Source organism: Mus caroli, unplaced genomic scaffold (assembly GCF_978045245.1).
Source record: "Mus caroli unplaced genomic scaffold, Mus_caroli_1 scaffold_20, whole genome shotgun sequence".
Classification (NCBI taxonomy): domain Eukaryota; kingdom Metazoa; phylum Chordata; class Mammalia; order Rodentia; family Muridae; genus Mus; species Mus caroli.
In genome coordinates, this window is record NW_028227275.1 from 27,281,223 (window position 1) to 27,353,311 (window position 72,089).

At 38.7% G+C, this 72,089-nt stretch overlaps 2 protein-coding genes across 3 annotated transcripts in view; both read right to left on the reverse strand.

Annotated features, from left to right (window-relative positions):
* Positions 1-7,679: 7,679 nt before the first annotated feature.
* Positions 7,680-23,537, reverse strand: Lipn (lipase family member N). The gene is made up of 9 exons (XM_021152248.2): positions 23,424-23,537; positions 22,669-22,786; positions 20,447-20,645; positions 18,686-18,795; positions 15,246-15,382; positions 13,176-13,322; positions 11,558-11,629; positions 10,942-11,013; positions 7,680-7,913 (listed from the first exon to the last, which is right to left on the reverse strand). The coding sequence occupies exons 1-9, from the start codon at positions 23,535-23,537 to the stop codon at positions 7,680-7,682; spliced, it is 1,203 nt and encodes a 400-aa protein (XP_021007907.1).
* Positions 23,538-53,311: 29,774 nt separating this feature from the next.
* Lipk (lipase family member K) overlaps positions 53,312-72,089 on the reverse strand; it is a 19,584-nt gene continuing 806 nt past the window's right edge. The window contains exons 2-9 of one of the 2 annotated variants that reach the window (XM_021152195.2): positions 71,241-71,358; positions 69,919-70,117; positions 69,140-69,249; positions 68,147-68,283; positions 61,379-61,525; positions 59,968-60,039; positions 58,369-58,440; positions 53,312-54,276 (exon numbers count right to left, since the gene is read on the reverse strand). In XM_021152195.2, the coding sequence (XP_021007854.1) occupies positions 54,037-54,276; positions 58,369-58,440; positions 59,968-60,039; positions 61,379-61,525; positions 68,147-68,283; positions 69,140-69,249; positions 69,919-70,117; positions 71,241-71,358 (1,095 nt within the window). In that variant the 3' untranslated portion in view covers positions 53,312-54,036. Of the gene's footprint in view, positions 54,277-58,368; positions 58,441-59,967; positions 60,040-61,378; positions 61,526-68,146; positions 68,284-69,139; positions 69,250-69,918; positions 70,118-71,240; positions 71,374-72,089 lie in introns of both variants that reach the window. The other variant, XM_021152194.2, reaches the window with a different exon arrangement.

Below are 72,089 nucleotides of genomic sequence, written 5' to 3' on the forward strand. Positions count from 1 at the left end.
TAGCAGCCAGCTTCACTTCCTCAAGCTAAAATTCCTACCCACAGGCTTTGATCTATGGGTACTATTATTTGTGACTGCCAAGAGGGTTCGCTCAGCAGTGTTCAATTTTTGTGCATAAGGTGTTCCACTGAGGCTGCACTGATATCTGAATACATTACTCAGCTTTCCGTTACTGTGACAAAATGCCCGAGTTAATCAACTTTCAAAAAGGTAAAAGCTCAGTTTTTGGAAGTTTCAGCATTGGTTGACTTCATGGCTCTGGAATTGTGAAGTATATTATGGTAGGAATGTGTAAAGGATTCTCTTATCTCATACATCCAGGAAACAGAGAGAAGAAGGTGCTAGCTATCCAGTGTCTCCTTCAGAGCCACAGCTCCTGTAACTTAACTTCCTTCTCTCGGGTCCCACTCTTAAAGGTTCTTCCCCAATACTGTCACAGGCTGGTAACCAAGCCTTTAACACAGAGAACTTCTGTGTTAAAGATGGGACATTCAAGATTTAAATTGCAACATGGGCATGGTATTATACAGTACCAAATCATATGGCATGACAATTCTTCTCTGCACTTAGTTTTTCTTGCTGTTATAACAAATTACCACAGACATGGCTTCAATGTGCATACATCTACATGGCGAAGGTGGTGATTCTAAGATCAACATGTCAGAGGGATGTGGTAACTTTAAGGGAGAAACTACTTTCTTCTCTTTTCCAGTTTCCTTTCCTAGGAACCAGCTTTCTTTGCCTGAATTCTAGCCCACAAATCCAACCCCTAATTCTGTAACTTTCAGTTTCTGACTTTGATGTTCTTGTCTCCATCTCTTAAGGTTTCTGTGTTTACACTGGGCCAATATAACCTCAAACCCAACCCAATCCAACCCAACTCAACCCAATCCAATCCAACTCAACCCAATCCAACCCAACCCAACCCAACCCAACCCAACCCAACCCAACCCAACCCAACCCACCTCAGGACCCATAACTATCCAAAAGGTACTTTTTACATGTAAATTGTTACATGTAAACACAATATGCACCTTCATATATGATATACAGGTATATTTGTGATTGAACATTCACAAAAAGGCACAGAGATTCAATGGAAATGATGTAGAAAAATATTTTAAAATTGATGAGACAGAAAGTCCAGTTGTAACACTCTGTTTTCATTTACCAGGATAATTAGCAAAGGTATTTGTTATAGTGTTCTCTATACAATTTTGTAGGTTTGAATTATTTAATGGTAATTTTAAAAAGGCCATGGCATGGAAGAGAAAGAAGGTGAACAAGCCAAAATACAAGGAAAGCTGGAAGCACACACTAGAAGCACATGACTGTATAGTTGCACACCAGCAATCATCAGAATTAGTGGGAGCACCAAACCAGAGAGAGAACACAATGGCAGAGGAGATGATAGGCTTAGAAAACTATGTGGCAAACTGAATTTCCTTGATCATATTAGATCCAAGGACAGAAACAAAAAGCAGACATACAGATATTCAAATGCCTGACACAATGCCTGACACTTGCCATAGATTACATCTAGGGAAACATGAGAGCAAGGCAGCAAGTGGCATACAGATTCAGGGTAATTAAATTAATTAATCTTTAATCATAAGACATTTTTATTACCAAGTTATGAAATAATTTTATGTGGTATTTTGAAGTGCTGATTTAATATTCAAATTTAGACTTTAAATTTTTGCATATGGCATGAGGTAAAGAGCATATGCAACCTTTAAAAATGGAAATGTCTAATGTATGTAGCACCATTTTATGGACAGAACACTCACCTCTCCTTTGAGCCATAGTATATACTTAACTTTTGTAAGAATGGTTAGAAGAATGACGCGTGGTGGCCTATGTCTTGGGTACTGTGAGAGAGGCTTCTGAAAAGGCAGAAGGCCTTTTTACCTCAGGTGAGCTTTGTTTCCTGGACTATTCTTGAATATGACTTTGTGCCTCCTGGGATAAACATCTACATCCAATGTATATGGCATGTTTGTTCTTGCTGGATGTCAGATCACAGGTATAAAATCCAATCTGCTGTCCTCAACTCACCCTAACTGTCCTCCTGACTCACTTTCATGCTTTCCCACATAGAATCTACAGCAAGTGCCAGGCAACTGTGTTTAAATTGGTCTGCCCTAAGAAAGATCTGGGACAGGGCCACTCTGTTAATATTTAGAATGTGCTTACTGATGTTTATTCACGTTTTTCTGATCATGCTTTTCTAAACTCAAACAACCTTCTTTGGATTATTGCTTTTTATTTTTATTTTTGTTACATCTGTGTATAAAAATATACCAAGACTGAAATAAGTTTGTCTACAGCATGAGTCTATAGTCTATGCCAATCTTTCAGGTTTTCAGATCCCAGATCCAATGGACAAGATTTGCATGTTTTGGCAAAAGTTAACAACTTTTAATCACCAGTTGCTATTACCTTGTATTTTTTTTTAAATCAGATTACAGGATTGTTTTTTAATTGTAAAACAATCCTTTCAGGCAGTCAGATACCAGTATTTTTTTGCCACAGTAACATATATAAAAACTTGGGTTTTGTTTTTTATATTTTGTTTTTGTTGCTCTTTTGCCAGCCAGAGTGCTTGGAAGGTAAATACACTTGCTACCAAGCATGATGATGGAGCTTGAATATCAAAGAGCATTTTAGTTATAAACAAGTGACCTGTGTGTACAATTTAATTAGGAAAAGTGCATTTGTCACATTTGGTTTCATGTATGCTTAAAAATGAGCATTTGATTTAACTTCTGTTGAAATAACTGTACCTTGTCTATAAAATATAAAATATATTAGATATCATTTATTATCATAGGACACTGAATTCTATTGCTTCAGTTTCTGTTGTATATATTATATCAAATCATATTTTAATATTTATATATTAAAATAATAGTCTCATCGTGTCCATTATAGAAAAAGCATTATTCCATGGCATCATGAGATTTTAATCCCTGTCACCCTTCAGTGATCATAACCATGTAACTGGAACACTGACTTGGAGGGAAGAGTGCCTGCGGCAGCCAACAACTTGTGGACTTGCCAACAGGTCATGGAACTGATTCTGGCTTCTCCAGGCGTGTTTCTTTTGGAGGCTGTGGCAGGAAGAGATGGTTTGTCTCAGTTTTATAGGTTTGTTCATGATCTGATACTGGTCTATTTTATTCGCTTTCTGTGCAGCAACCAGAATGATCTTTTGAAAGCAGTACAATGAACAGGTCCCCTTTGGAGAGCACCCTTCAGTGCCTTCCTCCTTGCTTTTAAGAGGAAGGAAGAGCCAGGTAGGAGTGGCACTACCAATGCTCAGAGACGGGCAGATCTCCAATTTCAAGGTAAGCTTGGTCTACTGAATGAGTTTCAGGATAGCCAGTGAAAGCAGAAAACCCTTTACACACACACACACACACACACACACACACACACACACACACACCTTTAAACTTAATTGGACACATGTTCCCATCTCCAGCTTAATTTCTCACTATGTTCTCATCTGTCAGTTTTTTAAAAAAGATTTATTTATTAATTTATGTATGTGTGTACACGGTCACTGTCTTCAGACACACCAGAAGATGGCATCAGATTCCATTACAGATATTCATGAACCACTATGTGGTTGCTGGGAATTGAACTCAGGACCTCTGGAAGAGCAGTCAGTCCTCTTATCCACCGAATCACCTCTCCAGCCCCTCATTAGCCAGTTTTTACAAAATATCAAACATATAAAATTCTATAAAAAAAGGGCATACCATATTGAATCATAAAATCTCCTTATGATTATAGCATGAACTTGACCTATAAATTTCACACATTCTTTAAATCAACATTTCTATATCATTGTACTTAGTCTATCGATATAAGTAATATTTGCACAGTTTATTTATATTGTATATACAAATGAAATTTTCATGGACACATACACAACAATCTTTAAAGGTCTGGTTATAAAAGATTCTAACCCATTTAAATCTCTGTTAGTAATGAATTTGAGGAAGTCACAATGGTGCCTCTGATGATGAGCTAGTAGAGATAAATTTGTGATCGAAGTAAGATGAAGAAAATCCTTTATAAAATGCTATAACTGAGTGGTAAAATTAAGTGACTAACTTAGGTTTTAGGGGTATTTATAACACAATCATGGAAATGTATGCAAAACACATTGCTGAAAGTTGCTAGCTTAGAAGAAAACTGTATAAACAGGGGACAGTGTAGTTCAATTTTGTAATTTTATCTTTTGTACCTGTGTGCGGCAGAGTAAATTATTTTCCTTAATTGTGCATTCCTGGCTTCTTAATTTATTTTTTTGCCTTGTGACTTGCAGTCTCTCATGTTAGATGAGGTTGACTCTGACTCCCTAGAGTAGGATTATGGGATTAGGCTTGGTCATATGACCTGCATTAGTCAAAGGGAGGCAAAGGTTTAAATATGCTGGTGCAGATTTTCTAGGATCTGTTACAAGAAGAAGAATCCTAAGGGTTGTTCCTTCTAAGCAAGGGGGTAGGGGGTGGACCGTGTGGAATAGGCTTGAACCTACCCTATGGCTTTGAGCCAAAAACCTACGTGATTTCATCCAGAAGCAGATAAGTTAGACAGGTAAACATGAAAAAGAACTCTGTTACTGTAAGTCTGGAGTTACTATTTGTGGTTGCCAGATACACTGTACTGCTTTAATAGGAATTCAACGAACTTACCTCTCTTTAATCAGATTTCTGTCTTAACATTGCCCCTCACCCCCGTATTCCTATAAAACGTGTTAACTGATGTTCAATGGCTCTGTTAGTCAGCTGATTGAAGGACCTCCTGGTCAAGAGAATAAGGTCTCTGTCCTGGTGAAGACCTAACATTCCAGTAGTGTTGGGTCATGGTGGCAAGGGATGTTTGCTCACCTTATGCCATGATAAAGAGATGGGCAGAATCATTAGTTCTTCAGCAAGATACAGAGCTTTTTCTTCCCCAAATCTCCAACCCTAGAGGAGAAACTTAAGGACCAGAAGCCATATAGGCTCATATAGTTCTGCCTGTTTGCTTATCTGAATAGTTCAGACAAGCATAACTTAATCTTTTCTTCTCTCTCTTTTAAAAGCATGCTTTCCCTAGAACTCTGGATTCCCTCACCTCCATGCATAGCAGTTTGAGCCTCCTTACTCTTTCTCTAGAACCTCCCCTTTTGCCCAAATGGTTGCCTATTGGCCATGTGTCTGACCTCCATGCTTTTCTCTTTCTCCTCCATTTTCCTCTGGAAGGAGCTAAGGTCTTATAGCTGGCCTGCACTACAGCTTTTCTTCAAACTCTGTAAACTCGCCCTGGTGCTTCTATCCATGTCTACTCCTAAGCTCTTGTATTAATGAGATTAAGAATGCACGAAGAGGACCCTGTCCTTGCCTTGTACGAGGTCATCATTGTCAATGGCTGTTGGCACACTCATTTATACAAACATACTCCATCGCTCCAGCTAGTTAAGTCATGTGCTCTTAAAGCCTTCTCAAGCACATTGTGTGTGGTTATCCTTACTAGAGCAGTTGAATTATTTCATTTATTTGGAGTAATTTGATGAATTGGGCACACATTCCATGTGTGAAAACTATATTGTATTCTTTGAAAAGTTCAGTAAATCCCTAAAATTGTCATCAAGTTAATTATTTTCAAAATTAGGAATTATTAAACTCTTAAAGATGTGTACTTAAACTGAATTCTCAAATGTTTTAAAATTGTCATCACATTTTATAAACACTACAATCAACAATAATGATACATTATGGATATTTATTGGAGTGGTTAGATGATAGCTAGGTAGCATCGGAGAGATGTGGTATTACATGCAAATACTAATGCTCTGACTTACCTATTTTAAGTTAAAACAAACTGTGCATCATATTTTTATGATTTCATGAGGACCACTAATTTTTTTTTTTTACTTATGACATCATAGAAGTTAAAGGACTCTTCCAAGTTCACACCATCCAGGAATAGAAGAGCTGATGGTAAAACTTCATGTTCCTATTTTAACTCTATTAATTATAGAATCAAGATCCAGCATCTTTTAAAGATGGTAATAGAGCTACTATCTATCTATCTATCTATCTATCTATCTATCTATCTATCTATCTATCTACCTACCTACTTATCTATCTATCATCTATCTATCTATCTATCTATCTATCTATCTATCTATCTATCTTCTGCCTTCTGTCTGACTGTCCTTCCATCTGCTTGTCTGTCCACTTTCTTTTATATGTATGTGTGAGAAAATGTGCAAGGTACATAGGTATGTCCCATAATTTTGTGTGTGTGTGTGTATTTTTGTGTGTGTTTGTAAATGGTGGTATGTGTGTGGGCAGGTACAAACATCAGAGAATGACCTCAGTTGTCCTATTTTAGCACTCTCCAACTTATTCCCTTGAAGCAGGGTCTGTCAATGAACCAGGAGTTAGGGTGGAGGCCAACAAGCCCAGTCACCCTCTGGTCTGTTTCCCACACAATTCTAAGGTTACAGATAGATACAGGCACACTCAGACTTTTATTTGAATTCAAGTTGACACACTTGTACAACAAATGCTTTTATCCATGGAGCCATCACTGTCTCAGCCCAAACAGCTAGCTAGCTTCCTTCCTTCTTTCCTTCCTTCTTTCCTTCCTTCTTTCCTTCCTTCTTTCCTTCTTTCATTTCTTTTCTTTCTTTTCTTTTTTTCTTTCTTTCTTTCTTTCTTTCTTTCTTTCTTTCTTTCTTTCTTTCTTTCTTTCCTTCCTTCCTTCCTTCCTTCCTTCCTTCCTTCCTTCCTTCCTTCCTTTCTTTCTTTCTTTCTTTCTTTCTTTCTTTCTTTCTTCCTTCCTTCCTTCTAGTTCTAAGCTTTATATATCACATCAATACAAACATTATAACCTAAGACTCTTGTTTTCTCACAGCTGGCTCTAATACTCTGCTATCAGTTAGGCTTCTTAAGTTATCTTTGTGCTAGTCTTTGTCTTATAGTAGACAATTTTAGTAATAGACAATTTATGTTCAGTTCATTTTTCCAAATTTTTTCCATCCCCTTGCCAGTTTGTAGTAGGATAAGTTTCTGGAAAACTTAAATTTCAATTGTATTTCATATTACTTTCTTTTATGCTTGTTGATGGGAGCTAAGATTTCTTTTGTGCCCTATTTCTAATACCTCTGGTCAAATTGTGAATTCAGGTAGTCACAGTCACACAATGTGTATCCAAATGACTGCCTTGCCAGAACCTTTCTCTTTAGGCTACATTCCCGTGCTTATAGTCACTTCTTTAAAAAACAAGAGAGTGTATATATTAAGTTCAAATCCATGGCTTTGCGCATGCTACCTACCAGAGCTACATCCTCAGCTTTTGAGAGAGTCCTTTCTTAACAATTTTCTCAATTTTGCAGTTGGTGGAGAAATCTTCACTAGGTCATCTTGGGTTGGCAAGAAGGCCTGCTTCTGATCCTCGTTGGGAGGATAACACCCTGACCTGTCAGATTTAGACTTTCCTTTCAGAAAAGTGCAGTACAAGTCAAATCTCTTCTGGGTGGAGCACCAAGTCCCAGTACCACTTTAGCAGCAGCAAGTGAATGCTGGAGGAAAACTCATCATTCTCCAGGGATTTTCCTAAAGCCTCTCATGGGCATGGAAGCAAAGTTTGACTGAAAAGTTGATGGACTGTATTTAGAGGTATTCTTTCATCAAACCTATGATTTTACTGTACAGTCTTTGAGGGGCATCAAGACCCCAGACAAAATCAAAATGGTTCCAATCTGGAAAATGCTTGAAGTAGCGTAGATTTGTAATTTGGGGAAGTATCCTGGCTACATCTTGAGGAGTTACGAGCACATCATGTCCACCAGCCCAAATGGCAGTGGGTACCTTCATGGCCGTCAGGTCATACAAGGGAGGGTAACTCTGTGAGAGAGACAAAGGACAACCATGAAAAGACACCTTCATTAGCAATGTGTGAATTCAAATGAACAGAAAGGCTGCAAATGGATGTCTGCTGTGAGCATAGCTGTCATGCTGTCAAACAAAGGGAAACAGGGATGTGTAGTTCCAATGCAATATATGATCTTTGCTTCCAGGAAGTTTGTAAAAGATGCACACAAGCAAAGAAAGATAGCTAATAAGGTATTGAATGCAGACTTTTAAGGGTGGGGTAGGTTTTGACTGGTGTGGTGGTTTGAGTGAGAATGGCCCCCATAAGCTCATATATTTGAAAACATGGTCTTCAGCTAATGGAGTTGTTTGGGAAGAATTGCAAAAGTGTAGCCTTGTTGGAGGAGGTGTGCCATTGGAAGTGGGATTTGAGGTTTCAAAATCCACACCATACCCAGTTTTTTTTTTTTTCTTTCCTGCTTCTTGTTTTTTGTCTCAAGATTTGACCTCTCAGTTACTGCTCTAGTGCCATGCTTGCTTGTCTGCTGCCTTGCTCCCCACCATAATGGTCATAGACTCTAACCCTCTGAAACCATGAGTTCCAAATTAAACTCTTTCTTTTATAAGTTACTGTGGTCATGGCATTGTGTCATACCAACAGAAAAGTAATGAAGAAAACAGGTAAAGCTGTGCGTTGGAGAGCCTGCCAGGGAAAGGACCAGTGTGTGGACCATAACCAGGAGCTAGAAACTTACCAATGTACCAAGCCAAGGAATCCAGAACTTTTAGAAACTTTGAAACAGAGCAGAGCCATTTTTTCGAGCTCTGTGTTAATGCAGCTAACATATGAGCTGTGGAATGACTAGAGAGAGGTAAGCTAAAGATCGATTCTACAAAACTCAGGACAAACAATATGGATTCTCTGAATTAAAGCTCCATGGATGACTACATTCCCCCCAAATAATAAGAGGAATGGGTAAAGAATCTTAGGGGAATGCCAATAATATAGGAGGGTTGGGAAGATGAATAGTTAATATAAGGGAGGGTTGGCGGGGGGGGGGGGACAGAGCATTAGATCATAGAAATTCAGGACAAGGGAGATTGTTCCCAATTGATACAAAGGACTCCAAAAGGTGAGAATAGAAAAGCAAGTTTTCTTTTCTTCTCTTCTCTCTCTCTCTCCCATCTCTCCTCCTCCTCCTCCTCCTCCCCCTCTTCTTCTTCTTCTTCTTCTTCTTCTTCTTCTTCTTCTTCTTCTTCTTCTTCTTCTTCTTCTTCTTCTTCTTCTTCTCCACGAATAGCTTTAAGTAGAGTGCCAGATAAGAGGAAAAGACCCCAAATAGACTTTTCCAAAGTTAGGAAAGAACAGAGGGGGAAGTGTGCCTCTTCTACTATCTTTAAAAACTTTGGAAGAAATAGTGACAGAATGAGGATTTCAGAACATCAATGGATCAAAGGGTGGTTTGTTTGTTTATATTTTGTAAAGGATGGGGGCTCTTGAAAGGTCATAACAGTGGCTGGTACCAAAAGGAATTTACAGATTCAATGCAACCCCATCAAAATTCTAATGATTTTCTTTATAGAGAGATGAAAATGCCATAAAATTTGTATGGAAATAAAAAAGGACACAAATAAGCAAAGCAATTCTAAGGAGAAATATAATTGAGACATCACAATTTCTGATTCCAAATGTACTACAGTTAGAGTGGGACCTTTTTCCCTACTGGGTAGCCTCATCCAGCCTTGATATGAGGCTTTATGCCAGATCTTACTATATCTTGTCATGCTGGGTTCAGTTGCTCTCTCTGGGAGGCCTGCTCTTTTCTCAAAGGAAATGGAGGAGCAGTGGATCTGGGGGAGAGGGAAAGGAAAGAGGGAAGGGAGAGGAGGCCATGTTTGAAATGTACTAAATGATAAAATAATATAATAATTTTTTAAAAAGGCTCTTGCTACTCATAACAAAGGGCCTGGGTTCACAGCACCCAGATGGCAATTTCCAACTGTAATTCAGTTCCAAGGAACAAAATATCCTATTCTGACCTCTACTGTTAGGAGTTACATACATGGTATATATATATATATATATATATATATATATATATATACATATATATATGTATGTATATATATGTATATATATGTGTGTGTATAAATATATATATCATGCAGGGAAAATATTTATATATGTAAAACAAAGGTAAATAAATCTTTAAAATCACCTAAGATAATTTCATCAATATTATCACACATTTATTAAGTACTGAATGCATGATTCTGTATGTTTGTTTCATTGCATCTTCTTTGTTTGTTTTGTCACAATAAAATACTTTAGAGAGTTAAGAAAAAAACCATAGACATGCAGACCATCTTACTACAACAGGAGACCCAGAAATTAATGACACAGACATAAAGGTGTAAAAACTATGCACTGGAGAAAAGGCAAGCTTTGCAACAAATGGTGCTGGGGAAACGGGAGGAGGTTCTCACATTTAAAAATGAAATAAAAACTCGGTGGCTCACACTGTAGAAAAAAGCCAATTCAAAATTTAACTTCAATGTGCTTATTCAACATTTAGAAGTCCAGTCCCACCCTGAAGAAGAGGAGAAGAGTGACTAAGGGCATAATAAAAGCCAGTGCTAAGTGAGTCTACAATTCTATGTTCGTTTCCATCAGAACTGTGTATTTATTTAACTAGGATGTGAATAAAGAGTGCTGTGAAACAATTTCCAGCATTATTCAACCTTTTAAAAATAGTTTGCCACTGGTTATTTCTTACTGTAATTTGAAATAAAGAAGCAAGAGTAACAGTTATGTAAAGCTAATGTACATGCTGAAAATTGAGACAAAACAAAATCTTTATATATCTAGTATCTATCACCTCTAGGTAGAGTGAATGCAAGAGATTTAGTCTCCTTTTTGTCTGTTCCCTCATTTCTAAAAGTCTGCATATTACAATCAAACACAGATTAATAATAATAAAAACCTCTGTCATTATAAATGTCAGAAGTTTCTCAAAATTTCTCAAAACCCTAGGCTGCGGTCGGTCTCTGAGTGGCTCACCTGGTTGTAGTGATTCATATTTTCAGCTTCACTTCCCCAGTCATAAGCTCTGAATTCATCAGATCGGTAAAGCTGAAATTAATGTTTTAGAGAGAGAGTACTTAGCGTAGGAATTATGAGAATGACAGCGAGTCTTAGAGAGCTATCAGGTGGGGAGGGAAAAGGGCACTGGGTTCCCAGAAGGAAATAAATGTCTCATCAACATGGAAGGAAATAAATATCTACCACAAAACCAGAATGCTGTCCAAGAGAAGGATGAAGATGGTTTTTCTTAGTCTGAAAGAAGAACTTAACGGACAAGTAAGCCCTGTTAGAAAGTCACATCCCAGACCCCCCTCCCTTGGAGGAAGCTTCAGCTTGCCTCAGTGTACCCTTCACTTCAGCTGAGGGCATATTTTATCAGCTCTAGCTTAAAATGGCATTGATTTGTGTCACACACTTGTTATCTACCACAAAACTCTTTCTCTTGAAGTCTAGGAAAATCAAAGCCTGAAGAGGCAGCAAAAACAAAGTGCAGATGATGTTCTCATGTTCTAGAGACGAGCGTGTTGAGAGGGTGGATTAAGACCTTTTGCATTCATTGAAACAAGCTGACTCTCTGTGATAAAGATGGTACCTGCTTTATGTGTAGAATGTTCTGAATTGATGATCCCGTGGGAGCATGGGACATGTACACATCCAGTCGACTCTAGGAAGTTAAAAGCAGTCATCTAAGGAAACGAACTACATCTCTCAGAAGCAGAGAACAAGCATGAGTGGATAACAAATACTGGTGCTTTGAAAAAGTCAGCAAAACCTTCTGTGTGAATGTGTGTGTATGAAACACATGACTGTGAGTAGATTTAGGGTAATTTGGGGAAGTGTCTCCTGGGGGGAGGGGGAGCCTACACAAAGTCTAAATCTTGGTGCAGAGAAAAATAACCAACGTTCTGTATGCAAACAGAAGGATTGTGTATTCAGATATACGGTTGGTGTGTGCAAAATAGATGTGTAGGTTGCCAAAGAGACACTATACATCCTAGATTTCAGGTCTGCATGTTGTTACTTATCATCTTTAGGACTTTGCTCATTTTTAAAAAACATATTTGAGTTTTACATATTTTTGACTAGTAGATGTGGCAGAGCACACCTTTAATCCTAGCACTGGGTAGTAGAGGTAGGAACAAAAGCAAGGAAATCATGAGTTCAAGGCCAATCTAAGCTTCAGCGTGAGACCATGTTTCAGAAAACCATAAAAATAAGAAAGTAAGTAAGCAAATAAATAAGTAAGTAAATAAATAAATGCATTATAACTTATGCTCTCAACCTGTTAAAGATGACATACTGTAAGAATGTAATAATAAAATAGGAAATCAGTTTCTTTGAAAGATTATTTTAATCTTCATGGAGATCATATGAGTAAAAATTATGGGGGTCGAATAATACTCATACTTGAGACTTTAGATCTTAATGGCCCATATGAAAGAAACCCATTAAACATCTTAACTTCCGAACAAGGTAACTGCTTAATCAGTTGTTGTTCCTCAGGGGCGTGGCCTCTGATAGCACACAGGAGGGATGGAAGGGAAAAGAGATGGGTGGTAAACAACTCCTTTGGAAATGGGTTCCTTTTAACTGCTGTGTATTCTTTCTAGTTTGTAATTGCTAAATGCTCATAGGACTATAGTAGGGAGAGCTATGTAACCACTCTATTCCCCAACTGTAGTTTTCTTCTCCTTCTCCTTCTCAACAGGAACGAGTTCCCAATGAAACAGAAGTCTAACTTCTTCCTAAGTAGGGGCTTCCATTCCCTTCCTTTCTGTACTAATCTTTTCACATGAAGGCATGGATTTTTGTTCAAATTCAGATTCACACATTAATGACTGCACACATGTGGTAAATGCACTGCTTACTCAAACATCTCCTTTCCTAGAATTTTATTTTTAAATTAGTATCACAAATTGAAGTAAACTGAGATTGCTATAAGCTGTAGCTTCTTGTAAACATGTGAGAATTGATGTAGCACTATCTCCTATCTTTGACATAGGATGGATCTTTTCCTTTTCCAGTTCTGTTGAGATACTCAATCTTTCATGCATATCGAATGTCTGCCTTTAAGGGCTTGTAACACCTATGCATTTATATAGTATATTTATATAGTAAATGTACTATATATTATATATTTATATAGTATAAGAGATAAACATAAATCAAAAGAAAGCATAAAACATTATATATGTAGTTATTATACATACCATATTCATATTTTTTTTGTTGAATCCACCCCACAAGGCCATAAATTCACTACACATTGGTTGGAGTAGCTTTTGGTTGCAGAATGTGATAAATGACATCCTTGCATTCTTATCTTCTAAAAGGACACCTTTGGTGCCAAACACAAGCTGTGAAAATAAAGGAAAAAAATGTTTTAAGGTGTCTTTTTGAGTACCTTATATTTTCTTAATTATAATAGTGAACCAGTTTGGCAATCTATTTATTTTTGCATCCATTTTCCTTAGTTGAGGAGTAGTAGACATCTGTTTCCAAATACAGAAGGTTATACTTCATAGTAAGAAATCTGTGACTCCGAGTTCACTCCTCCAGATTCCAGAGGGGCTCCACTATGGAGAATCAATCTGACTAAACAGAGATTGCCACGTTCTTACTCTATGGTAAGAAAGGTGAAAGATGTTTTCACTTTGTGATGAAATGCTACACTGAACAGAAAGGAAACATGAGTTTTATCTGTATTTCTCATGTACACAGTGGCTGTGTATTTCTGTCGTAAACTAACCAATCTTCATGACCAAAAGTAGAGAATGAAATACCAAAGAGAAGTTAGCCCTGGACATCAAATCCACAGTGATGCCACAAGGCAGCATGTTAAAATATCTAGGGCTTGTGAGTGTAAGCTTGGGAAGATCACTGGTGGAGTCCAGGGACTGCATAGAAAACCAGTGTCCAGTGCATCAGAGAGTTAGGTCTTAAAGAGGCAGGGTACTTCTGACAGAAAGGAATGCACCCAGTCATAAAACAGAAGCATTATCAGGCTCACATCTGATGTTTGAAAGAAGAGCAATCCATTTTACAAAACTGACGCCTTTATAGATGGGTGTGTCTATTCCAAATTTTATTTAGCAAAGTAGTTTGCTCAGCTGAGTGTGGTGGTGGAGGAGATAGAAATAGGATGATTGCTGTAAGTTCAATGATTGTAGTGGTAATTTAGTGGGGGTCTCAAAAGACCACAAGGGAAAGAGAAAGAAAGATAGAATGAAAGAACAAAAGAAAGAAGGATGGAAGGAAGGCAGGGAGATGAACAGACAGACAAGAAACAAATTCACTTAGCCAATCCTGCCCAGATATAGATAGAAGTCAAAGCTAACCAATGACAACATATTTTGAAATAGATAGTTGTTACATTACCTCTCCTCAAAGTAAACAAAGCAATGAGGCTGGAGTGTGAGCTGTCATTTGGCTATAGGAAAATATATATTGTGTGCTAATATTTTCTTTCATTTCCACAACTCTATCACAAAGCAGGGTCTTGTCTTCTTTTGATAAGAATTATTGTGACTGTCTAATTGGCTTTCTGGTTTCATTTTCACACAAATTAGTTTTTTTTTACCATCATTCGTAAACCACAGGACAATATTAACAAATTATTAATGTTATGCTTCAAGATATGCTATTTGTGGCCATAAGAAACTGAAACCAATGGAAGATAAAACTGAAACAACTCTTGGGTGAATAGAATTCCAAATCCACAATTGTTTATTAAACAATCATTTTACACTAAGTATTTAGATAAATCCTTGAACTTGATATTGAGGTGTTGGAATAAACCTAGGTGCTTTAATAGAGCAAAGTCTCATATGGATAAAATGTAAATTAGTGAGGGTTTTCTAATGTATAACCAAGACAGTCATAATCATGTGAAACTTGAAGAATGTCTTCTGAACCCATTGACTTAATGGGTTCAGAATTAATTAATGACCATTAATGACTTTAATGGTCCAACAAAACAAACCATTAAAATGCATGAGTAAATAATAAACTGGTGTAGGACTCACCTCAGCTCAAGTCTAAACATGCCTTTCTGTAAGTGACTGAATTTAGTAAATTTCATATGGTACCTATAGAAGCTATGACACAGATATACACACTTGTACACGTTGAAGTACTTCCTCATGGACTCTGATTTCTAAAAATCTTCATGGATTTTTATCTAAAGTTCCTATGTCTATTTTTTACAGATTAAAAAATAATGAGGCTCTATAATACAAGATGAGATTCAGAGATATAATTTGGCAAAACGAGGAGCCTACCTTGATTATGGATTTTGGAAGTAGAAACACATTGGTAAAAATGCTTGTAGGATATTTGAATGAGATCACAGGACCCAAAGCAAAATTCATTTTGATTCTTTGCGCCAGTTCAGGCATGGTGGAAAAGGCTACGAATCCTGGGAGAATAGGAGAGAAGACAATCTCATAAAAATTCTATATACATATGCAAAATATTCATCAGTGGGAGTGAGTGGGTTTCTGCATCATTGTGCTTCGGCTTCGTACTGCAGTGAGAGAGGGGAAGAATTGTAAAGGTTCTCTGAGTTGTTCTGACAAAGATACTCTGACTTAAGTTCTAGCGAGTCACGAGTTTGTAATTTTCTCTAATGCTATTGCTAGGCAACTTAACTCATTTAGGGGAAATGGTAGTGGCTGACAGGTGAGGAAAGCAGCTACTGCTTGGTGAACTATAGAAACCTTCTTTCCTGAGCACACAAACATGTCGGCCATCTACAATTCTAAGATGCTTGTGGGGTCACGAAGCTTCTAAAAGTGAACAGCTCACAGGACACAAACAAAAGCCATTCTTTCCTGTCTACTATAGAGTAGTATATCATTGTTATTATCCCTGGTGCCTTCCTGGATATTCAGACCCGACTCACACCGTTACCAGCTTCCCAAAGTGAAGATGTTTTCCTTGGATCCTCAATGATACCAGAAAGGCCAAGGTGTCTCCATTTGCTCTCCTCAGCAGTGGCATTGTGCCCATTTATAACCTTGAGGATAAGGCTAGGGATCAGTAGTGCATCTGAGGATGCTACAGTGGGTATCTGGGTAGTTTACTTTCCCAAGATGCATTGTTCAGTCTCTGCCGGAGACACACTCACAAACACACATGGAGCCGCGTGGTGGTGGCATACACCTTTAATCCCAGCACATGGGAGGCAGAGGCAGGTGGATTTCTGAGTTTGAGGCCAGCCTGGTCTACAGAGTGAGTTCTAGGACAGTCAGAGCTATACAGAGAAACCCTGTCTTGAAAAACCTATATATATACACACACACACACACACATATATATATCTGCACCAAATGCAAGAAGTGTTTAACTAAGCATGTTCATGCCCAAGTGTAACAGGTTCTATCAGGGTATAATGGTCTCACTTACTGTATTTTCTTTGAAGAGCAGTAAGAATGTAAGTCCTGCCCACTTTCCCAGATGCAAGTTTCATCTTTCTCCCTTTAGATTGCCTCCCCAGGGTCTCTCCATCTCATTGGTGGGGTCTAACCAACCTCCTCTGAATCTATGTTCTGCATCAGTGGGGTTGTTTGGGAGATCAAGGGAGGAAAAGTACTGAACACAGATCCCTAAACATAGCAAGTGCTCAGGAAGTACTGGATATGATAGAATTATGGTGTAATTGGCTGGCTTCCTTTGGTTCTCTTATTGGTATGTTGATAATCTTTTTATCTGTGATCTCTCCTGCTCACTTCCTCTCCCAGGCTTGTAAAATGCCTGTAAGCATAAAGAACAGGTCAGCATCTCTTTGTGGTGATTAATAGGAATGGCGATAATGTATACTTATGCAATATGGAAATGTTATAAGATCCAATTTTCTTGCTGTTTTATCTAATCTAAAAATGTCATATTACTAAGTCTCCTAAAGACATTCAGTGGAAGATGAGTAACATATTCAAGACTCTGTATTTATTTCATCTGAATTCATTTCCTTTAAACTTTTATTTGGAACAGGAGCTTTGGTTTCTTTTCAAAATGTCTGTGGAAAGTTTGGGGTGAATGTGCGACTCAGCTACCACTGAGCTCTTTACTAGAGTGTTTGAGTCCCTGGGATCTAGGCCCAGTGTTACAAATGAAAAAACAACCAAATATATGGGAAATCATAATATCTACACTTGAAAATAGAGAACAAGCTGAACTGTTTTAATTATTTTGGTTTTCTTTTTATTTATTTTTTTCAAAATTTTTATTATTTTCTTCATTTACATTTCAAATGCTATCCTGAAAGTCCCCTATATCCTCCCCCACTCCCACCCTGCCCTGCTCCCTTACCCACCCACTCCCACTTCTTGGCCCTAGCATTCCCCTGTACTGGGGCATATAAAGTTGGCAAGGCCAAGGGGCCTCTCTTCCCAATGATGGCTGACTAGGCCATCTTCTGCTACATATGCAGCTAGAGTCATGAGCTCTGGGGGTACTGGTTAGTTCATATTGTTGTTCCACCTATAGGGTTGCAGACCCCTTCAGCTCCTTGTATTCTTTCTCTAGCTCCTCCATTGTGGGCCCTGTGTTCCATCCAATAGATGACTGTGAGCATCCACTTCTGTATTTGCCAGGCACTGGCATGGCTGCTTTAATTTTTATTTATCTAAAAGCTACTTTGTAAATGTTAAATCGAGTCATTAGGCTGGCTGGTTTATTAGAGCAAGTTTTGATGTTTCAACTCCCACACAAATGTAACCAATTAGCTTCCATTTGCTCCTTTGAGCCTCTCCCTTTTAATTTATTTAACTTGCACCTGGCTCGAGAGGCAGGTGTGACTGATGGGGACTCTAATCTTTTGTTGATTTGTCTCCTTGCCTTAGACTTTGTCCTCTCAGCTTAAAAGGGCACCTGGAAACCTTATCTTTAGAGTTATCTCACTGAACTTTGGACAGAATCTATTTCTGGAAACTTACGCCACCATGACATGTGTGTGACTGTGATCCAAAAGGAGGAAAGGTTGGGTTAATCCTTCATACTCAGCCCCTGGACTACAGGTTCCCAGATACACAGAATAGAAAGGTTTTTCTCAGCACAGAACAGAGAAACAAGGGCATTCATTAAAAACAGCAAGCAATGTGTAGCCCAGGCTGTCGTCGAACTCGTGATCCTCCTGCCTCTGCCTCCTTCAGCAAATTCTACTGGTGTGCGCTACCACCCGGGGGCCCATCCCATAATCAGCCATCAAACACAGGCACTATTGTATACGCTAGCAAGATTTTGGTGAAAGGACCCTGATATAGCTGTCTCTTGTGAGGCTTTGCCAGTGCCTGGCAAATACAGAAGAGGATGCTTACAGTCATCTATAGGATGGAACACAGGGCCCACAATGGAGGAGCTAGAGAAAGTACCTAAGAGCTGAAGGGGTCTGCTACCCTATAGGTGGAACAACAATATGAACTAACCAGTACCCCCAGAACTCGTGTCTCTAGCTACATATGTAGCAGAAGATGGCCTAGTTGGCCATCATTGGGAAGAGAGGCCCCTTGGTCTAGCAAACTTTATATGCCCCAGTACAGGGGAAAGCTAGGGCCAAGAAGTGGGAGTGGGTGGGTAGGGGAGCAGGACGGGGGAAGGACATAAGGGACTTTTGGGATAGCATTTGAAATATAAATGAAGAAAATATCTAATAAAAAAAAACAGCAAACAATTGCTTTGATCCAATTTAAAGGTCTGACAACATTAACGCTTGTAAACATACCTATTGTAGTGCCGAGTGAATGTCCAATGAAGTACAACTTCTCCTGACCTGTTTTATTCACAATGAAATCTATTATCCCTGGGAGGTCGTATTTGGCCATTTCATCAAAGCTGCAAAATGAAACAATCCATAAATACATACAACTATACTTTTAAAAGTCAGGCACTGGCTTGATTTTGTTTCACTCAGGGCCACTTACTTATTTGGTGTGTATATCATTATGCACCCAGTTAAATGTTGAGGATTGCAACTTTGTATGCATCTGTTCTGTTTACTTTCTGACAGCAGGAAAGGGTTCAGGACTAGGCATATTCTTTCAAGTGGGCCTTCTCCCTCCTCACACTTTTCTTTGTTCAGTTTTCTTCTTATCATTCTCTCTCTCTCTCCCTCTCTCTCTCTCTCTCTCTCTCTCTCTCTCTCTCTCTCTCTCTCTCTCTCTCTCTCTTTCTGAATCCCCTATGGTATTGATGGCTGTTATTCACTACCCATCCCTGTTGTCAAGAATGACTCTGTCATTTATATCTGAGTAACAGAGAAGTTGTTTAAATGTCCACTTGGGAAATGAACTTCGATGGGTCTTAGATTGTAAGAAATGACTTGATTGTTAGTCCTTAACCTGATGTTCTTAGTGTGTGTCTGTGTGTGTTCAATATCCTATAATACCAATACCAGAAACCTACATTCATCTAGGATCCATAGAGGAGAAATAAAATAAAGGACCATATTACATTCAGTAGGATCAAGTACCCCATGAACTTGTAAAATTCACACCATAGCAGGAGATCAATAAATTGATCCAGCAAAGTGTGAAGAGAATTGTTGTGGCACCTCACAGGGAAATAGCCCCAAGCTTCTTGCCAAAGATTAGAGATACAGAATGTTTCCCTAATTGTGCCCCTTATCCACAGCTGGTTTGCACAAAATCTGTAAAATGTTCCTCAAAATAGAAGCTAGTTTTTAAATTTCCTTCAGAAGTCAAGAAGCTGACGCATGCACGAGTAGTCATCTCAGAGATTTTGTGCAAACCTTTCCTTTTCTCTGCCAGTCCTATTCAGGGAGTGATGACTAATTAGAGAATGATGACTATTAATTGGTACAAAAATGATGTGATCTCTGTCCTAAGAGCAGGATGCAGGTCAACTTGGTACATAGGTCCTTTGGAAGGGAATGAGGGACCAGCCCGTCCTCTTAGTGACAGCAGAATACAATTTTACTAAAATAGTCATAATACCAAATCAAAGCCTTATTTACTGTTCGTTAATATTTTTTAAACATTCTATCAGAGTTTTTCTTAAAAGAGTGTGCTATATAATCTTTCTCTTTTCCCTTCTGTGGGTCACTTTTATTCTTGTTTCTGTCTATTTATTTGTTTTTTGATGTACTGCTATGTCATTTTAATAAGGACCTAACTATGGCTGGCCTGAAATTTACAATATAATCCAGGCTAGCCTCTAACTCATGAAAATCCTCCTTCCTCCCCAGTACTAACATTAAAAGTGTGAGCTACCACACCTGTCAATATGAAATATAATCTCAGTTACAATTTGTAAAATAAATATAACATCCACATATTTCTAAAATTGACTGTCTAAGAGGAAAGGTTTGAAAAAGATACCAGTAGAATTTATTTTTCTTTCTGAATTCTACTTCAGGAAATATTAGAAACCATAATGATTTTATGACCTAAAAAATTATGCATTAGCCACAAGTTTGTATTTAAAGAAACCCCCTCCAATTTCCCAGAAATTTTATGCAATTTACCTAAAAGCCCAGAATTTCTCTTCATTTGCTGAAAGAGTTTTGTGTCTTCTTGACCAAGTGTTTCCTCGACTGTTTCCCATCCACACATCATAACCTGCATCTGCTAGTATGAACCCTAGACTTCCATTGGCAAAATTCTCAAGCCAGTAGGCATTGTCTGCAAACAAGGCATGTTGCATATATACAACTGGCCGGGGACCTGGGTGTGAAGAGAGAAAGCAAGAGAAATTTACATCTAGGGACATTATAAACACACACACACACACACACACACACACACACACACACACACATCCACACACACACGCACAGCATGTCCTTTCCTCTTGTCACTAGTATATTAGTGGAGAGTATTGTATTTATATCACCCCTGCCAGAGGACGCACTATAGCATGGTGTTCAGATAACTCTTTGTTCATATGTCAGCTTCTTGAGTTCTGAGGAAAACTTAAAAATAGCTTCAATTTTGAGGAACATTTTACAGATTGTGTGCAAATCAAGCTTTAAATAATGAAGCAACTTTTCTAAATGGTCTCCTTGGTAACAAGTTTCAGAGCAGAAACTTAAGCCTGATTGTGTCACAAGCCCAAGCACACACCTGTGGCAGTTCTTCTTTAGGAATGCATTTTATAGGCATTACTTCATGATGGCTTGGCTTGCAGGTTTTCAGCTGTATCGTGGATACAAATCAATATGTGTTCAATATAAACCATACTTCAGTTGTGAGTGTAGTTTTTTTCTCAGGCTAGCTGGAGCGATATGATACTTTTTCTAGAAGCCACACAGGGTAGACAGACTTGAGCTTCCCCTCCTAGACAGCCATGAGATCACAAGTGCACAGCACTACAGTGCACCGTGGTTTTGAACTATATTTAGTTAATTAGGTGCATTAAACGATTTTTTCTCCTGGTATTTTCACTTTACATTGGATTTATTAGTGCATAATCTAGTTCTTTGTTGACTAGCATCTGCATGCATGTCTTGGAAGAGGCTTACAACAATGCAAAAGTTTTGATGGTTAATACAGTTCTTTATTAGTTTTAAGGAGAAAGAAGAGGTACGTGTAAGTAGGCACAGATTAGGTCCTTGCTGTCATTTGCAAACTATGAAAGCAGAAGAAACTCTGGCAATACTTCTGCCCAGTCCCAAGTTCCTGAGGGACAGAATACTCAGTGGAATGAGAGGAAGCAAGGCTATTGATTTAAACACAACAAAGCTACAACAATAACAGAAAAACTAGCACTGTAATTTAAGGATGAAAAGCACAGTCCAGGCTGGTCAGGATGCCCACATTTAAATTCTGTTTTCGTCACCTGTTAGTTAAGTGACTCAGTGCCTGTTTCAGCAGTTGTCTGGACTCATCATCTCTAAATGGAGACGGTTAGTGTTGCTGAGAGCCATGAGGGATTAAAAATGTGCATAGTGACACAGCTAACAAGTGGTTTTGAACTTCATATCATTACAAACTTTTCTCTTCTCCTGTCCATAGCTTTTTTCTCCCTCAAGCTTGTTGCCTGATTTAATAAAGATAAAACTAAAATCAATCAATTAATCAAACAAAACAAACAAGATCCAGTATGCTCTTCTAATTTAAACTGAAGGGAACAGTGCTTTATTTTTAGTGGAATCATCTCCTAGAATATATATTCCATTATTCCATTACAATGTGCCTGTTGGTTACTTGATATTTAAATCTAACTTGAAAAGCTATATTTTGTCCACACACCACTCTGAGTTTTTATTTGGGAGCCCTTGAATCATGTATTTCTTTATTAGAGGGGCAGAATGTAGCACACTGGGATTCTGGTGGTCTTGGCTGCCCCTGAACATGCTTGGTAGGAAAGGGGCTGCAGAACCAACCTGGTAAGCAGGGACCAATGAATGGGCTACCTCTGATCCTTTGCAAATCTTTTGTTTACACTTATTTCACTCTCAGCCTAGTTAATTAGCTGCCTTAAACAATCTTTTAATGGGTGCAGTTAGCTTTCCCTTTTAGGGTATAATTTTTATACTTTTGCATGTTTGATTTCTCCTTCTAGAATCTGTCTTGTCCTTTGAGTCTTTAGAGAAGGGGGGTGGGGAGAATGAACTTCCTCACTAGCCATTAAAAAACCACTGCAGAAACTTAAACCAATTTGGACAACGCTGCCTCCCTTCCGATGAATAGCTAGCATTAAATTTCATTCATGTATCTTTCTCCCCAAAAGACACATCTCCTGTACCTGTCTGCCCAGTCTGTGCTCTCCCATGGGGAATTCTGTTGATGGCGAGAATGTACCCATCTGCGGTGGTGACATCATACTCTTCACTGGGGTAGCCATTGTACATGATTATTTCACTCTGTAGAGGACATAGAGTTATTTGTAACTCCTCCTTTCAGGAGACACCAGAAGAAAAACTAGACAAAGTGATGAACAAGTTAATGGGGGTAGATTATACAAAAATCTGTAGCTGTAGGTAGTTGTAAAATTAAATTTCTTACGTAAGTCAGTATAAAGTAAATGAATGCTAAAAGGTACCTACTAAGATATTGGGGTGCATATTTGGTGTTGATTTTTCTGACAAAGTTAAATTTCCTTGCTACTTGTCTTTTGACTCTCCTCTAGGCTTTAGAGATGGTAAAATTCCATGCCAATAGAATTCTGTCATGAAATATCCAAATGGGTTTAAAAGCATGAATTTAAAAGGAATCTATCTATCTATCTATCTATCTATCTATCTATCTAATCTATCTATCTATACCAACATTATATATATATATATATATATATATATATATATAAACACATATACATATAACACATAATACATTCTGCCTTTTATGGCTGTAAAGAATCATTCGGTCGAAGGATCCAGCTTGACACTTACAAAAAATGTTACAAACTGTTTCTCTTATCTAAGAGTTTTGCTATTGGACCTTTTACAATCTTACCACCCACTAATCCACTTTCTTCAAAGCAGTTTGTAGGAGACTTACAGCATTCATCCACACTTCTGGATTTACTTTATTTTCAAAATCCAAGAATCCACCAGCGCTTAAAGTTCCAGGTATCAAACAAGCTGTTGTTAAAAATAGCCACATCATAGGCATGCCTGGCATAAAACATTCAATGTTTGAGGGTTAATCTTATCCATCTATGTTGATGACTAGAGTTAAAACAGAAATGGGGAGTGATGGCAGGGAAGGTTTGTTGCTTTATGGAAGAACCAAATACAGGGGAAGTTAATTGGAGTCTTAGTCATCCAACGCAGTGAGTGTGGCTCTTTCAAGGTATATTTTGTTTAAGTTTTTTTGATGACTTTGTCTTTGTTCAGCTGTTAGTGTAGAGAACAAGTTTAGTCATCTCGACAAATTAAATAGTGCAACAGTCTGTATCCCTGCCTTTCAGCTCAGAGAGCAAGAAGAGACAATGAATAGATGGAGTTTCCACCAAGTCATCACACTGGCCTCAGTGTCCACGGATGTGACACTTCCCCATGCACAGTTCCCAAAGTCCTACCTTGCCCATTTTCACATGCAGCCATACTCCACTGCCATGGTTTCAAAGATTACAACTTCAAACACAGGTCACCATCATCTGAGCAATCAAACTCATCTGCTGGCTGCTGCTAACATCAGCCAGCCTGTACATTTCCACCTCTCCACCAACATGCTGCTTCCTGACTGTGGGTAAGAATGCTAATCGCTTGGTGTGTTAGTTCTTTGTTAGTAGCAGTAAGATATCAACATCTTGACTTTTCTTGTAGTGTGACCTTGAGGATGAAGGGGCCCAACAGACATAACACACTACAGTGTAAATTCCCTACAAAGGTTATTACTTTTCTTACTGTTGGAATAAGATGCTGATACCAGAAATCCATTACTCTATATCCAATTAATGTCTAAATTTTAAAAGCACACTTTTCTGTTTATGCATATAGGTTTGAATACATGCTACATCTACTCTAAAATCCTATCTGTGGATGTTATATATAATTTAAAAACTGGAATTAACAATAGTATCTATTGAAAACCTCTAATGTCTAAGTTACATTACTTAAATATGGAAGAGCTCCATACATTTGTTATTAATAGCATCCTCACTGACAAGTAGCAAAGCAATGGCTTCAAGACACTTACGATCTGCCCAAGGTCCCAGAGCCAACAGGTGACAGGTCTAGGAAGGGCATGTAGACAGTCCCACTGCACCTGATGTCCACTCTTATCTGTCTCCTGGTTGGGATGAATCTCCATTCTTACCTTGTTAGGTGAGCGTCACCTGCCCAGAGGACTTCCGAACTTTTGCTTTTGACATCAGGCTGAAGCTTTGGCTGAAGCTTTGACTACAGTGACAGTTAGAAGCTAGAGAAGTGACAAACAGGAAGCTGGTGGAAATGAGGAAACCTTGGAAAATGACACGCCCAAGGCGGCTCCCTAGCGCACCAAATGCATGATACACTTGTAGGTTGGGAAATAGTGGTCGAATTGATGCCAAGTAATCAATTTGGTTGACTCACTGATGTTTGCAGCTCCTGTCTGTCATTGTCGGGAGGAATCAGCAACATTTTCATATGAGTGCTTCAAATGGGGAAACAGAATGTGTTCAGAATCGTATTAGACAAAAATCAGAGATAACAGCACCTCCTTTTCTTAACCTATGGCATCACAATGAGAACCCACAGAAACAATGTATGAAAATACTGGTATTGGCTAAGTAGTGTGCAGGGAAGCACGTGACTGTGAGTCAGTTGAGCTGCAATCCAATTCTTGACACTGGAGCAGGGGGAGTGTGGTAGAGCAAATTCACCCACTTGTCTAAGGACTTTGACCTAGAGTAAACTCTGGCAGCAATCAGTTTGACTGTGGATCTAGAAACCATTTAACTTCATCCTTAAAGAAGGTAGAGATGCATGCCTAAAAGGCTGAGGACACTTTATCTCTAAATTCCACATGGGTGGCACACAAGGGAGGTATACGTGTTGCATCCTTCTGTTCTTTTGGTAAATCTACAGAAGCAAAGCTGCACAGGCATTTCTGATTTTTACTCCTGAAATCCTTTCAGAAATGGAACTATTATCTATATTTGTCCAAATCCTAGGATTGATTTCAGTTGAGTAGGAAATTTCATGCCAATGACACAAATGTGCAATATAAGGTGAGTCTCAGCTTGTTGGAACAAGAAGGACTTACTCACTACTCCACACTCATTTAGGCTCTGTTGAAAGATTCAAACATGTTCTGTTCTGATTGACAGTGTGATGGTGGAGGAAGGTGCACGTGTTTGAAATGGATCATAGCTTTTTTAACCAATACTTCTGACAAATTTTTATAGGCTCTTTGGAAAGTTCTAGAACACAATGCTGTTGTTTTACTGTTGATTTGTTGATATGACTTTGAACAACAAAGCAACACTAATAACAACATTAACCTTCCTAGAACTTGGCGGAAAAAAAAAATCCATGAAAGTTTGAACTGGTCTCCAAAATGTTTTCCACTTTGGCTTATATTTTAGTAATCTGAGGAATTCCTCTTGTCATTTTGCTTGTAGAGAAACAATATTATGCCAAATGAATGTGTATGATCTTTTTGGTAGTAGCTTATCTCACTTCTTATATAAGCTTGATATTTTAATAAGTATTCAATGTATAATCAATTGCATTATGTATATACCATGTAGCAGTGTTTATATTTTCTATAAGTATTAATAGAATAAGGAGTATTGTAAAATACTAAATATAGTTAGATAATTCAATCATCATATTGATCTTGATTAAAATGAACTGAATTGAAACATCTTCCTTTGCTATAAAACATAAAATAATAGCTAGCCTCTGATCTTTAGAAGTTCAATTATTTCTTTTGCTTTCTCTACAACTAGATGATAGTAGAGCTGTAAAGTGATTGTAGGTAAAATGTAAACTAAGAGGCAATATTTAGGAAGAAATATATTTCTGATATCTCCATCAAAGAATCCAATCACAGTCCAGAAAATTGTATAAGAAGCACTGACCATTCATTGATCAAAATTGGTTATATATATATATATATATATATATATATATATATATATATATATCCCAAAAGGACATTTGCCCTGAGTAATTTGCTTCTTTTTGGCTGATTGCTTTTTCTATAACAAAGCCTTTATTTCTTTTCTCCTCTTTGAGTGGGGAATCTTGTTAGCCTCAAATTTATGCTGCCTTACCTCTGGCTCAAGCATTTTGTTTTAAAACATGTTACTTTTTGTCAAAGGGTCATAATGGTATCTTTGTAATTATAATTCAAAGTTAAAACCTCATGTCTCACTCACAATAACACAATAGAAAGTAATGGGAAGTTTGAAAATTAAGTATGAAATACAATACCTTTGAGATAAATTTTCTCTAGAGTTAGAACTCACAAGACCATACTCTGTTTTGTGGAGTTTGATTTGGTTAATATACCTAATTCATTTGATCCTAAAAGTCAGATAGAGCTCAATAGTAGCATAGATATGCATAAATATGAATGTGATGCACATAGAAGCTTAATTAGCATACTTAGGTAAGTGAAAAAAATATTTTAAGTTACATTAGAATTTTATTTTTCCACCCTTCATATGAAGCAATTGATAATGCTCATTGTTTATAATATAAAGGATTATCTTGAGACTCCCTAACAAAATGACACTTTCAAAAATGTTAGTGACAATAAATCTGTTTTTCCACCACTAAATTACATGTATCTTTAAAAATAGTACAACTATGACAGAGAGAAGAAATAAATTCAAAAGAACAGATTAACGATAAATAATAAAAATATTAAAGCTTTTTGAAGGAGCTCTACCATAATCTAGCTGAACACATACCCATCTCCATATAAGTTATCCTAGGGAAAAACTCACATTTAAAGAGGAGTTAGGGCACAAAGTGCTGATGGCAGGCCTTGGTAACACTCATGACTTAGTATAGGCTCAGGATGTGCTAATGGCAAAGGTCAAAGCTTTGTGAAAGGAAGGACTATTCTTCACCTCCAAGCAGGTTCACCCACCCACCTTGCTTAATGTATACAATTTATGTATGACATTCTCTATAGCTCATTTGCATTTGAATTCTTGTGGGTGGTGTACTCAAATGAAGGTCCCCCAACTGGAATCCAAGCACACAGACTACTTAGCCAGGAATTTTGTTTATAGTCTCACCCCCTTTTGGTGCTGAATAAAATTGCAATGACATATGCAGAGAGATGACATTAGTTTCTTCGTTATATGTTCCTATCTTTTTCAAGTTCATATTTTATACTGTAAAATTACTGAGATACCATCTCAAACAGTCCTCAGTGTCCCCAGAAATAAGCATTTTTAGTGCCAGATTACTTATTTTATCCCTTCTCACCTGTCAGCACTACCAAAACTCTGTTGAGTAAGGGAATGAATAGATGAGCCAGAAAAGGAGGCTTAATGACTGTCACTAAAAATAGACGATGATATATTGAGAACTTACTATGACTCAGGCATCTTACTTTGATATTCTACCAAATTGGTCACGAATGCTTTTAAATCTTTCTGCTTTTAAACATATCGGTGAAAATTTTTCTTAACATTATCTAGTATTTAACCAGAAAGGGGAAATTTGTAGTCAAAAAATGAATCAATCATATTCTATTCTTTAACAAAATAAATCTTATTTTAATAAACAGTATTGACTAGTACTACAGTGAAAGACTATAACTTGATAACATTCGTTTTTGCCTTTTACCACCAAATTATCCTTGAAACTAGTGACTACCAGGACACAGTCCATGGACTTTTTATGTTCATATGGGAAAAAGATTGGTATACTTATTTTTCATAGTTTTAGTTTTCCAAATAATAAAGGTGTTTTTTAGCTTATGCTCCATAGCACTTATGAATGCAGCTGTATGACTCAGTATGTGCGCACACATGTCATTTCTGGGACAGTAGCACAACTGGTATCAGAATGTGTTCCTTTGATAAGGATGTAGACCATAAGAGGAACCTCCCTGTAATGATTTTGGTGCCTGACTAGCCAGCCTTCGCCTGCCAAGATCATATCTTATTGATGAGGACACATTTACAGCTCCCTTATTTATGCCAAGAGATTCTTGATAAATGAGTATTTGCCAGAGATGTATTAAATACATTTCATAAATTACCCAACTCCCATGGAACTCAACCAATCACTTGAATTATAAGATATTTCTAGTACTGCCAGTCAAGAAGTAGGGCTTCCATACAAGTTCATTAAGAAGTAGAAAACCATCACTTCTCCGCCTTTTGGCTAAGATCAAGTGTAGGGAGTAGAAAATCTTTAACTTCTCTGATACTTTTTTCTTAAAATTATCTTTATTTTATTTTTGTTAGTGGACCCTCCATTGCATCCTATACAACCCAGACCATATTTTACTTTCTTTGGAATAACTTCTTGGGTCCTTCGGTTTTCTATGTTCTTTTCTCACTTTGATTGAACCCAACACTGACAATACTTGTATAGACACTCACATATAGACTGTTAATTGTTACTGTATATTATAGTCCTGTTACCTTTACATGGATATGGTTATTTCCAGACCTAGATGCTAATCATAAGAACATATACTAAGTCTTTAGGTATCTAGAATAATGAACTTGTTATTTGTGCTTTGATTTTGAATACCTTATATAAATTTCTTGGAAGTTAGATTCCTCCTGTGCAAACTATGTATATCTAACTCATAGACTTTGGCAAGGACCAAATGTGACAATGTGTGTCTTGTTTGGAATTTGTCACATAATAGCAACTTTATAAGTACCAATGTCTTATTTCTATTCACATTCACCATGCACCTTCCCTCACTCTTCCTCCAACAGATAAAACAGCCCATGGATAAAATACTAGAGACCATTGACCAGACAGGGAATAATTGGTTGACTTATATTTTCATGTATATTCAACGTCTTCCATATGTAAAGTATTGAAAGTACTATGCATATCTTCAGGAGAACAAGAATCAGATAAGCTAATACATAGATGTACATACCATGATATCTATTAAATGTTTTGTTATTGCTTCTATTTTTTTTAAAGATTTATTTATTTATATGTAAGTACACTGTAGCTGTCTTCAGACACTCCAGAAGAGGGCGTCAGATCTCGTTATGGATGGTTGTGAGCCACCATGTGGTTGCTGGGATTTGAACTCCAGACCTTCGGAAGAGCAGTCGGGTGCTCTTACCCACTGAGCCATCTCACCAGCCCTGCTTCTATTTTTTAAATTAATTTGAGGTGCTGTGGATTGAATTTAGGGTCTCATTTATGCTAGTCAAATTTTCTGCCGATGATACACTTTTAGTGCTTAGCCATAGTAGAGATAGTTTCTATTATTATGAAAAGAAAACATCTCTAAGTCCCATAAAGTTAAGAGAAAACATTTTATGATAATGGGTTTATGTTTTCCAGTTTATACTATGGTCTGTTTTATAATATAAACTCCAATATAAACTAAGAATTCTTTTTTATATAGGATTGTGATTAGAGTGGAAAATGTATGCTAAGCTATTATTTTTTATTTTTATGATTTTATTTTTTTATTATTATTAATCATTTCATTTGTTTACATCTCAAATGATGTGCCACTTCCTGGTTACTCCCTCACCAACCCCCATCCCATGATATCCCACTTCCTGGCACTCCTCCACCAACCCTCATCCCATATCTGCCTTCCCCCTCCCTTTTGCCTGTATGAGAGTGCTCCCCTACCCACCCACAGTCTCCTGCCCCACCACTCCAGCATCCCTCTATTCTGGGGCATCAAACCTCCCTGGGGCCAAGGGCCTCCCCTCCCATTGCTGTCCATGGATCCCTCTAGGTACACTCTTTGGTTGGAGGTCTAGTCTCAGGGAGAACTGGGTCGTCATGCCAGCCTATGTTGTTCTTCTAATGGGATTGCAACCCCCCTCTGCTCCTCCAGTCCTTCTGCCAGCTCCCCCACGAGGTTCCCTGAGTTCATTCTGATGGTTGGCTCCAAACATTCACATCTGCATTGCTCAGTTGCTGGCTGGACTTCCCCAACAACTGCCAAACTTGGTTCCTGCCCGCAAGCACCTTTTGACCAGGGCAACAGTGTTGGGTTTTTAATCTGCAGACACGATGTATCTCCAGGTGGGGCCATTCCCCGATTGGCCCTTCCTTCAGTTTCTACTTCATATTTTGTCTCTGTTCTTCCTTTGGACAGGAACATTTCTGGGTTAAGAAACTTTGAGATGGGTGGGTGGCCTCATCCCTCGACCAGGGACCATGCCTATCTATTGGAGGTGGTCTCCATAGGTTCTATCTCCCCCTCCTCTGTGCATTACAGCTAAAGTCAATTCTGTTGGGTAGGAGATGGAAAGAGAGGGGTGCAAGGGAGGGGAAAAGAGGAGGAGAAATAGGGTGGCAGCATCAGAATCTGGAGAAGGCATGAGAGAAGTCAAGAGGGGCAGGAAATAGAATAAAAATAGGTAGCAGGGGGAGGAGGAACTGGGGATAGCCAATGGAGGGTCTCAGACACCAGGGAAATGTGACCAAAATCCCAGGACCAAACGGGATTGACATTTATCCATAGCTATTATTTTTACATATCATTTTAAAGTAATAGCATCTGTCGATCTCTTTCTATATAATGAGTATTATGGTAGATTCTTTTACTCTATTATCTTATAGTAGTCCATTAATAGTTAGCAGAATGAAAAATGTTAATTAGAATGTTTAAATAATTTTTTATGGGTGTAAATATAGTGGTGCCAGAACTCAATCTTATTTTACTATAAAGCTCATGGTTAAGTATTATGCTATATACATATTCTTCATATTAATTTTGATCCTTACAACAGCTCATGGGTGTTAGAAGTGGATGTCTGTATTGTGCAAAAATAACTGATTTTTTTGTGTGTGTAATAAGCATTTTCTTTTTTTATTAGATATTTTCTTTATTTATATTTCAAATGCTATCCTGAAAGTTCCTTATATTCTCACCCTGCCCTGCTCCATTACCCACCCACTCCCACTTCTTGGCCCTGGTGTTCCCCTGTACTGGGGCATATAAAGTTTTCAAGGCCAAGGGGCCTCTCTTCCCAATGATGGCTGACTAGGCCATCTTCTGCTACATATGCAGTTAGAGACACAAGCTCTGGGGGTACTGGTTAGTTTATATTGTTGTTCCACCTATAGGGTTGCAGACCCTGTCAGTTCTTTGGGTACTTTCTCTAGTTCCTCCATTAGGGTTCCTGTGTTCCATCCAATAGATGACTGTGAGCATCCACTTCTGTATTGGCCAGGCACTGGCATAGCCTCACAAGAGACAGCTATATCAGGGTCCTTCCAGCAAAATCTTGCTGGCATATGAAATAGTGTCTGGGTTTGGTGGCTGATTATGGGATGGATCCCTGGGTGGGATAGTCTCTGGATGGTCCATCCTTTTGTCTTAGCTCCAAACTTTGTCTCTGTAACTCCTTCCATGAGTATCAGGTCACAGTAATAAAACATGGAACTGATTCTGGGGCTCCCATTGTTTAGATACAAACACATACATCTAATAATTTCCTTACTTGTGGCTAATATAATTAAAAAGTAATAATGCATATGAAATAACTTTGAAAGGGTAAGAAGACAGAAAGGCCAGACCTCCTGGAGCTCCTGGGGACTGGACTACCAACAAAAGAATCCACATGGAGGGACTCATGGCTCTGGCTGCTTATGTGGCAGAGGATGGCTGGAGAAGCCCTTGAGCCTGAGGATGTTCAAAGCCCCAGTGTAGGGGAATACCAGGGAGGAATGAAGGGAGTGTGTGGGTGGGTGGGGGAGCACCCTCATAGATTCAGGGGGAGGGGGTAGAGGGTTTCTGAAGGGAAGTCCTGGAAAGGAGAAAATATTTGAAATGTAAATAAAGAACATATCCAAACAAACAAACAAACAAGGAAATAGGAATTTTTCTCCACTGTATAGTCCTCACCATTATTTGTAGAATCTGTCATGTCTTCAAGAGGAAGACACTGTAATGATCTATCTCAGTATGTTGATCTAAATTTGTCTGATTGATGTCATATTGGTGGTGGCTGTAAAAGCTGCAACCAAACATAGAAAGGGCTCGACTGGGAAAAGGATTTTTTCTTTCTTTCTTTCTGTTTTTATTCTTCTTTATAGTGATGAAAACATTCATCTTGTCTGGAAAGGTTACTACATAAATGTTTAAAATTTTTAAATCACATCAAAATTTGTACTCACAGTGTGTAACTTTTTCATGTTTTTCCTTTTATTGAAAATAGATTTTTCCCTCTCTTCTCCTCCTAGTTCCCCTCTCTTACCTTTCCATTCAGATACACTCCTTTTCTCTCTCTCATTAGAAACCAAGCAGGTTTCTAAGGGATTATATAATTATAATTATTTAATGTAAGCCAATATAATATGATAAGAACAGAAACTAAAACGTTGGAATTGGACAAAACGGGATTTCAAAAGGTTCGAAATATCCAGGCACAGATGACATGGAGCATTAGGTGTGAGGCTAAGGCAGCAGCTTTATCATACAGGATACTGAAGGAAGATGGAATATTGTAACTTGTTTAAGATCCCACAGCTCTGATCTGGGACTGAGAACAAAGCAGGACAGCCCCCAGGCATGCCAGGGCAGGGCTGTTGTTAAGGCATTCCTAAGAACATCTTGGCCGTAAAGATGAAACGGTATTCAAGGACAAATGGGACTATATTATCTAAGCTAACACCATCTGGCCGGAATCTCCCCTCAATCTGTAGACAGGCAGGGTCATCTTATCTAGTCCACGCCATCTGGCCGGAACCTCCCCTCTGTCTATTGCCCCTTGGCGCCAGGAAAAAGTCATACATCAACTGGTTGCTATGTGAACAAAGATAAGCCCAAGCCCACCGGAACAAAGCTCTGATGCCCCTTTTGCTGATATGTAATCTTTCTGTTAATGAATCAACCCCATGCCTTTGTCAAAATTCTTTGTATTCCTAACCCTTTGCTTCCTTAAAAACCCCTAACTCCTGAGCCTTGGGGTCGATTCCCCTGCCTCCTGTGTGAGGTACGTATCGACCCAGAGCTCTGCTAATAAAGCCTCGTGCGTCTTGCAACAAGAGAGATTCTTGTGTTCGTGGGTGCTTCCCGTCCCTGGACTAGAGTGGGGTCCCTATATTTGGGGTCCTACAATACGATCTCTGAAGATAGCTGTTTCTACTCTGCATACAAGTGAGGGTGTGGTCCCTTGATGTTTAGACTCTTTTCTACATGCTGATGCAGAGCACAGCCTCACTGAGGGGACACACACTGGGTAGAGGCAAGCAGATGACTGCTTTTATCTTAGGTGCTATGGCTACAGAAGGACTTCCATGATTTTCCTGCTGCCTGATCTGTCTGATGAATACCGACCAAGCTGGAAGACAGGAACCTGCTCTCAGCCAACCTGGCTTGACTCAGAATTTGACTATCTTGCTTTACATATGTATGGGCTTGTTTTTGTGTATGTCTGTCTTGGCAGTACCTATTCTGTTCCCAGCCAGTTTTTAGTTTGGCCACTCCCTTTCTTTGTACTTCCTGTGACATTTGTTCAGAGTGTCTCTATTCATCTTGAATCTGCCCCACACTGTTCTTTGCTCACTGCCTCCCTACTTAGGACAGTATTTTTCTGGCCTCCTCATGTGGAAAGATAATGCAAGGAAGTATTGAGCCTGGGTTTTGGATTTAAGTAAGTCTCAGCTCCAAGAGTAGACTTGATGCCAGTTCTTGCACATTCATCTTAAGTGTTATAATCATGTGTTTGAACCACATGTGCTAAGCAGTATTAGTTTTATTATGATCTCTTGAATACTTAGACAGCTTTGGGAAGCACTATGCAAATCACAAAGGCAAACCTCATTTACCTATTTCATTCTGTATCTCCAGCCAGTGACACACTAACAGTGTCATGTTAATTTAAAAAGTTAATGAATAATCTTCAGGAACTGTGTCAGTTCCTTGGCTGAGATTCTAAAGTAAGGTCATGGAAGAATTAAAAACTGGTCAGATGGTTAAATCTTTCTCTCTCACATGCTGCTAGGTGGCATATACCTGACCATGTAGGTCAAAATAGTTGATGGCAGTGATGTTAATTGACTATGGAACTCCAATTGATACTATTTTTGTTGCTGTTCTTGTTGTTTTGTTTGCCAAGACAGACACAATTTTACTATGGAGTCCCAGTTGGCGTCAACTCACCACATTCCCTAGGCTGGGCTCAGTCTCCTACATGTTGAGACTGCTGGCACGTGGTACCAACACAAACTTGACAATAAATTATTTAAAAATAATAACAATATAGTAGTAAAAATAAAATCATACATGAAGGACTAGAGAAATGGTTCTGTGGTTCAAAGTGTTTGCTGCCCTTCCAGAGGCTCCATGATCAGTTCCCAGTACCTGCATAAGCTAGGTAATAATGACTTAAAATTCCAGCTCCAGGAGATCAGACACCTCTTCCGGTGCCTTCTCTGACTCATGTATACATGGCGGGCACTCTCTCACACACATATACACAGAAATAAAAACAAATAAAAAACCCTACATGGTTGATAAATGTATCATAATTTATTTGGTTAGAGTTCATTTGGCTTAAAGTGCATTGTGGGCAAATCCTTGTATAGGATGAGAAAGTTAGGTGGAAGAATATAAACTTCCTTGAAGAAGAGGCCAAGGTGGCAGAGTAAAGGAACCCAACTCTTGTCCCTTCCTCCATGGTATAAAACTGAAGGCACAGGGATGTGACTACAATTGACATGGATTCTATGGAAGGACTCTAAATTTCTATAGTATAAGTATAGATCAGGGAGAAACTTACAAAATGTATAAGTAACTCCACCGAAGAAGAAGAGGGATGATTGTAGAAGCCAGAGGGACTGAGGATACCAGGAGAACATGGCCTGCAGAATCAACTAAGAAGGACTCATAGGGGCTCACAGAGACTGGAGCAGTAATCAGGGAGCCTACATGGGTTTGCACTAAGTCTTCTTGCATACATGCTGTGGTTGTTTAGCTTGAAGGCTTTGTAGGTCTCCTAACAGTGGGTGTATAGGTGTCTCTGATTCCTGCTTGCTCTTGGGAACCTTTCCCTCCTATTAGATTACTTTATCCAGTCATGATATGAGCTTCTGTGCCTAGTCTTATTACATCTTGTTCTGTTCTGTTCCATGGATACACCTGGGAGACCTGCTCTTTTCTGAATGGCCAAAAGGGGAGAGAGGAGGTGGGGAAGAGAGCTCGGAGGAATGGAGGGAGGGGAGGCTGTGGTCTGGCTGTGTTGTGTGAGAGAAGAATAAATAAAGAGAAAAAAGAAAATAGAACAAATGAAAAAAAATTAGAATGGGGTTTTAGAGTTGAATCAGCAATAAATAGTGCTTCATGCTTCGTAGCAGACCCAGGTTAAATTTCTAGTACCCCGGTGTTATTTTACAGCTATCTGTAACTCCACTTTCAGGGAAACTGGCACTTTCTTCTGACCTCCGAGCATACCAAGCACAAAAATGCACAGACCTATATGTAGACAAAATATTCATAAAATAACCACAACAAAGAATGAAGGACCCCTCTTCTAAATAGGGACTCGTAAATACCAGCTATTACCCCATCTGTCACCTCTCAAAATGCTGTGTCCTGTTTGCCCTCCTCCAGGAAGGGACATGTAGTTTAAATTTTATATGGAAACATAAAAGACTCAGGACAGGAAAACACCCTGATCAATAAAAACAGAGCTGGAGGCAACACCATCCCAGGTTCAAGTTATATTACAAATCTCCAGTGTTAAAAACAACATGGTAGTGACATAACAGCAGATGTATTATCTCAATTAAATAGAATTGAGAGCCTAGATATAAATTCTCCAACCTCACTGAAGGCCAAAAACACACATCAGAGCACCAATCATGCTGCTCAAATTGAATGTCTACATGTAGAAGGATGAAGCTAGAGCTATATATCTTTGACCCTTCTCAAAACTCAACTCCAAAAGAATCAATGATTTCAACATAAAACTTACTAATACTGAATCTGATGGAGGAAAAAGGTGTTTGCTTTAACTTATTAGCACAGGAAAAGACTGCACAGAAGCCTTTTAGCTAGGCATTAAAATACATAAACAAACAAATGACAAATGGAAATTTATGAAATAAAAAGGCAAAACAAAACTTATGTATAGCGAAGGATACTGTTATTTAAATGAAGTGACAGCCTAGGAATAGGAAAAAAGAACACCACAAAGGGGTGGTACCTAGAAAATAGAAAAACTGAAAAAACAAAATTTTTAAAAAGCGTTCAAAAATTGGAACTAAACAGAGAGTTCTTTAAAAAGAAGTACAAATGGCTATAGTTAGCATCCTTAATGATTAGGGAAATGCAAATTAAATTACTTTGAGATTTCCTTTTTTCTCTAGTTAGAATGACTAAGATTTAAAAAAAGTCAACCTCCCCAAACCAAACAAAACCAAACAAATCCAACTAAATCATCCAACCAACCAACCAACCAAACAAACAAACAAACAAAAACTAAAAACTCAAAACAAAACAGTGGTGTAGATGTTGGGAAAGAGAAACACTTAATTCATTGTTGGTGAGAGTGATGTAAGTTTGGAGATGCTTTACATGTTTAGGAATAGATCAGCTATACTGTTCTTGGATGTATTACCAAAGTTATCCGTGTCTTACTTCAGAAACACTTGCTAATCTATGTTCATTTGTGCTCAATATACAGAAATAGAAACCACCTAGATGCCTACCAAACTGATGAGTTTGATAATGCAACTGTGGTACTCAGACATTAAAAAAAAATTATGAAAAATTCAGGTAATGGATGGATCTGGGACTCATCAAGCCTGAGTGAGACATGCCTGCCACAGAACGATAAATGTTGCATACTTTCTCTTACATGTAGACGCTAGCTCTGAAATGTTGGGTCTGTGGATTAAAATTTGAGCATCCATGTAGTAAACTGACAGGGAGCAATGAGTGGGAGAATTTCAAAGGAGGGGGATGATATTCAAGTAATATGAAGGAGGAAGAGGGAATGGAAAAACAGGAATCACTGGAGGAGGATGGGATGAAGACTGGCAGGGTACAAGAAGGAAAATGGAAAGGGGTAATTACCATAAAGGCTTTTGAGAGTCATATGGAAAACTAGTGCTATAGAATCTCCCTAAAGTATATACTTATGCATAATGTATGTATGTGTACATAAATATATATGTGTGCATAAATAATATACATAAAATTGAACTTACCCAATAATAGGGGAATAATGCTCTTCCCAGACGCCACAGAGCATAAAATAAGAAGCCCAGTTCTAGGAGTGGGTTACTTATTTTGGAGTTGTTGGTCTGTGGAGTCTTGAAGACTTCCAAACATTACAGATTATTGCTATTGCTCTTGGTTACTATCTATAACTTGATGATGAGACCCTATAAATATAGCACACATTTGCATACGGAACATGGAGAAATCAAGTTAGTGTCGGTCTGGAAGCTTTGTCTCTATGGTGTAGCTTTCCTGGTGACAGAAGATGCTACATATAATAATAGATGAAGAAAACCAATCACGAGTCTTACCCATGTGTAAAGCAATGAGCTACCTAACAACGAAATTGGCAGAATATGCTAATTTGTGCAATGGTGAAACAATCGTCACAGGGACAATCAACAAGTATCTGATTTGATTTAAATCCTATTTCACAAGATGAAACCCATACCACATACCATACCATTACTAGGCCAAAACCATGCAGCTATATAAATCATAGGCCCTAGTGGAAAGTCTATTATTATTACCCTGATAAATTGACATGGTATTAAACTGACTCCCGATGATTTATGATTGTACCCATGGATCAGTGCATCTCTCAATCTTTAACCGAGAAGCTTCTATTTGCAGTAGGTGAAAATACTTATAAAATAAAGAAACAGAGTTTGAACAAATAGCTACATAAATAACCATTGTGATTAGCTGGCTTTATGCCTGAGATCTAGGAAGCAGAGATGGTTCTGTGAATCAAAACATGATATAAACAGGTTTATTATTATTCATTAGACAATGAAAGGGACTTTAATATTCTTACAACCTTTCTTGATAATGACTTCAAATAGACTAAATGTAGAAGGAGTATACCTTAAAATACTAAAGACTGAATACAACAAACCTATAATCAACTTAAGTGAGATAAATTGAAATTATTTCCACTAAAATCAACAATGAGGTAAAAATGTTCAATATTTGTACTCTTATTCACAATAGTGCTTGAAGTTTCAGTTAGGGAAATAAGAAAAGGGAAGAAATTTTAGGACCTGAGATAGAACAGGAAGAAATCAGAATACCCTTACATTCAGTCAAAATGATTCTATTCATAAACAATTCTAAAGATGCTCCTAGAAAATTTAGTATTGATGAACACTTTTAGCAATAGAGAGAATATAAATTGGCCATGAAATAGTATCACCATATAATACAATATGTACAATACATTGTACAATAATCAATATTTTTCTAAAATAACAGTAATGAAAATTTTGATAAAGACATGGGGGAGGGGAACCTGTTTATGATAGCCCCCCAAACAAAACAACTAAGCCCAACCCAAAAAAGAGAAAGATTTCTGCAATGAAGCTTTTATACTGCAAAACAAAATAGAAGACAATGACAGATGGAAAGTCCTCCCAAGCACTTGGTTAAGCAAAAATTGCATTTTAAAAGTGTCTATGTTACCTAAGCGATCTACAGATTCAATGCAATTTTCATCAAAATTCCAATGATATTGTTTACAGGAATGGAAAAAGTTTGTAAAATTCATGTGGATAATTCGAAATCCTCAGAATGACCAATGCAATTGTGAGGGGAAAATAGTAATGCTGGGGTTTCACCACACTTGATTTCCAGTTATTCTATGGAGGCATACTAACAAAAGCAACATGGCACTGGTACCAAAACAGACACACAGTTAAAGGGAATATAGGATCCAGTTGCAGCCACTTGGTTTTGACGCCTCTTGACGAAATGTTGGGAAAACTGGATATACATATATAGAAGAATAAAGCTAGATCAATACAAAGTGGAAGTCCTTCACGTAAGATATAAAACCTAAACATTCAGAGGCAAACACAGGGAAGAGATGTCAAATGTAAACATACACAAACGCTCTTTGAAAAGGACGCCAAGAATTGACAATGGGATTGTATGAAATTTAATAAGCTTCTGCACAACAGAGGAGATCATTAATAAAGAAATAGATAGACTAAAAACTGGGGGGGGGGGAGAAGCTTTGCTAGATAAACATGGGGTAAAGGATTAATTTCTAGATATATGGAGAGCTCAAAATACTGAATGCCAAAAAACCAAACAGTCCAAGCATTAAAGGAACCAAGGAAATGAACAAAGTGTTTTCAAAAAGATGAGTTGAATTGACTCAAAGGCATATAAAGCAAATTTCATTCAAGAATACAATCAAGGAAACACAAATTAAAATGAAATTGAGATTCTATGTTACCTGAGTCAGAACAGTTAAAATAAAACAAAACAACTAACAATAAGTTCTGGTGTGATGTGGAGAAAATGTAATCCTTACACTTTTCCTTAGTATTAATAAAAATCAGTCTAGGAAATGTAGAAAGCCTGATATAGCTTTCTTCTGAGAGGCTCTGCCAGTGCCTGACAAATACAGAAGTCGATGCTTACAGCCATCCATTTGATGAAACACAGGGTCCCTAGTGAAAAAGCTAGAGAAAGGACCCAAGGAGCTGAAGGGGTTTCCAGTCCCCTAGGAGGAACAACAACGTGAACTAACCAGTAACCCCAGAGCTCCCTGGGACAAAACCACCAATCAAAGAAAACACATGGTGGGACTCATGACTCCAGCTGCATATGTAGCAGAAGATGGCGTAGTCAGTCATCAATGGGAGGAGAGGCCCTTGGTTCTATGAAGGTTCTGTTCCCCAGTACAGGGGAATGCCAGGGCCAAGAAGCAGGAGTGGGTGGGTTGGTGAGCAGGGGGAGGAGGGAGGGAATAGGGGATTTTCAGAGGTGAAACTAGGAAAGGAGATAACATTTAAGTTGTAAATAAAGAAAATATCTAATAAAATGAAAAAATAAATAAAATTTTTAAAGTGCATGAATTTTAGAAATGGTAGCAGGTAAAGAGAAACCCTGTCTCGACTACTCCCCCAAAACCCCCCAAAAACAAACAAACAAAAAAGATTCAGTTATACCATTCCTGGGTTAAAATGAAGCACTTTAGTATGATTCACGGATACTTACATATATCTGTATTGATTATATCACTACTTATAGTAGCCAGATTATAAACTTGGCCTGGATGTCCTTAAAGAGATGACAGCCAAAAAGACAATCAAATATGTACACAAGAGAGGTTTATTCAGCCATAAAAAATAAATTGTTGTCTGAAAGAAAATCAGTGCAATTGGAGTTCATAACATTAAGTGAAGATAGAATCAGAAAGGCAAATGTTACAAAAATTTCCTCACCTGTGAATTCTAGATTTTATATAGGCACCTAACGTGTGTTTTTTCACTATAGTATAAATAAAACTGTCTGTAAGAGCAATAGAAATTAGCAGGACTCCAAAGAAGACCAATAGAGTCAATTAACCTGGACCGTTTGGTGCTTCCAGAGACTGAACTACTGGCCAAAGAGCATACAAGGGCTGGACCCAGGCCCCCTGCACATATGTAGTAGATGCTCAGCTTAGCCTTCATGTTGGTGTTGCCAATACTGGAGCAAGGGCTGTCCCTGACTCTATTGCCTGCCTGTGGATCCTGTTCCCCTACCTGGGTTGTCTTGGCTGGCCTCTATGGAAGAGGATGTATCTACTTCTACAGTGACTTAAGGTGTCAGGGTGGGTTGGTACCCAGGGGGAAACCTCACCCTTCTCAGAGATGAAGGGGACGGAGAGAGGGGAAGGGGCCTTGTAAGATAAGGACTGGAGGGGGGATGTGATTTGGATATAAAGTGAATACATAAATTAATTTATAGGAAAAAAACCACTATTCTGGAGGGCCACACGCCCCTGAATAGCCCCATCTTTTTTAATTCTATACTGAACTGTTTCAGTGAGACACCTTTGCATAAGACCAACTTTGCTTACCTGTCTTTGTGAATTTACTTTGACAGAAACTTGGTGACATGCTACATGGTCTATAGTAGCAGTTGCATATTGAAGGGAGAAGATAGCATCTCTATGGACTTAGGGAGCTTGCTTACTGTGATAGAGGGTGTGGCCAGTCATGTCTGATCTTGCTTGATTGATAGGGCTAAGGGCACTGTGATTGAGGTCCCTGCATCATGGAGTTCCTGTTGTTCTTTTCCAAGTGTAGAACTTTGTGGCTATAGTAATTTTTCTGGAGTATTCTGTGAAGGCCTTGAACAAACCTGTTGAACAAGTTTTGCCCCACATCTGAGATGTTCAGACTAGGATTTTCTAGATAATTGGTTCATTGGTGCTGTCTGTGTTCCTTCAGCCTGTTTTTGTTTTTTGTTTTGTTTTTTTTTAAAGAGTAACTGTGCTTGACTTAGACAACATAGGCACCTCAGTTGAAAGCAATCACCTTAGAGTGTATGTTTTCCTGTTATTTTGGTTGCTTTGTTGTTCTTATTTTTTTCTCTTGTTAGTGATTTTTATTATTGGTGTATTGATGCTAGGGGTAGAGTGCAGGGCCGCACACCTTTGACTGGATATTTTTCATTGAGCTAAACCCCTACCCCTGCTATAGTAAAACAACTCAAAGTCTACACAGATTTTTAAGCTTAAATATTAGAGAAAGGAAAAACTCCAGCTATTGATCTAACATGAATGTTAACAGCAGGATTCAGGACAGATAGATTGACAAGCAGAAAGACAGACAAGACAACACACGCACACAGACACACACACACTTACACACACAGAGACACATGTATGCACATGGATGTACACACACATACATATATACACACACAGACACATGCATATACAGACTTACACTCACATGCATGTGTGCACACATACATATATACACATGTGTGTGCATATCTGCGCATATCCACACGTGCATGTACACATACATACACATACATTCATATGCACGCACACATACACAGTGGCAGCAGAGGTAAATAACACATTTCCTTTTCTGTCACCACCCTGTGTGTTAACATACAGCACTGATAAACCTGAGAGTCAAGTGAGGGGAGAGGTTAGGATAGGTCTGCCATTCTGGCTGCCACCTCTCTCTATGAAGCATCTGAGCATCTGAAACTATTGTCTAACCAGATAGCAAATATTTCAGGCCTGTACCATGACTGGAATAGTCAGTAACAGAAACCTTCTTAAGTAAGAGAGCCAATCTCAATCATGCCTGTAGAAACCCTCATTCCTGGGTAGCAGCCAACGCTTTCATTTAATGAGTAAGCACAGAAGGCATTCCTGAGCTTTTCTGTGTATACCACACTGACTCATATTGCTAGTGTCCCACTTCTCTAAGAACTGCAGAGTCAGTGGGTCTCTCTAACAATGGAACCGTATTCATGACAACCAATAAAGTACAAGAAGTAATAACACTTTGGTAATGGAAATACCCAGTGTGGTACAACAAATTGACTATCCAAGGCAAGAGCATCAGGAGAAAGCCACTTTCCACAAAACAATAGAGATATCCACCATAACAGACATGCAAATATCAACATAGAAGTGTAAGAATATAGAAAAAAAAACTTTGATATGTCTTAAAATACATGCATTTGTAATGATAGATCCTATAGTAGTCACAGTACATGAACTTCTCAAAAAAGAATTAAAAGTGTTGATTTGATAAAAACATCAACAAATGATATGCACAAGAACTTCACTAAGAGGATAGAGATGAGGAAGGAGCCAATGAGCAATATGGGAAATCAAAACACCCAATTTAAAAAAATAAAAAGAATTAGTTGAGTTGGGTATAGTGGCTAATGCCTGTACACCCAGCACTTGGGTTGCAGAAGCAGAAATATTGCAAGTTTGAAGCTAAGCTGATCTATATAAACAGTAAGACCCTATCCTAATACAAAACAACAACAACAACAACAACAACAACAAAAATCAGTCAAAAGCCTGGATAATAGACCTTATCAAGCAGAATGAATATTAGAATGTGAAAACAGGTCTCTTAAACTATGTCATTCAGACAGAGATACAGAAAACAAACAGGAATGGATGCAGAAATCACCCCATGTCTTTGAGATACCATTTAAAAATCAAAACATTGTACTACCAACAGATATAAAAGCCAAGAGTACATAATGGCTACTGAATGAAAAATAAATCAGAAAATTCCTCAGATCTTGATGGAGAAAAATGGTTATTTATGTGTAGAAGGAATTTAGTGTCTCAAATAGTATGGATTTCAGAATGAAATATAGTCAACTGCCGAGAGTACATAATATAGAAAGAATTTTAAAATCTATGAGAGACAAATGTCCACTAAAATTGAAAAGGAAACCCGTCTGACTACCATCAGAAACCATGAAGGCATGAAGGTATAAGATGGTGCATGTTAAAGTCCTTGAGAAAATAACTATCAGCTGACACTACTATGCCCAATGAACTTAATAAGTAAAGACACTCCAAGAAAAGCAAGCACTAAAGTAATTTGTTCCTAGTTGGCCATTAAGGAGCAAGAAGAAACAGAATCAAGAAACAGAAGAAAGGTAACAGCTTTCATAAAAAAACAAGAGAAAGAAAAAAGTAATGTTAGAATAATGGGTAGTCAAATGAAACACAGAATATGAATACTGTTAATATAGTTAACCATCAAACTACAGAGATGAATGTGAGGGTATGAAAGGAAAAAGAAAAGAATATTGAAAACAATTAGAAAAACTGAACAAAATAACAGGGAAGAATCCATATTTCTCCATGATAGCTCCCAATGATGTCTTCCAATTAAAAGACACAGACTATCTGAATGTATTAAAAAGAGGTAAAAATGTGTGTGTGTGTGGGGAGGGGGGGCTGGAGATGTAACTCAGTTAGTTGGGCACTTGCCTAGCATACACAAAGCCCCGGGTTTGATCCCCACCATTACATGACCCAAGTACATCAGAGTGGTACACCTGTAACACTAGTACTCAGAAGACAGTGGCAGGATCTTAGCCTAACATAATAAATGTTATAGTCAACATCATAGCAATGGGGGAAAACCTGAAAGGATTTTCTCTAAGGAACAGGACAAGGACAGCTGCCCTTCCTGTTCTAGTACCAAAGTGGGAAATAGCCTTGAATTCATTGGCACCAGAGACAAATTCCTGGTCAGTTCTAAAACAATTCTCAACAGAGGAATCTCAAACAGCTGAGATAAAAGAAATCTTTTTTTTCCATTTTTTTAATTAGGTATTTTCCTTAATTACATTTCCAATGCTATCCAAAAAGTCCCCAATACACTCCCCCCACCCAGTTCCCCACCCATTCACCCCCACCCCTTGGCTCTGGCGTTCCCCTGTACTGGGGCATATAAAGTTGGCAAGTCCAATGGGCCTCTCTTTCCAGTGATGGCCAACTAGGCCATCTTTTGATACAAATGCAGCTAGAGTCAAGAGCTCTGGGGTACTGGTTAGTTCATAATATTGATCCACCTATGGGGATGCAGTTCCCTTTAGCTCCTTGGGTACTTTCTCTAGCTCCTCCATTGGGAGCCCTGTGATCCATCCAATAGCTGACTGTGAGCATCCACTTCTGTGTTTGCTAGGCCCCGGCATTGTCTCACAAGAGACAGCTATATCTGGGTCCTTTCAGCAAAATCTTGCTAGTGTATGCAATGGTGTCAGCGTTTGGAAGCTGATTATGGGATGGATCCCTGGATATGGCAGTCTTTAGATGGTCCATCCTTCCTTCACAGCTCCAAACTTTATCTCTGTAACTCTTTCCATGGGTGTTTTGTTCCCAATTCCAAGAAGGGGCACAGTGTCCACACTTTGGTCTTCGTTCTTCTTGAGTTTCATGCGTTTAACAAATTGTATCTTATATCTTGGGTATCCTAAGTTTTTGGGCTAATATCCACTTATCAGTGAGTACATATTGTGTGAGTTCCTTTGTGAATATGTTACCTCACTCAGAATGATGCTCTCCAGATCCATCCATTTGCTTAGGAATTTCATAAATTCATTCTTTTTAATAGCTGAGTAGTACTCCATTCTGTTGAGGGGCATCTGGGTTCTTTCCAGCTTTTGACTATTATAAATAAGGCTGCTATGAACATAGTGGAGCATGTGTCCTTCTTACCGGTTGGAACATCTTCTGGATATATGCCCAGGAGAGGTATTACTGGATCCTCTGGTAGTATTATGTCCATTTTCCTGAGGAACCACCAAACTGATTTTCAGAGTGGTTGTACCAGCTTGCAATCCCACCAACAATGAAGGAGTGTTCCTCTTTCTCCACAGGCTCGCCAGCATCTGCTGTCACCTGAATTTTTGATCTTAGCCATTCTGACTGGTGTGAGGTGGAATCTCAGGGTTGTTTTGAGTTGCATTTCCCTGATGATTAAGGATGTTGAACATTTTTTCAGGTGCTTCTCTGCCATTCGGTATTCCTCAGGTGAGAATTCTTTGTTCAGTTCTGAGCCCCATTTTTTAACGGGGTTATTTGATTTTCTGGAGTCCACCTTCTTGAGTTCCTTATATATATTGGATATTAGTCCCCTATCTGATTTAGGATAGGTAAAGATCCTTTCCCAATCTGTTGGTGGTCTTTTCGTCTTATTGACGGTGTCTTTTGCCTTGCAGAAGCTTTGCAACTTTATGAGGTCCCATTTATTTATTCTCGATCTTACAGCGCAAGCCTTTGCTGTTCTATTCAGGAATTTTTCCCCTGTACCCATATCTTCGAGGCTTTTCCCTACTTTCTCCTCTATAAGTTTCAGTGTCTCTGGTTTTATGTGGAGTTCCTTAATCCACTTAGATTTGACCTTGGTACAAGGAGATAGGAATGGATCAATTCTCATTCTTCTACATGATAACTGCCAGTTGTGCCAGCACCATTTGTTGAAAATGCTATCTTTCTTCCACTGGATGTTTTTAGCTCCCTTGTCGAAGATCAAGTGACCGTAGGTGTGTGGGTTCATTTCTGGGTCTTCAATTCTATTCCATTGGTCTATTTGTCTGTCACTATACCAGTACTATGCAGATTTTATCACAATTGCTCTGTAGTACAGCTTTAGGTCCGGCATGGTGATTCCACCAGAGGTTCTTTTATCCTTGAGAAGAGTTTTTGCTATCCTAGGTTTTTTTGTTGTTCCAGATGAATTTGGAGATTGCCCTTTCCAATTCGTTGAAGAATTGAGTTGGAATTTTGATGGGGATTGCATTGAATCTGTAGATTGCTTTTGGCAAGATAGCCATTTTTACAATGTTGATCCTGCCAATCCATGAGCATGGGAGGTTTTTCCATCTTCTGAGATCTTCTTTAATTTCTTTCTTCAGGGACTTGAAGTTCTTGTCATACAGATCTTTCACTTCCTTAGTTAGAGTCACACCAAGGTATTTTATATTGTTTGTGACTATTGAGAAGGGTGTTGTTTCCCTAATTTCCTTCTCTGCTTGTTTATCCTTTGTGTACAGAAAGGCCATTGACTTGCTAGAGTTAATTTTATATCCAGCTACTTCACCGAAGCTATTTATCAGGCTTAGGAGTTCTCTGGTGGAATTTTTAGGGTCACTTATGTATACTATCATATCATCTGCAAAAAGCGATATTTTGACTTCTTCTTTTCCGATTTGTATCCCCTTGATCTCCTTTTGTTGTCTAATTGCTCTGGCTAGGACTTCAAGTACAATGTTGAATAGGTAGGGAGAGAGTGGGTAGCCTTGTCTAGTCCCTGATTTTAGTGGGATTGCTTCCAGCTTCTCACCATTTACTTTGATGTTGGCTACTGGTTTGCTGTATATTGCTTTTATCATGGTTAGGTATGGGCCTTGAATTCCTGATCTTTCCAAGACTTTTATCATGAATGGGTGTTGGATTTTGTCAAATGCTTTTTCTGCATCTAATGAGATGATCATGTGGTTTTTGTCTTTGAGTTTGTTTATATAATGGATTACATTGATGGATTTTCGTATATTGAACCATCCTTGCATCCCTGGGATGAATCCTACTTGGTCAGGATGGATGATTGTTTTGATGTGTTCCTGAATTGGGTTAGCGAGAACTTTATTGAGGATTTTTGCATCAATATTCATAAGGGAAATTGGTCTGAAGTTCTCTATTTTTGTTGGGTCTTTATGTGGTTTAGGTATCAGAGTAATTGTGGCTTCATAGAATGAGTTGGGTAGAGTACCTTCTGATTCTATTTTGTGGAATAGTTTGTGAAGAACTGGGATTAGTTCTTCTTTGAAGGTTTGATAGAACTCTGCACTAAAGCCATCTGGTCCTGGGCTTTTCTTGGTTGGGAGACTATTAATGACTGCTTCTATTTCTTTAGGGGATATGGGACTGTTTAGATCATTAACCTGATCTTGATTTAACTTTGGTACCTGGTATCTGTCTAGAAACTTGTCCATTTCATCCAGGTTCTCCAGTTTTGTTGAGTATAGCCTTTTGTAGAATGATCTGATGGTGTTTTGGATTTCTTCAGGGTCTGTTGTTATGTCTCCCTTTTCATTTCTGATTTTGTTAATTAGAGTACTTTCCCTATGCCCTCTAGTGAGTCTGGCTAAGGGTTTATCTATCTTGTTGATTTTCTCAAAGAACCAGCTCCTCGATTGGTTGATTCTTTGAATTGTTCTTCTTGTTTCCACTTGGTTGATTTCACCCCTGAGTTTGATTATTTCTTGCCGTCTACTCCTCTTGGGTGAATTTGCTTCCTTTCGTTCTAGAGCTTTTAGGTGTGTTGTCAAGCTGCTAATGTGTGCTCTCTCTAGTTTCTTTTTGGAGGCACTCAGAGCTATGAGTTTTCCTCTTAGAAATGCTTTCAGTGTGTCCCATAAGTTTGGGTATGTTGTGGCTTCATTTTCATTAAACTCCAGAAAGTCCTTAATTTCTTTCTTTATTCCTTCCTTGACCAAGGTATCATTGAGAAGAGTGTTGTTTAGTTTCCACGTGTGTGTTGGCTTTCTATTATTTATTTTGTTATTGAAGATCAGTCTTAGTCCATGGTGATCTGATAGGGTGCATGGGACAATTTCAATATTTTTGTATATACTGAGGCTTGTTTTGTGACCAATTATGTGGTCAATTTTGGAGAAGGTACCGTGAGGTGCTGAGAAGAAGGTATATCCTTTCATTTTAGGATAAAATGTTCTGTAGATATCTGTCAGATCCATTTGTTTCATAACCTCTGTTAGTTTCACTGTGTCCCTGTTTAGTTTCTGTTTCCATGATCTGTCCATTGGTGAAAGTGGTGTGTTGAAGTCTCCCACTATTATTGTGTGAGGTGCAATGTGTGCTTTGAGCTTTACTAAAGTATCTTTAATGAATGAGGCTGCCCTTGTATTTGGAGCATAGATATTCAGAATTGATTGTTCCTCTTGGAGGATTGTACCTTTGATGAGAATGAAGTGCCCTTCCTTGTCTTTTTTGATGACTTTGTGTTGGAAGTCAATCTTATCAGATATTATAATGGCTACTCCAGCTTGTTTCTTCCTACCATTTGCTTGGAAAATTGTTTTCCAGCCTTTCATTCTGAGGTAGTGTCTATCTTTTTCTCTGAGATGAGTTTCCTGTAAGCAGCAAAATGTTGGGTCCTGTTTCTTTAGCCAGCCTGTTAGTCTATGTCTTTTTATTGGGGAGTTGAGTCCATTGATATTAAGAGATATTAGGGAGAAGTAATTGTTGCTTCCTTTTATTTTTGTTGTTAGAGTTAGTGTTCTTTTTTTTTTGGCTGTCTTCTTTTAGGTTTGTTGAGGGATTACCTTCTTGCTTTTTCTATGACGTGGTTTCCGTCCTTGTATTGGTTTTTTTCTGTTATTATCCTTTGAAGTGCTGGATTCGTGGAAAGATAATGTGTGAATTTGGTTTTATCGTGGATCACTTTGGTCTCTCCATCTATGGTAATTGAGAGTTTGGCTGGGTATAGTAGCCTGGGCTGGAAATTGTGTTCTCTTAGTTTCTGTATAACATCTGTCCAGGCCCTTCTGGCTTTCATAGTCTCTGGTGAAAAATCCAGTGTAATTCTGATACGCTTGCCTTTATATGTTACTTGACCTTTTTCCCTTACTGCTTTTAGTATTCTATCTTTATTTAGTGCATTTGTTATTCTGATTATTATGTGTTGGGAGGTATTTCTTTTCTGGTCCAGTCTATTTGGAGTTCTGTAAGCTTCTTGTATGTTCATGGGCATCTCTTTCTTTAGGTTTGGGAAGTTTTCTTCTATAATTTTGTTGAATATATTTGCTGGTCCTTTGAGTTGAAAATCTTTATTCTCATCTACTCCTATTATCCGTAGGTTTGGTCTTCTCATTTTGTCCTGGATTTCCTGGATATTTTGAGTTAGGATCTTTTTGGATTTTGTATTTTCTTTGATTGTCGTGCCGATGTTCTCTATGGAGTCTTCTGCACCTGAGATTCTCTCTTCCATCTCTTGTATTCTGTTGCTGATGCTCGTATCTATGGTTCCAGATTTCTTTCCTAGTGTTTCTATCTCCAGTGTTGCCTCAATTTGTGTTTTCTTCATTGTCTCTACTTCCCTTTTTAGGTCTTGGATGGTTTTATTCAATTCCATCACCTGTTTGGTCTGGTTTTCCTGCAATTCTTTAATGGTTTTTTTGTGCTTCCTCTTTAATGTCTTCTACCTGTTTAGCAGTGTTCTCCTGCAATTCTTTAAGGGATTTTTGTGCTTCCTCTTTAATGTCTTCTACCTGTTTAGCAGTGTTCTCCTGCAATTCTTTAAGGGATTTTTGTGCTTCCTCTTTAATGTCTTCTACTTGTTTACCAGTGTTCTTTTGTATTTCTTTAAGTGTGTTATTAAAGTCCTTCTTGATGTCCTCTACCATCATCATGAGATATGCTTTTAGAACCGGGTCTAGCTTTTCCCGTGTGTTGGGGGTGCCCTGGACTGGGCGAAGTGGGAGTGCTGGGTTCTGATGATGGTGAGTGGTCTTGGTTTCTGTTAGTAAGATTCTTACGTTTACCTTTCGCCATCTGGTAATCTCTGGGGTTAGTTGTTATTGTTGTCTCTGTTTAAAGATTGGAGCAGACTCTGTGTTCCCTAACTAATGCAGTCTCAGGTCCCGCGCGCAATTAGATTGGAGCAGAAGCTGTGTTCCACTCACCAGAAGTCTTAAGATCCTGTGGCGGGTGTTGTGGGTAGCTGGCGAGTGTCAGCTAACCCTGCCCCCTAGCTACCCCGGTGCTGGTCTGACTGGAAGAGGCTTGTGGCCCTACTCAGGCCGGATTTCTGCCTCCCCAACCAAAGCAGTCTCAGGTCCCGCGTGATTGGACTGGAGCAGAAGCTGTGTTCCACTCACCAGAAGGCTCAAAATCCTGTGGCGGGTGTCGTGGGTAGCTGGCGGGTGTCAGCTGACCCTGCGCTCTAGCTACCCTGGTGCTGGTCAGACCGGAATAGGCTGGTGGCACTACTCAGGCCGGTTTTCTGCTTCCCTAACTAATGCAGTCTCAGGTCCCTCGCGCAATTGGATTGGAGCAGAAGCTGTGTTCCACTCACCAGAAGTCTTAAGATCCTGTGCTGGGTGTTGTGGGTAGCTGGCGAGTGTCAGCCGACCCTGCGCCCTAGCTACCCTGGTGCTGGTCTGACCGGAAGAGCCATAAAAGAAATCTTAAAGAAACCTTCAACATCCTTAGCCAATCAGGGAAATGCAAATCAAAACTATTATGAGATTGCATCTTACATCTGTCAGAATGGCTAAGATCAACAACAGAAGTGACAGATCACATTGGTGAAGATGTAGAGCAAGTGGAGCACTCCTCCACTGCTAGTGGGAGTGCAAACTTGTGCAGCCATTGTGGAAATCAATATGGCAGTTTCACAGAAAATTGGAAATTGGTCTACCTCAAGACCCAGCTATGCTACTCTTATGCACATCTTTGGGTACAAAGGATGATCCATCCTACCAAAAATACAGTTGCTCAGCTATGTTAATAGCAGCTTTATTCATAATAACCAGAAACTGAAAACTACCTAGATATTCCTCAAGTGAAGAATAGATAAAGAAAATGTGGCACACTTACACCACAGAGTATCAATCAGCTGTTAAATATTTCACGGCATCATGAAATTTGCAAGCAATAGATGGAACTAGAAAAGATGAACCCAAGTGAGGTAACACAGACCCAAAGACAAGCATGGTGTATAGTCACTTATAAATGGATATTAGCTGTTAGTCAAAGAATAATCATGCTATAATCCACAGACCTAGAGAGGCTAAGTAACAAGGAAGGCTCAAGGGGGCACACATGGATCTCCCTGGGAAAGGAAAATAAAATAGATCTTTCAAGCAACTGGGGGTAGGTGGGGAGGAGAACAGGAGGAAACAGTCAGGGGTCTGGGAGAAATGGAAAGAGAGAATACTGGGAATTTGGGGGTCATTTAGGGCATGATGTAGAAACCTAGTGAGAAACTCCTTGGATACTACAAGAGCAACCATAGCAAAGTCTCCTAGGAATGGGTGAGACAGAGCCTGCATCTTCTATAACCAGGCAAGTCTCCTAGCAGTGGCATTGAGATATTAACCCAGCCATCAAGCCTTTGATATACCATCTGTCCTGTCAGCAAGACTTTCTGGAACAATGGTACACAGAACTTGGCAGAGTGACCAACCCATGACTGGTCCAACATGAGGTCCACATTACAAGAGGGAGCCCGTGCCAGACACTGCCTGAAAGGCTAAGAACCAGAGGCAGGGCAGCCCAGAGACCTAGGACCAAACACAACTGGCAAAACCCCCAAAAGACAATGAAATGAATCTTAGTGATACTTGGCTATACTCACAGATCGATGCCTTGCTCAATTGTCATCAGAGGGACATCATTCAATGACTGATGGGAGCAGATGCAGAGAACGGGAGAGCACATGCATGGGAACCCTGCAGAATGGAGGGAAGAAGGAGGCAGGAGCCAGAGGAGTTGAGGACACCATAAGAACAGGACCTACCACAGAACAGGCTCATAGGTGTTCACAAAACCTGACCTAGGTCCTTTGCATATACTTTATGGTTGTGTAGCTAGGTGTTCTTGTAGAACTCCCAATAATGGGGGTTGGGGCTGTCTCTGACTTTTGCTTGCTCTTTGAAACCTTTTAATCCTACTGCGTTGTCATATCCAGTCATGTTATGAGGGTTTGTGCCTGGTCTTAATGAATTCTGTTAGAGCATGCTTGGTGGATATCCGGGGCAGTTCTCTCTCTCATTCTCTCTCTCTCTCTCTCTCTCTCTCTCTCTCTCTCTCTCTCTCTCTCTCTCTCTCTCTCTCTCTCTCTCTCTCTCTCTCTCTCTCTCTCTCTCTCTCTCTCTCCAGAAGAGGAGTTGATCTGGGGAAGAGGAGAGGTGGCAGGAGGGCCTAGGAGGAATGGAGGGAGGGGAAACTGGTGGGAATATAATGTGTGAAAGAAGAATAAAAGTTGAAAAAAAAAACAGAAGTTGAAAAACAGCAACATAATTCAAACATGGGGATGTTAATTCCATTATCAGGAAAAAAATTCTTCTAGAAAAAAAAAGCAGAAAGACTTTTCCAACTAAGTACATGCTGAAAAATTCAGTCATTAATAACCTACAACTGATACAACTGAATGGTCAAGGAAGAGAATTAAGAGAATTACACCAAAGGTTATCAGGTGAAATCAAGATGAGATTATATCAAGTTTTCAAGAAATTACATAACAACATACAATACACTGTAATAAATGTGTTGTTACATGTAATACAGTATTACATAATTATAAGATTGTAATGCTTTAAGTTATGGTATCAATATCACTATGCAATTAATAGAATCAAATATTGCATGTATTATATACTTGCTATATCTTAATGGTTGGTATCTTATTATTACTGACAACAGATTAGAATAAAGTTGACAGTTTAAAACTGAATATATTTATTATGCTACTGTTTTGGAGTTCAGGAATGTAGGCATGTTATATCTGGAGGCCCCTGCCCCTGAAATCACAGGTTGCGATCCAGGCTGCTTTCACAGAAGAAGAGGCTTCCACACTCAGGCAGAGTTGTGGAAGAATTGATTTTCTTGTGGATGTAGACTGGTTGAAGGTCCTGAGTCTTGTTGGTTATTGGCCGGAGATCATCCTCAGCTCTGAGAAGCCATACACTGTCACTTGCTATGTGAACCTCCTCATCACATCTGTTTGTCTCAAGCCAATAGACGTAGCTCTTGCTTTAGAATTCTTAAACATAATGCTGTGTCTTATCATGTAAGGAAGTAATCCTATTCTATCACCTTTGCCAAATAGAATAACCTAGCCAGGGGTATGGCATCTGTCAACTTTGCAAATGCTGTAGACTACAAAGAACATTCAGTTCTCTTCCTCACATAAAAGAAGGGACAATACAAGTTGAGAATTACTGAGGCGTCCACTGTAGGGTCAGCCTCATTATTACCGCAAGGCATCCACCTACTTACAAAAGTAGAGTGCCTTTAATTTTGCAAAGATTCTTCTATCATTCTAATTAGGTCTCCATAAACTTCCTGGGGTGCGTCCTGTCCGAGGTAAAAATCCATATGATTGTAGTGTGGAATCTCCTTGTAGTAGATAAGATTGGCAACTTTAGGCAGCAGATTTTTAGTGTCCTTAGCATCTGCCACAACATCCTGTCCTCCACTCCACATTGCTGTTGGGACACGCATCTTAGTGATGTTGTACACAGGAGGTGTAAGCTAAAGCAAATGGGAGAGGCAAGGAAAAGGGAGAACAACATTAGATATTGAGCTAATTTTTCAGATTCTAATCTGTTGAACTAAGATTCAGTTAATGACATATAAACACAAAAACATTGTACAGCCTGTTCTCCATGGCTGTGAAAAAGTATCTTAGGATAACTCCTATAAATAAGAGAGACAGGTTCTTACTCTTTCAGAGATTGCAATATTTGTTTGTATGTCTTGTTTGCTTTTAGGCATGTTTTGAGGCAATGCATGACAAAAGCATCCAGCAGAGGAAAGCCCCCCACATCATGATATAGCCAGGAATCAAAGGAAGCGTGTTTATGCAGTGATGCATTATGAAAATAAAGAATAACCTTTATACTCCTGACTTGGACTTTGGGGCAGATACTTGAGGAAGAGGGTTTCTCACTAAATCAGGGGTTTCTCTTTCTGATAGAACTTGACCTGAGAGTGTGCACATTTCAAGATAAACATCTCTCTCATATGCAGAAATCTGGGCTCAGTGGCTCTTTTGACACTTGTGCATCAGCAGGCTTTTCAGAGAGCACTTACACCAACACATTAAAGCAAACACTTGAAGTATATTTAAAAGGATCGATCTGAACACAGAAATAGTGTGGTACAGGACTAAACACACAGCACGCTTTCCCTTACACATTCCTCATTTTAATGATCTAGTACACACCTTGTTCTAAATGGCCAAGTAACCCATTTGGTCCTTCTGGGGCCAGAAGACCCACCATAGTGACTCAGTAGCATCTGGGCACAGCTATAAAACTGACCCAGACAATTTTCTGCCACACTGTGCTCTGGCTATGCAAAAAATATGACTTTTCCTTTGGTTGTGAAATGTCAAGAGCTGTGTTGAGATAAAGCCATCATTTGAGCACTATTTTGGAAGGAGCCAATGAATGGAAATTGTCTCTGAGCAAAACTGAGAGTGAGCTTCAAAGACAGAGAATGGAGAAAATCTGATGATTTGGTAGAAAATCAGAGTTTTTTTTTTCCCCTCAAAGGGATTTAGTTTCTGCTACTTGCAAATGAATAATTGACTACTGTAAATAGTTTCTGATTATCCACACTGTAGAATGAAGTTTTTTCTCCTTCAATTCAAAATTTGAATAACTAATCTCCAATGTAAGCATAATTAAGGTTAAATGTTTCAAACATTTCTCTTCTTCTAACTCTACAGAATAGTTGGTCATAAAAAATATCCTCCTCCCTCCCCCACCACTCCCTCCCTCATAACCTTCCTTCTTCTCCCCTGTGCCCTCCTCTTCTTTCATTTCCAGGAACACACACAGAGTAAAGACCACATGAGCACCCATTAAGAAGACAGCTATCTTCAAGCCAGAAAAAGAACCGTCACTACAGTCCAGTTTTCATGTGACCTTTACCATGAACATACTACTTCTAGCACTGAGGTAACCTGGACAAGAGCAAAGACCCTCAAGGACTCACAGAAGCTCCTTCAGCACAGTGGAATTCTGCTTGGGGATGATCATGACAAGGAGAATGTGTGTCTTAAGTTCTCTTCAAAAGTGGTACTGAGGCAGAGCTCACTGATAGAGCCTTGTGGAATGTTACTTTTGTTGATGGGAGGGAGTGTGGGAGTCTGTGCTTTCAAATATAAAAGTATATAATCCCTATCATCTATTAGTGGGAGGTCTTGGAAAGTAGCAAAGGGAAATTAGCAGTTCTGAGAGAGCAACACAGAAGGTAGAGAAGGAAGTGAGTGTAGATTAGCACGCCTAGAGTACAACAGGAAGTGAGGAGGGAGTGTGGGGTGATCCAGAAAGCCTGGCACAGTATTCCACATGTAAAGTGTAACTAGAGAAAGAATGGACTTGTTTTTTTTTTTTTTTTTTTTTTTTCTGATTGTGGTTTTCTTTGTAGCAACATACAAAGGACAAATACTTATCTGCCAAAATAGAGCTCAACAAAGACTGAAGAAAACCAAAGCAACATGAAAGCATCAACAGTCACAGGCAAGCTTTCAGAATCAAAGTCAGTCTGACTTCCCTGAAGCTGGGATTCCATTCCTCCAGTGACACTGTAACTCTGCTAAGAACTTAGGCATTGAGAAGATGGCAAATCAAAAATAAATATTAAATTTCTGCTTTAAATGGTATCTGGCAACTTTTGCCAGGACTTCTTAGTTTATTTTTAAGTTGACAGTGAGAAATCCTCAATTATTTAGACATCACCCTTCCTTAGCTTCTTCCATCATCACTTCTTCCTTGTAGAATCCCTAGTGATTTATGTCAGTAATTAAATCGATATAATTTATGGTGTTATTAATTGTAGTTGTAATTAAGGCCTTCTAAATATGCAGAGCTCATCTTCTGTTTGAGTTTCCACCAACAGTTCCAAGCAAGGGACCATATCTGAACTTCACTCACCATGGGTGAGTGATTTTCCTTCCATCTGTAAAGACAAAGATGAACTTCATAGTTCTGACCTCACTTTTATCCAAGACTTCTAGTTCATAAGATGAGGCCAGCATCTACAATGCTCTTCCTAAAGAAACCCTAAACTTGGTGGAACAAGAAAGGCAGACATTAACAGGGAAGAACATCATAGCGTGCCATAAAGTGTGTTTGCTGCACCAAACCCGTGCAGATTACACTATAGCAGTTTTAGAGGACAGCCAGACTTTTCAAAACACCAAAAATATTAATTTCCCTATTTGTACTCTTTATTCTTTGCAGGTTTGAATAGACGATGCCAATGTTGTATGCTTTAACTCAGTTGGCCATCAGGCAGTCAGAATAATGATTATGTTGCCCAACAAAGTTAGGAAAAAGTAACAGGAACCAAGAGCATGTACAGTTTTTAGTGTAAGATATTCACAAAATTCATCATTTTAATAGATGATGTCAAGAAGTATCTTTTTTTTTGTTTTTTGTTTGTTTGTTTTTTCAAGACAGGGTTTCTCTGTGCAGTCCTGGCTGTCCTGGAACTCTGTAGATCAGGCTGGCCTCTAACTCAGAAATCTGCCTGCCTCTGCCTCCCAAGTGCTGGGATTAAAGGCATGCGCCACCACTGCCCGGCTGTCAAGAAATATCTTAATATTACATTACCCATTTGGTAGAGCCAGTTCTCCTTAAAAGATGGCATTTTCTGCCTGATTCATCTTAAACACATACATTGAGTTTTTAAAAGTAATCAACGAACAGTGGTAATTTTATTAGATAAATGGGCTTCATGTTTTTAAGTCCTGTCTTTAAAACAGTGTTAGTGACTGCTATATCAGGGTCCTATCAGCACAATCTTGCTAGTGTATGCATAGCAGTCTCTAGTGAGACTACGCCGGGACCTAGCAAAAACATAAGTGGAAGCTCGCAGTCAGCTAATGGATGGATCACAGGGCCCCCAATGGAGGAGCTAGAGAAAATACCCAAGGAGCTAAAGGGATCTGCAACCCTATAGGTGGAACAACAATATGAACTAACCAGTACCCCAGAGCTCTTGACTCTAGCTGCATATGTATCAAAAGATGGCCTAGTCGGCCATCACTGGAAAGAGAGGCCCATTGGATTTGCAAACTTTATATTCCCCAGTACAGGGGAACGCCAGGGCCAAAAAAAATGGGAATGGGTGGATAGGGGAGGGGGGGAGGGTATGAGGGACTTTTGGGATAGCATTGGAAATGTAATTGAGGAAAATACGTAATAAAAAAATATTAAAAAAAAAGATTATATAAAAAAAAAACAGTGTTAGTGAAGTATTGAGGGTACTTGTGTTGTTTTGTTTTCCTGTAAAGGAATGAGTAGTGAAAGAAAAATAGAGAAATACATTTGAGATCCAGAAATCCGTGGGCCACTGTCTAGCTATTTGGCAATGTACTTCCTTAAGCCGCTAGTAAAATGAAAGCAATAGAATTTACCTCAAGTGGCCATTGTGAGGATTAGAAACAATGACTCAGCTCAGGGTAAAACCCAAGAAGCACCATGTGCCAGCAGCAATGAGTAATGACCGTCAAAGCCAACGGGGATTAGCACGTAAATATTCTAGTGGAGGCTGTTCTCCTGGGTTCATTGCAGCATGCCACTGGCTGTGATCAGCATTAGCATAATTTACCTGGTTGAAGTGCATCATGTTCTGGTCAGGATTGCCCCAGTCAAAAGCTTGGAGTTGGCCAGAATTGACAGCCTAAGATTAAAAAACTACACATTAAAATGACATAAGAAAACAATGTACATTTAAACTTAGCGAGCAAGAAAAACACAGAGAAAGTGGATATTATGCCCGTTCATGAGAACATTAATCAAACAATAAAAGTAGATCCTGCTTCATGGAACCTATAGAACCTTTTATGTCCTGTCCCACGTATATCTTTTGAATGAAAAGCTGCAGATAACAATACTAACAAATGCTACATTACACACTAGATTTCAGGAATTTATATCTGCACGTTTATAGAAAATTTGGCCACAATTTCCAGCACTAAAAATGAGTATGTCTATCATTCCACAACCTGCCACTTTACTATCTACCAGCAAGTGCCTTTGTGCTATTATGCATGCATTCCATTTTATTAAATGTGTTTGTCACTATTAGGAGAATATTCAGCAAGTGTTGACTGCTTGCCACTTCTGAGCAGGACCAAGCCTTGTGTCGTGCTGTGAGTAAGATCTGTGAGCTAAGCTTTAGAAACAGTGGGAATGCCTACCTTTACACCTTGGCTGTGAACTTGAATTTGATTTTCCTAGGAAGATAGGACCACTCTAGATTGTTCCCATGTCCTCAACAGTAGTTGGTTCCATGCTTAAACCAGCATTCACTAATAGGAACACAAAATCGATCTCCACAAACTTTGCAGAAATCCCCAGTGTTTTTCACACTATTTGTAACTGATTCCCATTTTCACCTTCAAAATGGGTCATAAGATATTAGTATATATGTTAAAATGCAAATTACTCTCTCATTTCCTCTCATACACAGATTGATGGGATTATGCTAATTTTGTTCAATTCTTTAAAAGGGTGGGACTGAAATTATTGATAGAGAATAAAAATTACTGATAAAAACAGTATTACATAAAGAATTAATATGCACTCATACACATCTTGTCTCAGAAAGTTATGCAACATAATTGAACACAATTTATCTTGAACTTACCTGCTATTGAGTAATCTTATCAAATGAAATTGTAACTGAGAGCAAACCCACAAGCCATTCATCTATTTTAATACCTCCATAGAATTTCCTTTATTCAGAAAAAATAATTCTTTCTGTACTCTGAAACACCCCATGGGCTAACTGGACGATGAACAGGTCTTTCTGGAATAGGTTGTATTGACTTACATAAAGTTGTATCAAACCTAATGATTTCCCAGAAGAAGAAATAAAAGCCTTCCCCAAACAGGCTAAGTGAGGAACCTAAGGACAGGAACTCAGTCAGAATATGTGGAAATCAGGCTCTAAACCCAGACACTGAAGACAAGGAGAATAGATTGGGAGCAAAGGTAACCAAAAGGAGGAGTTGGTGTGGATTCTAGAAGCATCACCAGGCTAGGTAGGTACATATACAACCTACATGGAGCTCTCTGGAACTATACCTCAATGGTCTTGTAGGTATTTGGATATGGAGAGAGAGAGAGAGAGAGAGAGAGAGAGAGAGAGAGAGAGAGAGAGAGAGAGAGAGAGAGAGAAAACACAAGACACAAGAACATGTACCTGGGCCCAGTGCAGCATGTTCTGAACAGATGTTCCTGCAGGACTCTGTGACAGATAAACATCCAAGCGACTCTGTAAAGAGATCATTTCTCATCTTGAGGCCACTCAGACATGAAGTTCCACAAAAGCTGCATTGCTGGTTATGTGTCGCTCTGATCATCCTGATGTTATAACATTCTATAATTTAGTCCTTAGCTGACAGTCAAAAAAGGGATTTGGCCAAAGAGGGCCTCTATAGTCAAGGGTGTTGCTTTATTATGTCTTTATCAGACACTTGGGTCAACTTGCTTAGCTCAGCCTATGCGGCATGTTTTCATCCGCATGACATTCTTACATCTCCCTGATTAGCAAGCACAGTTTCACTAAAGAACTGACTTGAGAATATGGAAAGGCAGTGGCTATGCTTTGCATAAAACAAGGCTTTTATAAAAAGCCTGGAGCCTGGCCATCAGCCCTGCAATTCCAAATACTCAGGAGGCAGAGACAGAAGTATAATAAATTGGGTTACATAGTGAGTTCAAGGCCAGCCTTGGCAATTTAGAGAGAATCTCTTATCTACAAAATGGAGGGAGAGCAGGCTCCTGGCCAAAGCTCTGAGATGGATGGAGACCATTGTTTGCTGTGTGCTACCTCTGGTTTCAAACAGTCCGTGTCTAGCTGGGATGTGAGGAGTAACTTCTGAAGTTTCCCTTCTTTGCCTGTCAAGTTAGCTACTTATATTTTGAAAGGAAAGGAGACCGGTTATTTTACAAGAAAAGAAAAGTAACCACCCAACTCAGGACCCTTAATGCTAAGTTTGTAACTATTACTGGAAAGACAAATCTATCTCTTTCAGTTAGTGGAGGGGTGATTCATAAGATAAGCATTTCCAAATTGCTCATGGATGTGGGATATTTATTTAAAATAAAAACAAATTGCAGAGTCTAGAACCACTCCCCGAGATTCCACTTTAGTAGGTCTAAAATAATCATAATTCATGCCCCAGTACAGGGGAACGCCAGGGCCAAAAAGGGGGAGTGGGTGGGTAGGGGAGTGGGGGGGTGGGTATGGGGGACTTTTGGTATAGCATTGGAAATGTAAATGAGCTAAATACCTAATAAAATGGAAAAAAGATAGTGAAGTATAAAACTATAAAAAATAATCATAATTCTAATGAAAATAATGAGATTTTTTTATTGATATATTTTTAGCCACAGCAAAAAAATTGAAGCTATGTGAACAAGCCATTTCTCCAGTTGTTTTTATATATGATAGTCAACTCTCAACCCTGACTGAAGTTATGAAGTCATTAATTACATTTCAAAAGACAAAACAGAAGCCATCTAATGTGATTTACACAAAATCCAAAGTGAACTCTCAACCCCCTTGCAACAAAATCTTTGTTTTTCAGGAAGTGATTACTTATACCTACCATGTTTAAGTTTTGGGGATCAAATCCACTTAGAGAGAACAGGAAGTTGCTGCATATCTGATGGAATAACTTCCGGTTGCACACTTTGGTAGCAATGAATTGTTCAAACCACGTGTGAGTGGAGAACATTTTGTCACCAAACAATACCTGAAAGATGGGTGTAGAACATCACTAACTGTCATAGGTAATGGATGTCGGGAGCAGAGAACGTTTGTCCATCCAGGCAAGGATTGCACGGGCAGTAACAGTACTGATCCTGTGTGAAACCACAAGGCTTGTGAAGTTTTATCTTTGTAATACTCCTAACTCCCATGAAACTTTTCATAAGACTCATTCATTGGGATGCTTTGGGCATGCTCCCTTAGAGAATAGGCTGCACAGAGATTGGTAAAACATTTCTACATGGTTTTAGACTCTCCATATAACTTGAGAAGAATTTAGTTGCTGTTTGTCTACATTTTTGTAACTATAAAATAGAGGAGAATGGGCACCTCCTAAACAGAACCATTGTGAAGGTGATCACTTATATTTGAAGACTAGCTACTTAAGTTCTTAGAAGCTAGCAATTAGTTTCAGAACAACAGCTAGTGTCCTAAATGGCAACTGAAACAGGCAGTCAGGGTTTCCTCTCACGGTCTTGAATGCTTTCCCAGAAATAAAAGCTTCACCCTAAGCACTGCAACACTACTGGTGAAATTTCAGGCAAGGACACAAATATGTTGAAGCTAAAAATCTATCACATCACAACACAAGAAAATATTGAATTCCCATGCATAGCCCATGTATATCAGTCAAATCTTGCTTTCATTTCATCAGAGTGAATTTCATATTATTAGGGTAACAAGTTATAGGGAAAATGAAAGATCAATTTTATTTCTTAAAAATTTTAGAAACAACTAGTTACTATAAAAACTGTGACAGATTTTTTTTCAACCCTCTATTAACTGACTATTACAACAGCAACTGAATAAGAATAATGCATGTTTACTCTTATCACAATAATGCACTATAAGTTTTTATCCTTTCTTTGGTAAGAGCCAGTAAATTTCTATGTGATATAATTTACTTCAGTTCTGAGTTTGAAAATGTTTTGTATTATAGAAATTCCTGCTTTTTAAAAAACATTTACTAGTCTATGAAAAAAAAATATATATGAGACACCCTGATCTTATTAATATAGTTTTTCTATCAACGATGAAGAAAACAGAGAAAAGGAGAAAGAGACATAGGTGGTAGGGAGGAGGAGAGGAGAGAGAAAGTGTAACAAGATGGGAGAGGAGTAGGAAGAAGAAGAGAGTAATGTCGGGGAAGAATGATATTCTATTAAGTTCAAACTTCTCAATTCCACAGGTCAGAAGACGATAATAGGCCATTGCAAAAGTCATCTAATTCATTCTGTTCTGTTTTTCATTTTGTCCTACTCACCAAACTGTAAGTCTGTGTAACTGTCCCTACCGTAATTTAATAATCATGGCAGCATATATTTACACTGTGAATTTATGTTTTAAAATAATACTGACACCTATTCAGTGTTCAATGTGTGAAAATATGAATTCCCACAGGAATAAGTAATTCAACTACAAAGCATAGCTAATCTGATTAACTTCATGCTTTTATTTTCTGTTTATCAATACTATTTCTGTCCATACATTGGAAAATGCACATGACATGAAATAGCCAGTATGTTTATGTAGTCAGCTACAAAAATACATGAAGAAAGAGGCCATATTTACCTCACAGGCCCTTGGTCTTTGTTCAGCTTTCCCAAATGCAGGGAGAAACTGTGCGAGTTTTGTCTTTACTCCACTCCTATGGCCATCACTATGCATGTATGTACTTGGGTACAAAGACAAAGAATTACCCCTTCATCCAGACTTAAAGGAGAGTTTAGTATAAAATTGCAGAATCCCAGGACTCATTTAAAGAAGGACACATTACTGTGCACAAGCAATCAGCTTGATCCTAAAGAGAGCATATTTATGACGTGGCAATAGGTACACAGGTTCCTGTAAGAATCTTCGCACCTTTGAGAGAATTGAGCCATTTTTGTTTTGTTGAAAAACAAAAACAAAAACAAAAAACCAAAACAAACAAACAAACAAACAACCCCCCCCAAAAAAAACCCACAACTCAATATTGTGGCTGTGGGCAAAACAGATGTGATGCTTCTATATGTCATTCAATGACTACACCAGCTTGACAAACGCTACACACTGTATTAATGTGAACATATGACTTGCCTAACAAAACATTGGTTGCATTACTCCTCCAGTGGTCTACTCAGATAGACAAGGATCTAGGTCTAGGTTTTTCTGACCAACATTGAAAAAGTTATGAAGCTATATTTGATAAAGTATGCCTATGATATCTGCACCTTGGAGGCAGAGGCAGGAGAATTGCCACAAATCAGAACCTGGTTTGTATAGCAACTTTCAAGCTAGACAGGCCCAAACAAAGCACCACTAGCATCCAAACAGCAAAGAAACCATTGCATATAATCAAAACCATCACTTTCTTTTAGTTGCCCAATAACAATCATACAGAAGTTTAGCTCTAGCACTCATTTACAGAATGATTTGAGAAAGTCGGCTTTGCTTATCTGAGTCCCAAGCTTTTATTTCTAGGAATCAAAAATAACAACAATTAAATAAAGCAGAGAAAGTTAAAAGAGAAAAGGTTCAGTGTAAACTGCCGATTCAAAAGAAAATAGAGAGGCAACAATACAAAGAAATAAATGCCCAGAGGCAGGGTAGAGAGTGGAAGGGCACAACAGTAAACCAAGGCCAAGTGTTCTGCACTGAACTCTAAAATAAGCTTGATTAATATATTAAAAGTCAGATGCAATATGTGTTGCTCATGTTATTGACCAGGAATGATGCTTACCCATATTATCTCAGTGAATATCACAGTGTGGAAAATTCTATATAAATTTGAAAAGCACACTTTAGGAAGATTGAATCGCTTACTGACAGTCACAAATGCACAAGACAGATACACAACAAGAGCCCAATTCTATACGACTCTAGTCCTTAGACCTGTCCTCAAGTGGATTGAATTAAATTTAATAAGAAAAATGGAGCAATTCCAAGAACAAGTGCTGACAGTGAGAAGTCAGTACACAGAACATTTTCCAGAACAGATCATATGGTAGGTACAAGTAAAACCTCTATGAGTCTTTACAAATTAAAACTCATGGTCTGGAGAGATGGCTCAGTGCTTATGAGCACATACTGCTCTTTCCATGTTTGTTTCCCAGCACCAACAACTACAAATAGCTATATGTCCAACACTTACACCCTAGAAGAAATGAGTGAGTTTACTGATGCATATGCCTAGCCAATAGAGGACAATGAACAGACACCTGAATGGATTAAAAAATAATAATAATGAACTGATAAAGAATAGTCTTTCATCAAAGAAAAGCTTATGGACAGTGGTATCATTGTTGAATTCTTCCATGCATCTATAGAAGAGTTAATACCAAATTTTCTAAAAGCATTCAAATTGAAAAAGAAGGAGTTCTTCCAAATTCAGACACGGAAACAACAAATTCAGAAAATTACAGATACCTAATCTCTAATGAAAGGATGGAAATATGCCTAATACAAAACCTAGTAAATTAAATATATCACATGGAAAACAGAATTTATTCCAATCAACTAACATTTGTCAAAATTAGCAAGAGTCAATGTGCAAATGAAAAAGCATGCTATGACTGACCAGCAGAATGAAAAACAGCAGAAGCAGCAGCAGCAATAACAACAACAGAAAATAAAACACCAAGCAAACATATTATTGTTCTGGTGAGATGTCTCAGCACATAAGGGCACTTGTTTAAGCCTGGTGATCTGAATTTGATCCCTGGAACACATGTCATGTTGGAAGAGGATAACCAACTCCACAAAGTTGTCCACAAAACAACCCACATCTACTTTATGTCATATATCCCCTTCCAATAATAAATTACAAAATCATGTTATCACCTCAATAGATCCAGTACTTTTTGAATACACTTGAACATTCTTTGATGATAAAAACTATAAATAAATTAGTGTGGGAGAGATATATGTCCAACATAATCAAATCCAGACATATTGACCCCACAGCTAGCAGCATCACAAATGAGGAAACCTGCAAGCTCTCTAGGATCAGAAACAAGATGATTGTCCACTGTCATCACGATATATAAACCAGGAGTGAAAGTCCTCAATAGAGCAATAAAGCATGACAAAGAAACAAAGAGCATCATTTATCTATTTACTATCCATCTCTATTTATTGAGAAAGTATATTTAATACATTGATCCACCTGAACTCAAATTCATTCTGTAGTCAAGGTTGGCCTTAAACTTACCATCCCCCTGCCTCACACTCCAGACTTCTGAGGTTATAGACATGCACTATCTATCACACCTGATCATTTCTACAGTTTTGAAAGAGGAAATTCAACTTGTCATTATTTGCATATGATATGATCATACATATAAAAATATCACAGACTACCGCAAAACTATGTCAGATGCAGATATTGACACCCAATCAATGGACAGAACCTGGTGAGCCATGTGGTTGAAATAGGGAAAAGCTGGAAGAAGCTGAGGAGGTGGGCCACCCTAGAGGAAGACTAGCAGTCTCAACTAACCTGGACCCCTGGGATCTCTCAGACACTGAGCCACAACCAGGCATCATACACCAGTTGATATAAGGCCCTGCACGCATATGCAGCAGAGGACTGCCAGGTCTGGACTCAGTCAGAGAAGATGCACCTAACCCTTGAGAGACATGGAGCCCCAGGGAATGGGGCGGTCTGGTGGGGTGGGGTGGGTGGAGGTGGTGGTGGGGGGAAGTGTGGGATGTGAAACAGTCAGAGGGTGGACCAGAAGGGGGATAAAGTCCAGACTTTAAAAAAAAGAGAAAAACTATTAGTACTAATAAATGAATCCAACATAAAATCAATATGTGTACTTCAGTACCTTTTCTACATTCCAATAGAAAATTATTCTAAAAAGGAAATAAAGAAAGCATTCTCATTTAGGATAACCACAAAAAATAAAAAAAAAATACCTTAGAATATACTAACTAACAGGAAAATCTTTCTATAATGAGAAGTGTAAAGTGGATAAAAACAAAGAGGACATAAAAACTAGACATGCCCTTTGAATGTATTAAAAGACCCTATCAAAAATAATTAAAATGTAATTGCTATCACACTAACCATCCTATCTTCATAAAATAAGAAAAACATCCTAACATTCTTTTTTCTTTAATTAGGTATTTTCTTCATTTACATTTCCAATGCTATCCCAAAAGTCCCCCATACCCTCCCCCTCACTCCCCTCCCCCCGACTCCCACTTCTTGGCCCTGGTGTTCCTCCGTACTGAGGCATATAAAGTTTGCAAGACCAATGGGCCTCTTTTTCCACTGATGGCCCACTAGGCCATCTTCTGATACATATGCAGCTAGAGACACGATCTACAGTTAAACATCTAGAACAATATTGAGAGAAGAAGAAGTTGGAGACATACTACCTGATTTTGTGATACAAAATCAGAAAGCTACATGGATAGCAATGGCATGGCATTGACATAGCAAACACACAGGCCAATGGAAGAGAATCTGGAGAAACTAGAAATAATGCCACATGTGATAGCCATGTGACCTAGAAACACCTACTGGGAAAGACTGGTCTCTTCAATACATCTTGATGCAAAGACTGGATGTGCATGAGCAGGAACTGAAGCTATTCCTCTTACTGTACAGAAAAATAAACTGAAAAAAGATAAAGTTTTCATGCAAACCCCAAAACTCTCAGAAGAAAGTGTAGGAAACTTGTTTTGGGAAGTTAGAATTAACAAGGGATTTAAAAATAAGATTCCTCACATCATTGGAAACTATGGTGGTTTGAATATGCTTGGCCCAGGGAGTGGCACTATTTGGAGTCTTCTTCTGTCTGCTTTTGGATGAAGATGTAGACCTTTCAGCCCCTCCAGCCCCACATTTGTCTGGATGCTGCCATGCTTCTGCCTTGATGATAATGAACTGAACCGCTGAACCTGTAGCCAGAGTTGCCTTGGTCATGGTGTCTGTTCACAGCAGTAAAACCCTGACTAATACAGAAACAAAATCAAAAGTAGTCAAATAGGATTTTATAAAACTTGGAGGCTTCTGAATAGCAGAGGAAGCAACAAATGGCCACACGGAAAGGGAGAGAATATTTGCAAAATCTGATGTGGTTGACATTCAAAATATGCCAGGGATTCAGTTTAGTGACATAAAAATCCAATTAAATGGGGGATAGAATTAAATAGATGTTTCTCAAAAGAAGTTACATAAGCAATCTTCAAGTGTGTGTAAAAAATGCTTAGCCATCAGCAGCAAAATACATCTCAAAACCACAGGAAGCTATTTCACTCCACTCAGAAAACCCTTTATCAAAGTACTGCAGATGACAGGTACTAAATATGTGGGAAAAGGGAACTGAAGTTGGAACTGGAATAGGATTCCTCAGAAATACCAAGTCAGATCTCACTTTAGCTGTGATTGGGAGGTGATACTAGAGAGATGTTCTGTAGACAGAGATAAAGACCCTAGAGCAGCAGGCATCAGGTCAAGTTCTCTGAGCTCACTGATAAGATCATCAGCAAACCTCCATGGAAGCTTGATCATCAATTTACATCCCTAACAGTTTTAAAGATGCCAAGGATTCTCTTGGTATCTATGGAAACAGGGGGATTTACAGTTTCTCCCGCTTTAGAGGAATTCACATACCTTGACAGCTTTCCTGGAAAGGGTGGTTAATTTTTTCATTGGGCTTCGAGTGTATTTTACTGTGACCACTGGAGCTAGTGCGAAAAACAGCCTAATTTTTTTAGCCAGCTCTGGATTCGTAGAGAATGCTATGAACGCTGCAGGGAAAAAAGACGTTAGTTCACACAGACTTCCAATTATCTTGTCATTGCAAATCCAATCCTGTAAAGGCTTGATGCCCCAGTGTAGGGGATTGTGAGGGCAGGGATATGCGGGTGTATGGGGGAACACCCTCATAGAAGGAGGGGGAGGGGTGATGGAAGAGAAGGTTTCTGGTGTGTGTGTGGGGGGGACTGGGAAAGGGGATAACATTTGAAATATAGATAAAGAAAATATACAGTAAAATTAATTTTAAAAAAGAAAACCCTCACTGATTGTAGCATATAATCAGTTTCATAATTCCATGGTTTTGCTTCAATGTCCTCTTTTTTTTTTTAAGATTTATTTATCAGTTTATATTATTCTACATGTATGTATGCCTGCAAACCAGAAGAGGGCACCAGACTTTATTATAGATGATTATGAGTCCCAATGTAGTTTCTGGGAATTGTACTTTTTGGACGAGCAGTCAGTGCTACTAACCTCTGAGCCATCTATTTCTCTAGCCCCAGTGTCCTTCTCTTGATGTGAGAAATTCAAGGGGAAAATGTTTATCTTTGTTTCCTCAGAAAATAACCTGGGGTCTCAGTGTTTCCTGAGAACAAAAACTAAGTTCTATCAACCTCCAAATTCAGTGTTGGGGACGGCTTTCTCATAGTCATTCTTGCCTTATTTACTCTTTAGAACATAACTAGAGAAAATAGTTTTTCAAAGTCTTGAAACTAAAGACTATACAGAAAACCAATCAATCAACCAACCAACCAACCAACCAACCAACCAACCAACCAACTAACCACCTGATCCTTTCCATAAACAACACTCGACATTGTCCGATTTCATCCAGCCCCTACACACCTATTGTGGTGCCCTGCGAGTGGCCCACATAGAAGAGTTGCTTTTGTCCACTTTTCTCTAAGATCAGATTGACTGTAGCTGGAAGATCATATTTCGCCATCTCGTCCCAGCTGCCGGGGGAAAAAAAGGAATGGTAAAATTAGAAATGAGGATCTGTGGTTGTTGGACCTGCAGTGTTTGCAAACAGCCCTTGCAGGCATTGATACTCGGGTTTGACTCTATGTAAGGGAGAGTGACAACATTGTGTGTCTGAACAGCTTCCCATGTTGCTTTCTTCCCTGTCGGGGAACTGGAATAAAAAAAAAAGGCTCTGATGGAAAGCCTACTGATAATTTTTCTATATGGCTCAGTCATGTTCCATTTATCCCAGATATTTAGGAAATATTACTTGAGTTCCAGAAAGAACACAGAAACGAGGCAATGAAGCCAGTGGCCTTAGTGATCCCAGTGGCGTGTTCTTAGCTCCGAGGAAGGGCAAGCCTCACCCCTGTGACTAAGCGAGTCAGGCTTCAGGAAAAACTCTCTGCTACTTAGACACATTTTAATCCGAACAGACAGATACAAGCTTTGACTCCACCCCACCTCACCCCAGTCAGTCACACCAGGAAGGAAACAAGGCTTTAAAAACAAGCAGTAACTAGATGAGATGGAGGAAAGCCTAGAAGCGGGAGGAAATTCTAGTTTGCTTCTTGCAGATTTCTATCAGGTGCATTTGGCCAGCGAAGGAAAACCAGCAAGAATTTATGCTTGTAAGTGAGTCAAGAACAAGGTTCTCTTACCTGAAGGCCCAATATTGCGGTGATTTAGGTGACAGTCTCAGGTGCTTTCTGGACCAGGTGTTTCCTCGGCTGTTCCCCAACCACACGTCATAACCACTATCGGCCAGAAGGAAAGCCAAGCTGTTGTTGGGCAGGTTGCAAATCCAGTTATTGGCAGATGCAATTAAGCCATGCTGCAGATACACAACTGCCTTCGGAGCTGGAAAACACAGACAGCAAGGGTTTCCTTCCTGATCTCCTCAGCCTTCTTGCAAACTCTGCTTTCTGACATATACTCACATAAGCAAAGTTAAAAGATTAGATTTTGTGCCGGGTAAGCCTGGTCTTTTAGGGATCTGGTCTTTTACAGACTCTTTACCTGGGACACACAATTATGCCCTATTTTCTTCATTTATAAGGAGAAGATTATGTATAATGTATTATGTCATGTAGGGTCATGTAGGGGTTTATTAGAGCCAGATTTTTCTGGTTCAAAAATCTATCTTCCTATGTATGTATATACATACTTCCTGTTTATTTATATAGTGATAAATACGAGCAAATGCTCTCTCATAGGGAAGGTTTAAGAATTCAATTAAAAATAAAATGTAAAAGACTTTACAGCAAAATAAATGTTAACTCTACTACTACTTTCATTCATATTATTTTATTTCTTAAGAAGCATCTTATTGGAGGCTGCAGAGACATTTCAGATTTAGAGAACTGGTTGCTTTTGCAGAGGACTCAGGATTGGATTCCCAGCATGTACAAAGGCAGATCACAAACATGTGTAACACTGGGATCAGGGAATCTGACACCATCTTCTGGCCTCTAGAAGCAGCAGACACACACATGGTGTATGGGCATATACACAGGCAAAATATTCATGTAAAAATAAATTAAAATCTAATTTATTTGAATTTGAATATCATTAAAGCTAAGAAAAATGTTCAGGATTGGTAGATTTGGAAGGCAAACTGAAAATTTTTGAGGACTGGCCGCATTTAGGATGTCAGTGAGAGGAGCAGATCAAGGGTGACTCTTGGGTTTCTAAACTATGGAGGAACTATTGCGATGAGGACTTATTTCCTTTCATTTTGGTATTTTGTTTCTGCAGGGGGGACAAAGACATGGAAAAAAGGAAAGTCAAAATAGGCAGTATATATAAAACTGGAAAAAGTTTCTTTTTAAGAGTTGTGTAAATTAAATAGAGGTGGAGACACATTTTCTTCTCTGATAAAAGGACCATGATTTATCTTGAGCGAAGGCATCCTGCTGTTGCCAGGACATCTAGACGAGTCCATTTCAGGCATTTTTTTATTTCAAAGCAAAGTAAATCATACCTGTTTTCCTTGAGCATCCTTTCCCATGAGGAATCCGGTAAGTCCCAAGGATGTAACCATCCTCTGTTATAACATCATGCTTTTCATAAGGATAGCCCCAGTAAGAAATAAGTTCACTCTGAAAAACACATACCTATAATTCAGTTTGCTTTTTATGTGTACGCTACAACATAGTCCTTTCACCAACGTCTGCACTAGGCAACAGCATATAGCAGGAAAATTATAACAAATTAGAAAATGTATCAGGAAGGGACTGAATGCAAAGGGGTAACATATGGTTGGAAGGACTCCAAATTTAGTATCTTTAGGCTAGTGTCTAAATATGCCTGTGGGCTTAGTGTTACCAACCACAGTCGTCTATTCTTAAGATGTTTTGGCAACAAGAAATAGAAATACTTAACTAATGTGGGAAACCACAAGAAATTGGAAAGTATATTGTGGCTACTAATAATAAGTGAGTTCCTACAAATTTGGCTCCAAATGGATATAAAAGGAGGTGATTATTAGAATCCAGGAAAGGAAAAGGCCACAGCAGGGGAGACAGAAGACTAAGTTAACTTCACAAGAATAGAGCAAGGACAATTGCAAAACAAAAGCAAACAAACAAAAACCCCTGTAACTCACGCTTCTCTTTCACATATATGAAGCGTCTGATGGAGTTTTAGATATAGTCTTTATAGGCCAGCCTTTTTGATGGAAAGAAAAGCATAAAAGAATACATGATGAGTTGGAAGGCCATCAGAATCTTCCCTGTCCACAGACATGCATGGAAGCAAGAACAAATGTTGTAGAATATAAGCTTGCTCTACTTTCATCAATCCTGTGAAGAAGTCTTTATGATGGAACTGT

Bases quoted from the DNA above. Each gene is read 5' to 3' on its own strand.
- Lipn (XM_021152248.2), bottom strand. From the start codon at position 23,537: ATGCCTATGATGTGGCTATTTTTAACAACAGCTTGTTTGATACCTGGA. The intron at 22,787-23,423 runs GTAAGTCTCCTA...TGTCCTCTACAG, and splicing joins CAGAAGTGTGGATGAATGCT to AGTGAAATAATCATGTACAA. The intron at 15,383-18,685 runs GTATGTTTACAA...CTATTCTCCCAG, and splicing joins TTCACTCGGCACTACAATAG to GATTCGTAGCCTTTTCCACC.